Source organism: Capra hircus, chromosome 25 (assembly GCF_001704415.2).
Source record: "Capra hircus breed San Clemente chromosome 25, ASM170441v1, whole genome shotgun sequence".
Taxonomy (NCBI): domain Eukaryota; kingdom Metazoa; phylum Chordata; class Mammalia; order Artiodactyla; family Bovidae; genus Capra; species Capra hircus.
The window spans coordinates 42,721,418-42,789,856 of NC_030832.1; the positions used below are offsets into that span (position 1 = coordinate 42,721,418).

General features: G+C 62.0%; 2 protein-coding genes across 2 annotated transcripts; both read right to left on the bottom strand.

Annotated features, from left to right (window-relative positions):
- LOC108633894 (forkhead box protein I2) lies at positions 11,121 to 13,019 on the bottom strand. Its single transcript, XM_018040597.1, has 3 exons — positions 12,750 to 13,019; positions 12,213 to 12,381; positions 11,121 to 11,953 (listed from the first exon to the last, which is right to left on the bottom strand). The coding sequence occupies exons 1-3, from the start codon at positions 12,854 to 12,856 to the stop codon at positions 11,543 to 11,545; spliced, it is 687 nt and encodes a 228-aa protein (XP_017896086.1). The 5' UTR covers positions 12,857 to 13,019; the 3' UTR covers positions 11,121 to 11,542.
- On the bottom strand, positions 22,065 to 54,971 carry FAM20C (FAM20C, golgi associated secretory pathway kinase). The gene is made up of 11 exons (XM_018040598.1): positions 53,355 to 54,971; positions 51,513 to 51,688; positions 47,171 to 47,249; positions 30,575 to 30,667; positions 30,133 to 30,248; positions 24,772 to 24,952; positions 24,102 to 24,211; positions 23,863 to 23,944; positions 23,271 to 23,330; positions 22,621 to 22,866; positions 22,065 to 22,381 (listed from the first exon to the last, which is right to left on the bottom strand). The coding sequence occupies exons 1-11, from the start codon at positions 53,966 to 53,968 to the stop codon at positions 22,375 to 22,377; spliced, it is 1,764 nt and encodes a 587-aa protein (XP_017896087.1). The 5' UTR covers positions 53,969 to 54,971; the 3' UTR covers positions 22,065 to 22,374.

The following is a 68,439-nucleotide window of genomic DNA, read 5'->3' on the forward strand; positions in this document are numbered from 1 at the left end:
GTGCTGGGCCCTGGGGCCGTGAGAGCGTTTCCCACCTGCTCAGGGGTGGGCGCGAGCCTCTGGACTGCGCCTGGACCAAGCCTCGCTTCTGGTCAGTGACCGCTGCTGGGGCTCTTTGGAGGCTTGGCCATCTGCGTCATTAGCTGGTGGGCAGAGAGTGGCTGGCCAAACTGATGGTGCAGACCACACCAGGCAGCCGCCCAGTGCTTGAGGCGCCCAGAAAGGCAGGCGCAGCTGGGGCTGCGGCCAAGGGGAGCATGTCAGCTAGGATGCACTGGGCTGCGAGTGACAGGAAAACCAGCCGGGGCTGCCTTAACTGAGAGGGTAGGCGGGCTCTCGGAACTGGAGGTCTCCATGCAGGCCAGCTTTCAGGGGCCTCCAGTGGCTCAACAAGGCGGTCAGTGCCCCAGTTTCTTTCCAGCTCTGCCTTCTGCATAGCCAACCTCACTCCAAATCCAGTTCAGCCTCATGAGCACAAAGTAGCTGCTCCAGTTCCAGACTTCACCTCCAAACACCACCCTGCCCAGAGGAGAGGGAATGTGGCAGGAATCCTCACAGGGAGGCACCCTGACTGGGCCCCTAGGTTACATGTTCACCCTCCGACACGTGCAAAGAGGCAGGAAAGCGCGATGCGTACAGGTGAGCCATGGCCTCACCTGGAAGATGAGGGTACGGGCAGCTCGGCTCCAAGGACACAGGCTGTGGGCACTGGGCGTGGGGAGGGTGGATGGATGCTGGGTGGGCACCTTGGAACGCTCAGGAAGGTGCGGGTGGAGCTGTGTCTACACCATCACACCAGACGAGGGGAGCGTGCCTGCTGCGCAAGGCATTTGGGTTTTATTTCCGAGAAACCTGACAACCAGAAGCGCCTTGGGGGCCGGAGGGAGGCCCGTGCAGGCCAGTGTCCCTGAGCCCGCCCCGGGGGGCGGCTCCTGCTGGAGCTGAGATCCCAGAGGCCCGGCGTGGTGTGTGTGGAGGAGGTGGGGGCGCAGGAAGAGGGCTGGGGGGCGTTCCTCTACTAACCAGACGCCCAGCGGCTCTGGCCTGGCCTCCCCGTGTGCTGCGTTCTGTCCCCGCAGCCCGCTGGCAGAGGGCTCACCTCTCACTCTACAGACGCAGAGGCTCAGGTCTGGAACGGGTGATTTGAGACCACGCCGCCAGTACACGGCACTCACGGCTCAAACCTGGGTCTGCCAGACTCTGCAACCTGGCAGTACAGGTAGGCAGCCTCTCCCCGGGAGGAGGGTTGGAGACCAGACTGAGGCTTCTCATGGAGGTAATGGGGGTGGACAGCGGCTGGGGAGGGAGGCCCTGGGCTGGGGCGCACGCTGGCCCTGCTTCCAGCCTTTGCTCCTGAGGCAGCCGGAGGAAGCCTGTGGCCTGGCCCACGTGGGAGCCATCCTGAAAGGTGGGGAAGGGCCCGGCTGGGTTATCTCTGCCTCCTGTGTGAGCTCTTCCGCAGAAAATGGACAGTCATTCAGTCAAGTTAACTTTGTCTGGCGGAACGCCACTGCCGATGGCCCTGGGGTGGGCTTGCTTCATCACTTCTGAATTCCCTCAATATTCCTTATTTCCCGTACAATGCCGTGTTTTGAATTCTGAGAGCTGGTTCTAACACGTTACTGGTTTCCTCGTTAATTAGTGCATTCAATAAAACCTCTGATACATTTTCCACTTGTATAATAGTCCTGGTTTCACCTTTTAAAAATGATCCCGTAATGCCCCCTGGTCATCTGAGGTGGGGCCCAGAGCTCAGGAGCAGGGAGGGCTCCGGGACAGACAGATGAGATGCTGGGCTGGGGAGTCTGTCTGCGTCTCCCTCCTGACACGGGGCTCTCCCGTCAGCTCGGGGCTCGTCACTGCTGGGGCAGCCACGCGCCCGTGCCCTGCAGCCGCCGGGTCCTGCAGGCTGCCGGCCGGGTCACTCTCACTCACGTTTCCTACAGTGTGAGCGGCTGGCGACTTTCCGGGGACTCTAACATTTATGCGGACACCTCTAAAGGCAGAGGACACCGAACGGTGCTGGGATCTGGGGCCATGCCTTCCAACAGTTCCCCCCAGGTTCAAAATTTCTTCCACACTCCTGGTTTTCGAACAGGATTTCATGGAAATTCTGCGCTTTGTGCCAGAGGGCATTTACGTTTGTTTTTGTACAAAACACCAGTGAGGCAGGTGAGAGTCGGGCCAACTTCCAGGCTCCGCGACTCCCTCCAAGGAGCCTCTCTGGGTCCCACCTTCTAAGGGGGCCCCTCCTCCCCACGGCTGAGAGCCTGGCCTGAGGTCTGAGCAAGACCCCCTCAGAGCGAGAGTGGTCTGGCTCCAGGTTCACGCAGAGGCCCTGAAAGGCCATACAGGGCCCCCCGAGGGGAGGGGCAGGGGGCAGACGGGCTGGACGCCTGCTCGTCAGTCCACTTCTCAGGGTCGGTCCCCTGGGCGTCACACGAGCAGCTGCCCAATAGGACCCCCCCAGCCCGGTCAGATCAGGGGGTGCGGGGTGTCCTGGGAGGAAGGGGAGGGTCTCCCCGGCCTGGATCAGAGCACCCCCCCTCTGCTTGCGCCCCAGCCGCCCCGGTGAGACGGTTCTCTGTGTCTGGAGAACAAGAGCGTCAGGCGCTCAGGAAGGCCCGCTGGACTGCAGAGCCCACCGGCCGCCCCCGACCTTGGGCGTCATCACCACCCCACTGGTCCCTTTTCAGGAGCTGCTCCTGGAAGACCATGGGCTCCAATCCCCGGCACCTTTCAGTGGGGAGGCCAGGGCAGGGTGGGGCCACGGGGCCGGGTCTGGACCTGGGGGGCCCCCACCCCACGTCCAGCCCAGACCCCCACCCTGCGTCCCCACCCAGACCCGCCCCCGGCAACTCCGGCCGGCCCATCCCTGGCCCTCCGCTGCCACCTGGTGGCGAGGCGCGGGCGTCCCCCTCGGGGCCTGGTCTGGGAGACCTGGGCGCCTTCCACGTGGGCTGCGGATGTCGAGTTTTCAGGCGGTGCGTCGTGGGGAGAGGGTTCGCCCTCCAGGCTCAGCTTCTGATCCTGGGGTGGGGCGGGGGATCCCTGCCAGGTGTATCGCTCCCTGAGCGGCGGGCTCACCTGTGCTGCACCTGGAGGGCTGAGGGGGGCTGGGCACCCGCTGGGCACCCCTCGTTGGACGGCTGGGGAGACAGGCCATGTGCTCCCCTGGGCTCCCGCTGAGAGCCGGACCGCTGTCCTGGAGTCAGGGGGCGTGGCGGGGGGGCGGGGGGCTGCCCCGAGGGCAGAGCCTGTATTCTAGTTGGAGGTTCTGATGAAGGCCAAACCGCTGTGAGCGAATGAACACAGCACATCACAGAGCTCGCCGGGGGTGCAGGAGACGCGGCCAGGAAGGCCACTGGACAGGACGCTGACTGGAGACAGGGCGGGACAAGAAGCGAGGCTCGTCCCAGGCCTGGGGACGAGCGGCGGAGAGGCCCGTGGCCAGGGCGTGGAGGGTTGGGGCCGGGAGAGGGGGTGAGGGCTGGGCCTGAGCTTTGCTCCGGGCTCAGGAGAGCCCAGCAGGGCTGGGGGGCTGGGAAAGGGGGGGCCTGGTGTGATCTCGGGGTCTCACTCTGGCTGCGGGCTGGATGGTGGCTGGATTGGGCAGGAGGCTGGGGTGCGCTTGGCACCTCCTCAGGAGCAGGGTGGGCGGAAGGAGGGCGCTGGGGAAGGCCTCCTGGAGAAGCCAGGGTGGGCTCAAAGGCTGGCGGCGCTGCTGCGGGCCATGGCAGGTCGGCTCAAGGCCGCCTCCCAGGTGTGAGGCCCGAGTCGCCGCAGGTGTGCCAGGCACGGGGCCAGGTGGCGCGTTCTGCACGCCCCGCGGGCCGGGGCTCACGTCAGCTCTCAGGCATTATCTCATCCGTTTACACAATGACCCGGGTGCTCCATGCCTTATCGCACTGGGCTGGCACAGCAAGTGAGTCAGGATTATGACCCCGTCTCAGGCACAAGGAAGCTAGTGCTCAGCCAGGGACACGCTCGCGGTTTCTGTGGCCTGGGGCGCTGAGCAGAGATCTCACCCAGCTTAGGGGGTGTGTGCGCAGTTCTAACATTAAGATATAATCCACATGACAAAAAAATAACCAGTGTTTTAAAGGGTACAGTTCAGCGGTTGCTTAGCACGCTCACGGCATTGAGCAAACATCAGCACGATCTAGATCTAACTCGGTTTCACCGCCTTGTAAAGAAAGCCTCGCCCCCACACTCCCCTACTTCTGCGGCGACCACCAGCTTGCTCCCTGTGGCCGCGGACCTGCCGGTTTTGGAATCACGCGAGGCGCAGCCTGTGGCTTCTCTCTCCCGGTGTGTGCTCATGCGTGCTGTGGCGTCACTCTTCGTGGCCGAATAACACTCCGTCGTGTGGACAGAGCAGTTTCTCCGTCCAGCGCGTGCACTGGCGGAGGTGCGGGTGAGCCCACTCTCGACGGTGTGAGTGGTGCTGCGGTGACCGTCTGTGCGCAGGCGTCTGTCTGGAGCCTTACTTCCGCCCTGCGGGTGTGTTCCTAGGAGTCGAGTACGCTCTCATTAGCTTCTTGGCCATCCATAGATCTCCTTTGGAAAAATGTCCAGATCCTTAGTCTGTTTTTTAATTGAATGATTTGTGTTTTTATTGTAGAGTCTCAGGTCAGATTTTAAATCTCACTGCCTCTGCCATCTGGCTGAACTTAGCTGGGCTCATCTGATGGATCACGGGGTGCTTGGCACACAGTGGTCTCCAGCAGAGAGTTGTGGTCTGGCCGGTGAGGCCGCCCGAGTCCCTGAGGGGCAGCCGTGGGGGCAGGGGCGCCTCCCCCCGCGGCTCTCGGCGTGGGCCGGCTGCCCGGCCTCCACACCTGCGTCGTCTCCCAGGGCTCCCGGACCTTTGTCACCCAGGGCCCCGAGGCGTCAGCTTCTCCCTGAGGGGCTCCCTGCTCAGATGTCCTGGAGGCAGGAGGGCGTCAGCCCCTGGCACGTAATGCAGGCAGGAGAGGGTGATGGGCCGGGCCCCGTGACCTTCACACGCCCCCTGGCCTGTGTGCCCTCCCCGGGGCGGGGAGCAGGGGCCTGGCCCGGCTCCCCAAGAGCAGACACGGAGCAGGACTGGGACGGAGTGAGAGCCTGGATGGAGAGGCCTGCAGTCACGAAGCCCCTGGACTCTGCAGGGGGCCGTGCCACACTGCCCAGCGAATGTGGGTGCCCTGAGCTTGGCTGACACTGACTGTGCCTCCCTGGGTGCACACGGCAGGACTCAAATTGCTCAGCAAAAGTGAAGTCGCTCAGCCGTGTCCAGCTCTTTGGGACCCCATGGACTGTAGCCCACCAGGTTCCTCTGTCCCTGGGATTCTCCAGGCAAGAGTACTGGAGTGGGTTGCCATTCCCTTCTCAGGGGATCTTCCTGACCCAGGGATCGAACCCAGGTCTCTGGCCTTGCAGGCAGATGCTTTACTATCTGAGCCACCAGGGGCGCCCAGCAAAGGTGGGGTAGAATTACCCACCTGGGTCACAGAGAAACGAGTGCGTGGCATGGTACACGATGTGGCTCAGGGCGGCGGTCTTTGGGCTGTGGGATTGCTGGGAGAGAGAGAGGTGAATCAATTGTCCAGAAAGGCCCGCCCGCCTCTTCCATGGGGCGGGCCCTTCCTGGCCCTGCCTTGGGGCCTGGCCCTGTGACTTGCTGTGGATACGGGTCATCTGTAGGCCTGGTGCCTGCAGAGGACTCACGGTCGGCCTGCCCTCGTGTACCCCTTCGGCCTTAACATCACAGAAGGAGCTTCCGGCCAGGGGGTCTGAGCCGCAGCAAGAGCAGAAACAGGTCATTTTGGCTTGTAATCCTTGGCCTTAATCAGTTACAGTGGGAAGTGACTAGGGTTGCCTTGGGTTTCTCCTCAATGCTGAGAGCTGAAGGATGCCCCACCTCCAAGTGGGGTGCCTGCTGCCTCCAGGTGAGAAGTCACACCTGGAAACCAGAGTGTTGGCGCTTCTCTGCCGACTCTAAGTAGACGGATCAGGAAAATGGAATGATGTCGGAACTGAGAGAGGTGACGTCACTGCAGATTCTATGATTATTAAGAGGATGCTAAGGGGCCCGGAAAATGCTGCAGTCCATGGGGTCGCGAAGAGTCGGACACAACTGAGCGACTTCACTTTCACTTTTCACTTTCATGCACTGGAGAAGGAAATAGCAACGCACTCCAGTGTTCTTGCCTGGAGAACCCCAGGGACAGCAGAGCCTGGTGGGCTGCCGTCTATGGGGTCGCACACAGTCGGACACGGCTGAAGCGACTCAGCAGCAGCAGCAGCAGCAGCAAGGGGGATAGTAAGGGTTTCCCCGGTGGCACCAGAGGGAGCCAACCTGCCTGCCGACGCAGGAGATGTAAGGGGCATGGGCTCGACCCCTGGGTCCCCACCCCAGTGTTCTTGCCTGGAGAATCCCATGGATGGAGAAGCCTGACGGGCTACAGTCCCTAGGGTCACACAGAGTCAGACACGACCGAGGCAACTTAGCACGCACATACGCACTGGGTTTATGCATCATAGCGGAAGATGGGATTCTTTCCCCTCAGGATCAGAACAAGGCATGGATGCCCACTCTTGCCGTTTTTATTCAACGTTGCATGGAGCTTCTAGCCAGTGGAAAAAGGCAAGAAAATAAATAAAGGATTGGGACTTAGGAGATAAAACTCAGAATTTATTCACTGAGGACACAGTCATCTCTGTAGAAAATCTGATGGAAAGTACAAAAAGTGAATAAGTGAGTTTAGTAAGGTTTTGGAATACAAGACCCATATATAAAATTAATTGTATTTCTGTAAACTTCCCACAAACAATGATATAAAATTTTAAGATGGCCTGACCCTGTGTCTGCGCTGCGTCCTGGGTGTCCTCAGCATCTGTGGATGTGGGACTTCAGTGCTAGACACACATTCCCACCTGGGAGGCCACAGAGGCTTGGATCTGGAGGTGATTATGGGTATAATTTCTCTGAGCCTCCACGAGCAAGCGCCTGACATGCGGCCCCACCCCCGGTTACCTCTGGATCGGTGTTAGCAGGCATCTGACACTGGCCTTTGATCTATGTCCTAACCTCCACATCCAGCGGCTCTGGTCCCATCTGTCAGCTGCAGTCACCCCTCCTCTGAGAGCGCTTCTCACCACGTCCTGCTGAGCGGCTCCTGGAGGTGGGTCTCACCAGAGACCCCGTGGGACTCCCACCAGCCACTCTGCAGATGAGCTGTTCAGTGGACCTGGGGGCTCCCAGGTGCCTTTGCTTTTACACAGATTTCTCGGCACAAAAAGGATTGGAAACAGTGTGTTGCTTCGTGACACACTCTCACCCATGTACACTGGTGTGGCACACCCTCTCGTGGCGCACACCTGCCTGAGCACACGTACTCACAGGTGCACGCTTGGCTCACCCTTGTGCACACGCAGTGCACACTCTTTCACACCATGCACGCACACTCGGCACGGTTCGCAGTTGCACACCAGCAGACGGGCCCCCCGGCCGGTGCACGCCCAGCGTTGACGCATGCAGACAGCCCCTCGTGGGGAACGCTCTCTGCTCCTGATGCTCAGGGCCAGGGCAGACAGGACTTCCCATGGCGCCTGGTGGGCACAGCAGTCCCAGTGGCGGGGCCCTCTGCCTGGACCTGTGTCAAGGGGGGTGACAGGCCTCGCCGCAGCCCCCCAGGCGCACCAGGTCTGTCTCCTGAGTCGCTCCTCTGGCTGAGAGGCGTATGGGTGGAGCGCAGGCCCTGTGCCCCAGAGCCAGTGGGGCGCCCTCTTGGGGGGCGCGGGCCCTCCTGTCCCGGTCACCCGAGTGAGGCGCAGCTGTCCAGGGTGCCCGCACGCAGAGGGGTGAGAGCAGGCGTGTCAGCCTCGGGCCGGCCTTTCGGGCGCTGGGGCTCGCTGCTCCCACCGCGTCTCCCGCACTGCGAGGCCCCAGGACGCGGGGTCCGTGGCTTCCCGCCTCCCTGCGGGTGGACAGAGACCAGTATGAAGCGGCGAAAGCGTCTGCACAGAGAGCGGTCCTGGACCCCTTCAGGGCCGAGCAGCATGATCGCTGGGCTGGGCGGGCAGTGGGGACCTGCTGGTCGCCCCAGAGACACCGGGCTCCTGGGCCATCGGTGCGGACCGGAACCGCCCCCTGACGGGCAAGTGTGTGGGCCCAGCAGGACCCGCGGGAGGGATCCCCTGTCCCTGCCCTCGTCCCTGCCCCCGAGCCCAGCACGGACCGAAGCAAAGCCAGGTGGGCGCCCAGCGCTCCCACCCGATTGCTGCTTGTTAAAAAAGGCACAGCCGTGCGACCTCCCTCAGCCTATTATAAATCTAATCCTGCCAGTTTCAGCTGAGTGAGCTTACATCTTGTTTGGACTCTGGGCCTGAAGTTGCCTAAAGCTGGGGAAGTGTAATTTCCCGGACGCGCACGAGGACAGTTAATTTGTCCTCAGCAGCAGCCTGACAGCTGTGCCTTGGGTTCGGGAGAACCGGTTTCTCCAGAACATCGAGGTCCATTTACATCAGACAAACTTGGTGTTTTTAACGGGATGAAAACAAGGAATTTTGCCAGTGTTTATGGATTGTTATCAATTTGGCCGAATACAAAGTCACATTACCGGTAACGGACTGTGTCCTTCCTGAGCTCCCCTTGAAGTGATACTGGGGACCGCACTCCAGGCTGAGCCCCGGGGAGGCAGTGCTGACCCTCCTGACTTGGGGGGCTGGAGGCCAGGCTGCTGGGGGTGGGGGGGTGGGGGGGGTGGAGGCCGGGTTGCAGGGGGTCGGGGGGGGGGGAGGCCCCGACGGCTCGCATGCTAGTGGATGCTGCGAGCAGGCTGGGGGCTGGGAGTGTGATGCCTCCATCCTCCTGGCCAGAGGGTGCCATCCCCTCCGGGGTTGCCATACCCCTGTGGGCGCCGTCCCCACAGGCAGCCTGGGCCCCTGCAGTGGGGAGGGTGGGACTGGGCCGTGCCCTGCTGAGCCTTTTTCCTCATCCGTTCCTGCTTCACGGCGCTGGCTGTGTGTCCGTCTCGGCTCACGGGGCTGCTGGAGCCGCAGGACGAGGCCATCTGTGTGCACGTGTGGGCTTGGCCACTGGGGCCCTGGAGAGAGGGGGGCTGCCGTCCAGCGCCCTCTGTCGTCTCGGGGGCACCCTCCCTCCCCTCGGGTGTCGTGCCCTGTTGGGCCTCGCCCTGTAGCACCAGCGCTGGTGGAGGCCCCCAGCCTGGCGGCTGCTCTGAGCAGCAGCACCCACAGCCCGAGAGCTGGTGCCGCGACCCGGGAGCGCGCCCCACACGATGGCGGCTCGTCCGTGGCTCCACGCACAGCCCCGGCCCGGCTAATGGGAACTCGGTGATCCGTGGCCCGTGTGGCAGACGTCTGCTCGGGGTTGTGCTGGTGATGTGCGTATCGGTGATCAACCAGTGGATTAGCAAGAGAGGCATAAAGTGTTTGATTATAATTGCGCTGGGCAGGTGTGCGTGGTGGAGGCGACATTTGAATAGGTCAGACCAGCCCTCGCCCTGCTCTGTTGTTGGGGATTAAATGCCATTCACTGTGAGCCTTTCTGAAGTCGAAGGGTGCCACATGCTTGCAAATTGAAAATGTCCCATTGCTTCGAAAACATGATTGATGTCCTTTGCAAAGCAAATGCTGCTGTACTCAGATCGTGAGCCTGCTGCCGCCCCTCGGCTCCGGCCGCTTGATCACCGGAATGAAACTCAGGAAGAGAAGTTGAAAGATGAAATGAAACTTTATTTCCTCGGGTGGAAGCAGAAAAACATGCCCTCAGATAGTCTATATGTCGTATACCTGTGTGTGGAACCAGCTGTGTCCGGTGACCCTCTGAATTATATCTGGTATAATTTAAAATGATCTCAGCTCGACTGACGACAGGGTGTAACAGGAATGAGACAGATACAACACAGGCCCGCACGGCACTCACACGCACACACGCGCGTGTAACCACGGCACGGAGGAAGCCAGACCCCAGAGCCACAGCCCGTGTCCCAGTCCTGGGCCGCTGTGCCGCAGGTCTCTGATCTGTCCGGAGCGAGGGGAACAGGGCTGGGGTGCTGGCCCGCAGGGAGGCTCAGCACCGTGCCCGGCCGACCCTAGAGCCCACTGATACTGGCTGCTTCCCCAGGAGAGAGTTCTGTCTGTGGGTGTTTGTGGGGGCACAGTGACCTCCTTACACGCCTCACTCCTCTCCGGTTGACCTGTTGGTGGCCTGGGCTGGCCGAGAGGGCACTGGAGACGTGAGTGGGCATCACTACCAGTGCCCATCTCTGGAGTTGGGGCCAGACACGTCTTCTCAAAACCATGAAAGGACCCCATGGGGTTTCTATTCACAGGGTGTATGAAATCGGGATACTGTGATTTAATGAAATGCCCAACCTTCTGAATCAGGGTGCAACCATGTCTCCTGACCAATTCAGTCTCCCGTGCCTGCCTCCTTCATCTACCCCAGCCCCAGTTTTTCCAAGTCCGATAAAGCAAGATGGTAATTCTGAGTCCAGACAGTGAGCCTCCTTGGGTGTGTTTTTGCCGCTTACAAAATTAGCCAATCATCGTCACCTAGTGAAGCAGATTAGGTGTAATCCATACTAATGTTCAAATTAAGTCACGGAAAGCAATTAACTCTGCGAGAAATGGGCTGGTGAAAAATGATGTGGCTGGTCAAACAGTTTCACTGTGCCTAATTGTGTATTTTAATGTCCGTCTCTACCCAGTAATTATATCATTTACATTTCAGATGGATGCACCCACCTCCAATGCTTGTAATTGTGCACTTCCTAACCGTATACCTCACAGTGTAGCAGAAATTTGCCAGCCGTCTGCTCCGGAGTGTCTGCTTTCTCAGGAAAGCTGCTGGATGGAACGTGCCAGAGCAGGGCTTCCTTGCTGCTCAGGAGAGTCAAGACAGTGCATTTCGCCCCACGCTGTCCCAGATCTGGGCCTCGCCTCTTCCCCCTCTCCCCTCCCTCCCCCCTCCCTTCTTTCCTGGATAAAAAGAGTGCCCAGAAATTTTTAAACGCCATCAAACATTCAGCCCACAGCACGAGATGCGCTTGCCACCTCCAGCCGCGCCATCTGCGGCGGGGGCTCATCCGCCGGGTCACTCGACAGCTGACTCGGCCGTCTGCACTTTGCTTTTATTGTTTTCAGCCAGAGAAAATGCCCACCAACTCCACGCAACACTCAACTCGCCCGCAGCAGTCCAGGAAGCGACTTTGACTCTGAGTGAACGTGACCCTGACCGTGAGCGCTTAGCCCTCAGGCAGGGTCCCCGGGTGAGTCAAGAGCAAACCCTTAAGCCCTCAGGCTCCAACTGGTGGGTTTTATCTGAAAGGGTAATGGGGCAACAGGGAAATGAGCGCCTTTCAGCCCGGCACGTCTTTCCCTCCAACCCAGGCTGGTTTCAGCGTGGAGCGAGTCTGTGGACTGTGTGGAGCTCGGCAGAACCTCACTTCTTTGGTTCAGGTGGACTGAAATCACTGTGAAGAGTCCAGACTGACCAGGTGCCAGCCCTGGACGGGGGGCGCCTCAGCGCCTCTCACATGGTCCAGAGGCCGAGGTCCACCTGGCGGGCCTCCAGCGCGGGGTGTCTGCCCTCTTGCACGTGGGGTGGCCTGCCCCCGGGAGAGGGGTCAGGGGCGGAGAGGATGTAGTCAATGCTGAACTTGATGTCCCCGTGCGCGGCGCTCCTCGGGACGGCAGGGCTGGCTGGGGTCAGGGGCTCGCAGCGGGGGACTGGGGTCCCCCGTGCGCTGGCCGGCTCAGGGGGGCCCGGGGGCGCCGCCGCATCTCTCCCGCGCGCCCCCCTCGCCTCCTCGCCCTTAGGGCCGCGCCGGCGCCGCCGCCGGCGGAAGTTGCCGTTCTCAAAAAGGTCCAGCAGCGACTCGCAGCCGCCGGCGAAGGTCCAGTAGTTGCCCTTGCCCTTCTCGTGGCCGTCGGTCCGCGGCACCTGTGCCAGGACGAGGGGCTCAGCGCGCGGCGGGCTCCCAGGGGCGCCCCGCCCACCGCGCTCCCTCGGGAGCCCCTGGCGGCCCGGAAGGATGCCCCGCCCGAGGGTGGGCGCGTCGCTGGGGAGCTGGCGAGGCCTACGCGTGAACTTTCCAGCGCACGCCGCTGCAAAATGCACCCCCACCGCCCAATCAGGGGCGCCTTGGTCCGGGGGCCGCCAGGCCCGGGACACTCAGGGGCTGCCCGGGGGCGGCGCTCACCTTGACGAAGCAGCTGTTGAGGGACAGGTTGTGGCGGATGGAGTTCTGCCAGGCGCGCTGGTTGGCGCGGTAGTACGGGAACCGGCGCGCGATGAAGTCGTAGATGCCCGACAGCGTCAGCCTGCCCGTCGGGCTCTGCTGGATGGCCATGGCGATCAGCGCGATGTAGCTGCGAACAGGGCTGCTCAGGCCGCGCCGGGCGGGCAGGGACCCCGGGGCGCGTCTGCGTCTGCAGTCTCCGGCCCGCGCGGGGACCACTGCGCTCTGCCTTCCCCGGGGCACCGGGGAGCTGGGGGCGGGGGTGGGGGGGCGGTGGTTGTTGGAGTCCGGGGGCCCCCTGGAGCTCCCAGCGCAGCTCTGGGCAGACCGGGGAAGCTCACCTTCACACTTGGGGCTTCCTCGGGGAGTCTGGAGAACCTTCTCGGCTACCTCCCAACGTGCGGATGAAAGTGAGCCCTCCCGCGCCCAAGCCGGTCTTGGCCTCCTCGCGGAGGAGGGCCCCCGACCCCTGCGGCCCCGGCCGGGCCCTGCGGTCACCTGTACGCCGGCCGCGTGAGCCGCTTTTCCTCGTCCGAGCTGCCCGCCGGGTAGTCGTCGGCGTCGTAATTGAAACAATTGTAGGGATACTGCGAGCTGTCAAACATCGCGGTGCGCCTGCCGCCTGCGGGTCGCCAATACTGCCGCCTCCTCCACGCCGCCCGCCGGCGCGCTCCAGGTCTGCGCGCAGGTTCTCCTCGGTGCGGACCAGCGGCGTCTGCGCTGCTGCCGGCTGCTCTCCGCCCGAGCGGGGAACCTGGGCTCCTGGGGTTCCCCACCCCCCCCCCCCGCCCCGCGCCCGCCCCCACCCCCACCCGTCCTCTCGCATCCAATCCCGGAGCGGGGGAGGCCCCTGTTGCCGGCCGAGGGGAGCGGAGGCTCGCGGTGACACCCTGACCGGCGAGGGGGAGGAGGGAGCCACGCGCTGGTGGTCCGACGGGCGGCGGGGGCGGTGTGGGGGGGCACCCCCGGGGCGGGGGCACCCCCTCCCGCTCCTGCCGAGTATGCCTCGAGCTCTTTGCGCTGCCCCAGACTTAAGGGCGGAGCTCCCTGGGTTACCCAAGCCTGCGAGCACCCCAAGACTCGGGTCCTTCCCTGGCTTCTGGCTTCCCAGAGAGCACTCCGGAGCTGCCAGGAGCCCGAGCACAGAGAGGGCGGGGCGAAGCCCCTTCCCCACCAGGCTCTGCCCCTCTGCCTTCAGCCCCAGCGCAACAGTGGCCAGGGTGTGTGCCGCCGGGACCCTGGACCAGAGCCGGACACAGGGTCCAGCCCACCCAGCACACTCAGTCCCCGCTGTGATGTCCCCCTCGCGTCCTCCTTGGGGGGCCCTTTGTGGAGCTCGGAGTCCAGTGGCCCCTGCTCCGTAACTTCATCAGCCAAGCCTCTGCTTCACGGGTCCCTCTGGGGGTCACCAGCGGGCGCCTGGGGGGAGAAAAGACAGGGGGTGGACTTTTTAGCAAGAAGTCAGGGGGGACCCTAAGGAGGGCCCTTTGTTTCAAGGTGGCCATACCAGCAAAAGGCATGTCCACGAATAGTCTGCGAAATTCTGGCCATGAACCCTGTCAGTGAGTCTGCCCAAGGCCAGGACACCTGAATAGTCTTCTTCCAGAAGATTCTACCTTTGAAGCTGCACCTGCAGCTCTGAAATGATCTGTGCTCCATCCTGCCTGTTGCCCCGGCATGGGATGGTGGCCGGCCTACTGATGTGGGCGCCCAGGACCCAGGGCCGCCGTGCCAGCCCCCTCCTGGCTCCGACTCCTGCACTGGGGTCTGAGGTGCGCTCGGGCTCAGATGCAGTCAGGGGCTCCGCAGCGTCCTCTCTACCAGGCGTCAGAATGAGAAATGCTGGGATGTGGGAGCATCAGATGGTACAGCCCCTCGGGAAAACATTTTGGTTGTTTCTTTAAAAACGAAACGTGCAGCTACCATGTGACCCAGCAGTTGCACTCTTGGGTGTTTGTCCCGAGTGGAGACAGAGCTTTATGCAAGCTCTTGTGACATGTGTCCAGAATGATTTCATTCCTCTTTTCCCCAAATTGGAATCAGCCCGGATGTCTGTCAGCAGGGAGGCATTGGACAAGCTGTGGTCCAGCCACATGCCAGGAGCCCCCGCGGCACCGAGGTCCGGCAGCTGGGCCGGAAGCCCCCGGACAAGAGTGAGGTGAGCAGAACCCTCCCCCTCACAGCGAGAAAACCAGCGATCTGCACAGTCACGACTTTTCTTGAATCTGTCAGGAAGCTAAGGCTTCAGGGCAGCAACTGAAGCCCGGGGACCAGGCCCATCAGAGGAGGGCAGGCCTGAAAGCGGGTGCCTGCCGCAGGTGGGCTGGGGTGGAGAGCTGCCGAAGCCGCAGGAGCATGGCCGGCTCTCCCGTGGGCCTCGCTGCGCCTGGGAGGGGAGGGGAGGAGGCAGCGGCCGGCCTAGGGGTGCGGACTTACACAGAGCCCCCCGGAACCCATTAGCATCGGCCCGGGGAGGGCCAGCCAGCTGGGGCCTCGTCCCCGGGGTGTGGCCAGTCCAGAGACAAGGTCTCGGGAGGAGCTTCTGCCACGTAAGAGAGTGGACGGCGGGAGAGGCGCCTCAGTCTGGTCACTTGTCTAACTGAATCGAACATGAAGGCTGATTGGTTAGAAAACCTTCCCAGCGTGTTCTGTTTCTTAGGCGTCTGAACCTTGCTTGGCTTCCTTCTGAAAATGACTCATTATTTGGGTCATTATTTGGGGCCTGGCAGTGGGAAGAACGGCTTCTCTGGTCCGTCAGCCGGAGACGTCCTCAAGACACTGCTGAGTATGGCGGCCCAGGCGTCAGCAGAAGGCAGGCAGCGTCCTGAGAGCCTCTGTGTTTTTGTGTTGACTCACTGCTCAGGACAACCTCATGAGCCAGGGCGACCGTGCAGTCCCCTCCGTGGGCCAGGAGGGTGACCAGCTCACCTGAGTCAGGTCACCTGTGTGGGACCCAGGCCCTTCAGGGGAGGATGCGGCTGCAGCTCCAGAGTCAGGGGCGGCCTGTGGGCGCTCACAGGCCTGGACACAGCGGGCCTGTGTGAAGACGGGGCACCAGCTGGTCAGGAGGGCAGCCCTGAGCCCCAGCAGCCCTCACCCAGCATGTCGGACACAGACGTGGCACAGACCACCCCAGGGAACAGGAGGAAGCCGGGACTTTCTGTGACCTTTGTAGGTCTTGTGAGCCCTTACACACTTTTGTATTTTGTAATTAAACGTTGTGTTTGTTACAGAAGGTTCATACAGGACAAAATGGTTGAGAATAGAAAATCTCACAGACAGAAGCCGCCCCCCTCTGCAAAGGTGGAGAGAGGACCCGCCGTGCCCTGTCGCTCCGCTGTGGCAGTGACCGTCTGCCCCTCCAGGGTCCTGTCAGCCTCACCAATCCGGACTCCTCTCGGGAGGGGGCTCGCCAGGCCTGAATCCCAGGAGGCGAGACCGTGGGGGCCACGCACAGGGGAGTGGGAGCCCTTGGGCCCGGCCGTGGGGTCTGCGTGGGCTCGGGTCGGAAAGGCCTGGGCTCGGAGCTGGGGGGCAGGCGGCCCTGCGGAAGCAGGGGTTCAGGGTGGGGTGTGGCTGGGCCACTGAGCCGGGGGCTGAGCGGGCAGAGCTGCTGGCGTGCTAGGCCGCACCCCTAGTCCTCACACGGCCTCGTCTGGTGGGAAGTGGAACCGATCTCAGAAACAGGTGATCTGCCGTGGGAGGGGGTGTGGGAGAACACACCGCAGTCGCCAGGCGGGAGGTCAGGAGGCCTTCCAGGATGGGGAAGCGCCCGAGGTCAGAACAAAATAAGGGTGGGGCAGGGCCCACAGCCCCCGGGGGGAAGGGGGGCCACGGCCCAGGGCTGCCGAAGACAGTACTTCTAGAAGCTCCGGGAAGGCCAGGGCCCTTCAACCCTCCATGTAAATTCCGTCGTCTCCTTCTTCGGGGCTGAAATACTTACCAGCGCACAGAACTCCTGTTCAACACTCGCTGAAGAATGGTGCATTGACCCGGGCGCTGCACTGGGTCCTTGACAAAAGGGCGGCAGGGCCACCTCCCCCGGCTCCGGGCCTGCCCTGGGGTCTGGCGGGGCCCCGAGCCCTGGTCACTGAACGGGCAGCCGGCCCGCTCCAGGCCCCACGGCGGGCACGGCTTGCTGACAGCTCACCAGGCCGAGGGGCCTATCGGGCCAGCACTGCGGGTCGCTGCTTCTGAGGCCTTGGACTCTGATCGTGAACGCAGGTGTCGGGCGGGCGCTTCCCAGGCCGGACTCCGGCCGTCTCTGCCCGAGGCTGCTCTTGCTTTTCTCAGGGTCTCCTCTAGATGGTGCAGGGGAGCCAGGCACAGTGTGCCCGCCGCGGCCGCCTGGGCTCCCCCAGGATGACAGTGACCCCAGGGCACGTCCGACCGAGTGTAGCTGGGGGGCTGCAGCCTGGAGCAGGGGCGGGACAGAGCTCAGGCCTCGGTGGGGGGGGGGGCGGCCGATCCGAGCCCCCGCAACCCAGCGGGGCTGCTCTGGACCTGGGCGGCCCACTGTGGCCCCACAGGCCCCCTGCTGCCGTAGGCCCCCTCTTATCCCGTTTAAGCTGCAGGCTGGGAGCCACCTCCCTGGGGGGTGAACACGGTTCCCAGCCCCCAGCCAGCCCGCAAACCCCTGCTCCTGAACGGCAGCTCCAAGCAGAGTAAGAAGGACCCAGGGGTCCAGAACAACAAGTGGACCCAGGCTGGAGAGGGAGGGGGAGGGGAGAGACAGGAGGGGAAGAGGGTGGGAAGAGACAGGAGACTGGACTGCCGCACATGCACGGCCATGTGTGAAACAGGCCGCTGGCGGGAAGCTGCCGTCCACGCAGGGAGCCCAGCTTGGTGCTCCGCGGCGCTCGGCGCAGTGTGGGGCGGGGGAGGTCCAGGAGGGGATCCTTGCCTGGAAAATTCCACCGACAGAGGGGCAGGCTATAGTCCATGAAGTCACAGAGTCGGACATCTGTGAGCACACTCACACAGCTGATTGCGTCGTACGGCAGAAACTAACACGCTAAAAGCAATTGTACCCCAATTTTAAAAAAGGTAAGAAAGACCCCTCTGTGCACGTGGGGACCGCCAACATGGGCTCTCCTGACCAAGGCGGGGTTCGTCCAAGCCCCTTCTGCCTCCAGGCTTCTGGGCACCTCTGCTTCTGTTCCATCTGGGTGAGGGCTGGGGCAGTGGGTTGAGGGAGTTTCTGGGGGGACTGGGCAGGACCCTGGGAGGGTAGCCTGGGCCCCTGAATCCAGTGGCCTTTGGGGGGCTGCTCCCAAGAATTGCACATTTGACTTGCTCCCCAGTGGGGAGGCCCTGGGCAGGGCCGGGGCCTCCCTCTCCAGGGGCCTCCCTGTCCTCTGTCTCAGGCTTGTGGGCGGGGCCGGGAGAGACGCTGGGCTCCCCACCTGCATCTCCGCAGCCGCCGGACACACTGCACCCCTCAGACCCAGGGTGCAGGGGCCGCGCACGCGCCCCCCACCCAGATGCTGGCTGACTCGTCCACTCAACGCGCTTAGCTCAGGAAGTGCTCTCTGCCCTCAGATGACCACTGCCTCCTGCCCTTTGATTCCACATAACCAGCTCCCAGGCTGACTGAGGAGGGCTTTTGTTTGGATTACCCCCCATTTGCTTTTTCAACCATGGGTGAATTCTTGCCACTTTCTCTGTGGCCCTGTGGCAGGAGATGTCCTGTAACACTTGTGGATCAAGCATGCCGCCCAAATCTCGTGGGGAAGCCGGCTTCCCAGAGAGGGATTTAACTGAAAGCCTCTCCTGGCCTGTTCACGAAGTCCTCTGCCTCCCTTGCCGCCTCGGCACCGCCCCCCTCCGCTGCAGCAGTCTGAGTCCCAGGCGTCAGGCACTCCGACAATAATTTGGGGAAGGCCCTTCACCCGGCTGGGCATCGGTTCAGATGGTGAACAGGGCACATTGGAATTCAGATTTCCTGCATAGCCGCGCTGAGACGCACACAGGACCAGGCAGGGGGCCCTCGCCCAGCTCACGGCTCAGCCCTGCCCCCGTCCCTCCTCCCATCCAGCAGCTTTATCTGCTGTTTGAATCTGTATCAAAGTAATAGACGGACTGTGGCTCAGATCATGAATTTGTTGTTGCCAAATTCAGACTTAAATTGAAGAAAGTAGGGAAAATCACTAGACCATTCAGGTATGACCTAAATCTAATCCCTTACTATTATACAGTGGAAGTGAGAAATAGATTTGAGGGATTAGATGTGACAGAGTGCCTGGTTATCTATGGTTCATGTATCTATGTCATGACAGAGGTTCATGACATTGTACAGGAGGCGGTGACCAAAACCATCCCCAAGAAAAAGAAATGCAAAAAGGCAAAATGGCTGTCTGGGGAGGCCTTACAAATAGCTGAGAAAAGAAGAGAAGCGAAAGGCAAAGGAGAAAACGAAAAATATACCCATTTGAATGCAGAGTTCCAAAGAGGAGCAAGGAGAGATAAGAAAGCCTTCCTCAGCGATCAATGCCAAGAATAGAGGAAAACAAAGATGGGCCCAATAAAGGACAGAGATGGTGTGGACCTAACACAGAAGCAGATGATGTTAAGAAGAGGTGGCAAGAATACACATAAGAACTGTACAAAAAAATCTTAATGACTTGGATAATCATGATGGTGTGATCACTCACCTAGAGCCAGACATCCTGGAACGCAGTCAAGTGGGCCTTAGGAAGCATCACTACAAACAAAGCTAGTGGAGGTGATGGAATTCCAGTTAAGCTGTTTCAAATCCTGAAAGATGATGCTGTGAAAGTGCTGCACTCAATATGCCAGCAAATTTGGAAAACTCAGCAGTGGCCACGGGACTGGACAAGGTCAGTTTTCATTCCAATCTCAAAGAAAGGCAATGCCAAGGAATGTTCAAACTACTGCACAATTGCACTCATCTCACATGTTAGCAAAGTAATGCTCAAAATTCTCCAAGCCAGGCTTCAACAGTACATGAACTGTGGATTTCCAGATGTTCAGGCTGGCTTTAAAAAAGGCAGAGGAACCAGAGATCAAATTGCCAACATCCCCTGAATCATAGAAAAAGCAAGAGAGTTCCAGAAAAACATCTACTTCTTTCTCATTGACTATGCTAAAACCTTTGTGTAGATCACAATCTGTGGAAAATTTTTAAAGAGATGGGAATACCAGACCACCTTACCTGCCTCTTGAGAAATCTGTATGCAGGTCAAGAAGCAACAGTTAGAACCAGACAGGGAACAATGGACTGGTTCCAAATTGGGAAAGAAGTATATTGGTCAAGGCTGTATACGGTCACCCTGCTTATTTAACTTATATGCACAGTACATCATGTGAAATGCCAGGCTGGAGGAAGCACAAGCTGGAATCAAGATTGCTGGCAGGAATATCAATAACCTCAGATACGCAGATGACACCACCCTTATGGCAGAAAACTAAGAGGAACTAAAGAGCCTCTTTATGAAAATGAAAAAGGAGAGTGAAAAAGCTGGCTTAAAACTCAACATTCAAAAACTAAGATCGTGGCATCTGGTCCCATCACTTCATGGCAAACAGATGGGGAAAGAATGGAAACAGTGACTGACTTTATTTTTTTTTTTTTTGAGCTCCAAAATCACTGCAGATGGTGACTGTAGCTGAAATTAAAAGATGAAATTAAAAGACACTTGCTCCTTGGAAGGAAAGCTATGACCAACCTAGACAGCGTATTAAAAAGCAGAGACATTACTTTGCCAACAAACGTCCATATAGTGAAAGCTGTGGTTTTTCCAGTGGTCGTGTGTGGATGTGAGAATTGGACCATAAAGAAAGCTGAGTGCTGAAGAACTGATGCTTTTGAACTGTGGTGCTGGAGAAGACTCTTGAGAGTCCCTTGGGCTGCAAGGAGATCAAACCAGTCCATCCTAAAGGAAATCATTGGAATATTCATTGGAGGACTGATGCTGAAGCTGAAACTCTAACACTTTGGCCACCTGATGCGAAGAGCTGACTCATTAGAAAAGACCCTGATGCCGGGAAAGACTGAAGGTGGGAGGAGAAGGGGACGACAGAGGATGAGATGGCTGGATGGCATCACCTACTCAACGGACATGAGTTTGAGTGAACTCCGGGAGTTTGTGATGGACAGGGAGGCCTGGCACGCTGCAGTCACGGGGTCACAAAGAGCCGGACACGACTGAAGGACCACCGAACTGACTGAATAGACGGACCCAGTTTCAAAAGTCGAATAACATCACCGATCAGGTCAGGAAAAAGGGTGGACCCCTGCCCACCTCACCCCTGTTCCTGAAGCAAAGGCCCGGGGAGGCCGCTCGCGTGCTCGCCGCCCTGGGTGTGCTGGGCTGAGCCCGCTCTGTGGCTGTCGCGGGCACATGGGGGCTGGGCCCCCTGCCGCTCCCGTGTCCTGACCTCCTCCCCGTCCGAAGCCCACCAAGTGGCATCTGCAGGCCCTCAGGGTGTGTTTGCGCAGTCGGCTGCAGGTCCGTCTGTCCAGCCTCACCCCCCCGGCTTCCGGGAGGCTTCAGGGGCCTGCCCCAGCTCCGAACCTCTGAGCACTGCCTCCTGCGGTGAGAGGACGAGGCCCCGTCCTACCGGATGGGTGTCCACCAGACTCTTCAGGAGCCTCTTGCAGTGAAGCTCCTCTGGGGTCTGACTGTGTACCACCCAGTCTTCACAAGACTCCTGTCAACTCAGGTGGGCTGGAGACCCCCAGCCTGTCTTCACTGGGAACTCCACCCGCCCCCACCTGCCCCTTGGACGGCTGGCCCCACCTCCGGCCTCGCTGGGCTCCCAGCCAGTCCCGGACTGAGGCCCTCTGTCCCCGCTGCACTGAGGCCGAGTGAAGCTGTCTCCAGGGCTTACCTGCTGCCCAGCTCTGGCCCCCTGGGCAGCTCTGTGGAGCTCAGGGCCTTCTTGGCGAGGCTGTGTGCTCTCTGGGGGGTAGGAGATGTCCCCCAAGTGTGCCCCTTCAGCGTGGCCATCACTTTGAGGAACGGAGGGGACGTTGCCCTCTGGGGAGGGGCCTTCCATGGCTGAGGGAATCTTTCTCTGAGTGTCCCTCTCCGCCCAAAGCGGGGGTGACTCTGGATCCGGAGAGACTCTTACTGGGGGGAGCATGAACCTAAACACGTGTAGCCACCACAGCCTTGGCCCTGCTCCCCCTGGTCACCCCCAGAGCAGGCCCCCCCCGCTCCCTTCTCCTTCTGTGTCCAGCTCAGGGAGTTCTGACGCATGGGGAAGCTCTGGGTGGGGGCTCAAAGGCCGCTGTGCCGGAATACCGCAGACGGGGTGGCTGAGATGCAGGCTCCTCCCTGTGTCCTGGGAGCTGGAGGCCCAGGCCAAGTCTCTGGCGGGTCCTCTCTCCCACCTTGTGGATGGCCGTCTCCTCCCCGAGTGCCCATGTGGCCCCCATCTGCGTGCCCGGGACACTTGCGGGGACAGCTGAGGGGCTGTGATTTCTCTGCTCGAAGAACACGAGGCTCAGGCAAGCCCTCGGCCTGCAGGCTCCTCCAGGGCCTGGCCTGCCTGCAGGAAGCGCTCTGGCCCCCTGCGTCCGTCTGGGGGGCCCTGGGGGGCTGGGTCTCTCCAGCCACCCCCGGCTCAGCCCCAGTGCGTGCCAGCTCCTGCAGGTGAGCACAGCGCCCATGTGATGCCAGCTCTGGAGAGACTCGGGGAGCTGCACTCAGTTCCCTGGAGGCGACCACACCAGGCATGGGACAGGCACCCCCTCCTTCCAGGCCGGATACTGGCCATGCCCAAGGGAGGACAGGCCACTGGGCAGCAGGAAGTGAGGGACCCAGATGCCAGTGAGGCCCGAGCACATACTTGCCTCATCTTTATTGCACTTTTACCACATTGCAAACTATTCCACGGAAATGCCTCGAAGGTAGCCAGCTGCAGGACTCGTCACACGTGCACCGGCTCCAGACGGTGCTCTGAGGACTGTGCGGTGCCTGGGGGACGGCTGGTCCTTCACTTCGCCTGAAACCCACGCGTTGTCCATCCCTTGACGCGAGTCCGTGAGGGCCTCGGGAGCCTCCCGTGGCCCCGGGAAGGGAGGAGAGTTTCTGCTGCGAGCTTGGTCCAGAGTGGGAGCCCTTCTCAGGACCATCTGGACTGGCTGGCGGGGTGGTCAGGGTCTGTACAGATAATGTCTCTATGTATGTACATTTACACCAGGTATAAATACAAAATCGTAAGTAAAGGCTTCCTTTCCATACAAAAGGGTGCTGGCCCGCCACCAGGCCGCCTCTGTCCGTGGGCACAGGGTGCCCCCGGCTGCCCGGGTCTGAAGCGAGGCGCCTGCCCCGGCAGCCTGTCTGCCCCGTGTGGGCTTGGGTCCCGGGCGGCTGGCCTGGCCGCGGCCCGCGTTCACTACCTGCCGGCCGCGGCTCTGTGCTCGGGGCCCAGGTCGTCCTCCACGACACTGTGCAGCCCGTCCTTCTCCACGCAGACCCCGACCGCCCGGAGCACGATGCGCAGCCGCCGGTCCAGTGCCTCCAAGTGCGGCTGGAACAGCACGGGGGCCACGCGGTCCGCGCGCAGGGACTCGGCCATCAGCAGGCTCAGCCGGTGCTCCTCCTGGGCCAGGAGCTGCAGCCGCAGGTACGTGGACCGCCGGATCCTGCCAGAGACGAAGGTCAGGCTGGCGCCCAGGGCGGAGCCTGCTCCGGCCGGTTTCAAGGGCGCTGGGGAGGGTCCCACCTGCAGGAGGATCTGGCAGGCCCCGTCCTTTCTGGCGGGAGTGGGGCGGGAGACAGCCGTGGCTCGGCTCTGGGCCAGGGGGACGCGGAGCAGGAGGTTGGGCCCTACGGCCTGTCTCCCTGGTTGTTAAAGGGAGGGGCTGGGTTCGGGAGTCACATGAAGGGAGCTTGGGGGCGGGGGCCTCGGGTCTTCCTCTGCTCGGTGGGGACAGGGAGCCGTCCCAGGAGGCACTGCGCCCGGAGGGGTGGGAAGGCTCGATCAGGCCTGGGGCTGCGGGGGGGCTGGGTTGGCTGGGCTGGGGCGTCTGCAGGGGCAGGGCCCTACCTGCAGCACTGCTGTAGGGGCACCAGGATGGACAGCTCGTCGTGAGAGTGCTTCCCAAACCTGGGGCGAGAAGGGCAGAGCTGGGGAGCGGGCGGGGGCACCTGGGCAGCGCTGCCAGGCTGCCCCTGGGGCCCGCCGGGGCCTGCCTCCTGCTGTCCCCAGCCCAGACACAGGGCCTTGGGTGAGGCAGGTGAACACAGCCCGTCTCACCCTCTGGCTGCTGGACTGAGCGGAAGCTCGACAGCGAGAGGCCCTGGCCTGGCTGGGTGGACAAGGCCCAAGGGCAGGGCAGCCTCGGATGCCGCAGGGGTGTCTTTTACAGCTGGGCGTGAGGGCCCCACACACTGCCCAGGGGCCCAGAGCTGACTCCCCCGAGGCGTCCAGGTACTTGCCGCTCTGACCCCCGGAGGGCCTGAGGGCTGCATACACGCCTGCTCTGGGGCCCCGTCCCCAGCTCACAGGAGCCCTGGCCAGGGCCCTGCGTCACCCCAGGGGGCCTCTGGGGGCCGGGCCGTCCCTCCCACGGAGCGCCCGCCCCCCGGTGTGTCTGGGCCCGGGCAGCTGGCCCCTCGCGGCGCCTGGGAGGACTCACCCTCTCCCGTTGTCCAAGTGGATGATGAATGTGTCGTTCCCAAACTTCTCGAAGGTCTCGTAGTGATGGCGGTCCATGTTCCCTGTGGGGACAAGCCTGCTGGGAGCCTGCGTGAGGCTCGGAGGCGTGCCCTCCCTCCCCGTCCGGCCTCCGTGCGGGGAGCAGTGAGCATGAGCACGGCCGCGGCGGCTGAGCCTGAGCTGGGCGCTCGCTGGGCAGGCCGGGGGCCCTGGACATACCCATGAGGAAGTCGAAGATGGTCATGTCCATGACGTCCAGGATGCGGCGGCTGCTGTCGTAGGGCGGAGTCTGCTTCACCTCCTCGCAGTAGTCAGGGTCCACTTCCCACCTGCAGGGGACCTGGCATCAGAATGGTGGGCTCCTCTATGACAAGGAGGCCCAAACCACCTTCTGGGGCCTGGGGCTGCCCGGCTCAGGACCGCGGATCCACAGGGCAGCCGGGGGACCGAGTGAGAAAAGGTGTCACCGCGGAGCAAAGGATCTCTGCGGTGGGCTGAGGCTGCGTTAACGGGGCTGGGAGGAGCACGGGGCTGGGAGGCGACTAAACCACACCACCCAGAGGCCACGTGTGTGGACAGGCCGGGACAGCTCACTCGAGAGGACGTCTCCACAGCTGGAGGGACAGCGTCTCTCTCAAGGGGGGAAGGGATCTGAAGCCTCATCCAGTTGTGGAGAGACCCGGGGGGGGAGTTGGCGCCCAGTCCCTGCGTGAGGGGCCCTTTCTGATTATCTGCAGCCTCAAGCGCAGCCCTGCGGCTCCTCACACCGTCTGCTGTGGACAAGACCCTGGGGCTCGTTCTCTACAGCAGGTCGGGTGGGAGCCAGCCCTCCCGAGACCCCAGGGAGGCAGGACTCCAGAGTCCCCGGCCCAGCCCGCCCCCAACGCACTCTGCCTTCTTGCGCTTGTGGTACGAGCGTCGCCAGGGGTTCCGCCAGGTCTTCCTCTTGGCCAGGGACAGGTCGGGCAGGAAGGCGGCCAGTGAGCCCTCGATCTGGTCCGGCTTCCCGCACAGCGCGTGCTCCGTGGAACAGTAGTACGAGCACTCCCCGTAGAAGCAGATGTTGTTGGCTGCAGGCAGAGGGGGCGGTCAGCGGGGGCCCCGCAGGCGGGGTCTGCGCGTCGGCACCGCGTCTGCCTCTGCCCTCCCTGGGCGGGGCCCGCCCACGGCCTCACCCTGGACCTCAGCCACCTGGCCCAGCCCTGCGTCGCAGATGGGGCCACACAGCTCGGGACGCAGAGCTCGGATCGGAGTCTGGGTTCTTCCTCATCACCCTCCAAACTAGGTCTGGGGTCTGTGGAGGTTCTGTTCAGTGGTTTGCAAAAGGCCCTCATTCCAAAGAGAGGCAGCATGGGGGAGATGCTTGCAATCATGACTGAATAAGCACTCAGTATTCGCACAAGAACCCTTCCATCTCAGTAATAAAAAGATAACCCAATCTATAAATGGGCAAAGGAGTTCAAGGATCCTTCTCCAAAGAATACATAGTAATGGCCAACAAGCACGGGGAAAGATGCTGGGCACCGTGAGTCATTGGGGAAATGCAAATCAAATCCGCAGTTTCTCACCCACTAGGACAGTTTTGATCAAAAGAACAGATAACACCAGTGTGGTTGAAGGTGTGGAGAAACTGGCTGCACCCTGATGCAGCTGCGGCGGGAATGTCAATTGGCGCAGCTGCTGTGAAAACCAGTCAGAAAGTTGGACACAGAACCGGTGATCTGGCCACCCCACTCCCAGGCACACACCCGAGAGAAGGGAAGACACACGTCCATGCAGACCCTTGACGGAGGTGTTCCCAGCAGACCACCCCGAGAGGCAGCGTGGTTTGCCCGTAACATGAAACAGCATTTAGCCACAAAAGGAATGAAGTGGAACACCACATGGATGAGCCACGAACACTGTGGGCAAAGCCAGACACCGTGCGCACGAGACCCTGGCAGGAGGCGAACTGAACGGAAGCTGGCGGCTCTCAGAGCAGAGGGGAGGGGAGAGGGGGGTGGCTTTGAACAGTGATGGTTTCTTTCGGGGTGAGCAAATACCCTGGAATCAGTGGGGCCTGCTGCACAACACGGAGAATGCACTACAAACCACTTAACTGCACACTTCAGACACTGGACCCAAGATGTGTGGGTCACGTCCCCACAGGAGGAGAGTCGCGAAGTGCCTCGTGCTGGGCGGCGGGCGTGTCTGAGCCTGCGCTTATCTATGGAACCCGTTCTTGGCTCCGTCACTGCCTTTGTTTGTGGGGGAAACAAGCCCCAAGCCCGTGGCCCCTCCGCACCGGCCCCCACCCTGCCAACAGCAAAGCCTGCCCGCCCCCGCCCGGCACCTCAGGATCCTGCAGCCGCTGCTGCAGACTGGGCTCAGCCTGAGGTCTCTTGTGTCGACATGATTCAATCTCGGCCCATTTTCAGGAGGAAAATCCTCTCCGAGCCCTGGAATTCGTGTCTGTAACCTCTGAGCCTAAGCTGACTTTAGATGGAGTCAAGTGAAGAGAGAGGCATTTCCCGGGCCCACAGTCTTCTTCCCGTCAGAAACCCGGCCTGCGCGGGGGCGTCAGGGTGGGGCTCCTCCAGCCTGTGGCTTCTCACTGCTCTGCTCTGCAGCCCCGTGGGGGGCCGGGCCCTCACTCCTCCGAGCCTCCGTCCCTGAACAGGGGGCTGTGCAGCTCCTGACCCGGGGAGCAGAGAGGACAGGTGTGGAGTGGCTGGGCTCGGGGAGGCAGTGCCCGTTCCTCTTGACAGTGATGCCCAGGGCAGCTCAGGGCAGCGGGCCAGACGGCGGGGAGGACCCGAGGACTCCAACGAAACAGGCTCCTTGGCCCTGGTCTCCGTGAAGATCAGGGGGTCCCAGCCTGCCAGCCTGAGGGTCCCGGAGAATCCAGGCCGGTTCCCCTGAATGTTTTGGGGCTTTGCTGGCAGGAGGGGTGAGTCCTTGCCCATCTCAGAGGCCCCTCGGGTGAGCGTGGGGTGTCACAAGGGGCAAGGCTGCTGGGGAGGGGTCTGTCTGCTCTGGGGAACCCGTCTGGCCCCTGGCAGGAGTCTGGACACTGGCCACAGAGTAGCAGAGGCCCAGGGACCACCCCGCCAGCCCCCAGCCAGTGTGGGGAAGAGCTGGCGTAAAGTTGGCTGAGTGGCGGGGAGGGGCAGGTGGGGCTGGGGGGCGCACGCCGCGCCCTCTCCCCCTCTGCCGAGCCCCCCTGCGCACCCTGCCCCCCATGGCCTAGACCTGCACAGGAGGATGCGGGCTGACCTCGGGATGAGAGGCGCGGTGATGGAGTCACCGGGAAAGTGGGAGAAAGGTGTCACACGGCAGACGCGGGCCTGGCCGCTGGCCCCACTCAGTCCTGTGGTGACGGGGACTCAGCCGCCCCCCACCTGACGCTGCCCCCAGCTGGCTGGCCACTCCCACCTCTTAGCCCACCGGGCTCCCCAGCCTCTGCAGGCTGCACACGTCTTCCCCATTTTGACGGACCCCAGAGCAGGGCTACTCAGGGCCCTGAGGCTGGAGGCAGTGGCGTGGATTGGCGCCTCCGGCAAAGTTCGGCCTTTGCAGCTTTTACACCCGCGACAGGCGCAGAAATGCCAGCAAAGCAGAAACGCTCCAAACGAATCTGAACAGACCTCATTTTCTAGTGAGATCAAAGCTGGTTCCTGTTAGCTGCTGCTTAAGAGAAAACCAAACGCTTCCCAAGGCTTTCGGGGAGAAATCTGGCTGACGGAGCAGAGGCGGTGGGAACAGAAACAGTCTGGGCGGAGAGGGTGGGTGTCAGCGGCAGCAGGCGGAGCTGAGCCCAGAGCCGGCGGCTCCTGGACAGGGAGCAGGAGCACATCCAGACGGGGCCCGGATGCCAAGCCGGGGACCCACAGGACCGGGAGAGTGGCCAGGAGCCGGGACCCCCACGGGTCCTGCCTCTGGGACTGACCAGGCTGAGCGACGCCGTGGCTCAGGGCGAGGGGGGTGTCAGCGCCCGCCGATGCCAGCATCGGCGAGGACGACGGAGACCCGGTCCCGGGTGCGGATGGGTGCGAGAGCGGGGTGGGATGCCTGCATCTCAGATCACCCACCTAGACAGCAAGTGACTGTCTGCTGACTGTGGAAAGGAGCCCTTGCTCGTTTACAAACCTCTGTAAGACAACTGAGCTCAGGGAACACGGCAGGGGCGCAGCTAGGAGGCCCCTGGGCCCAAGTGGGAGACCCAGCAGAGAGACTGCTTGATTCGTGTCCATTTCTTGGGATTTCAGACTTCAGTCCCTCCGCTTCCTTGCGACAAACTGCTTTGTCCCTTCTGCTCGGGCTCATCGACCGGTTCAGAAACGAAAGAGAAAACATGGGACGGGCCGCAGAACCGGCGCTCAGGGAGACGCCATGGCGGGAGAGACAGCCGCCCCGCACCTCCCCGCAGCGAGGGGCTGGCGGGAGCAGCGCCTCCAGACAGAAGGCGGGCCACGGCCGTCCTGGCGGGCACAGGGCTGGCAGGGGACTCTGAGGATGGACCAGTCACCTTCGCTGTGAGGATGCTTCCAGATGTAGCGAAACTGCTCAGACTCCAAGTGGCAACTAAACCATTTAAAGCCGGGGTGTGGGGACGGGGGGCCACCGGGGGCTGGGTGAGGCTGCGTCCCCTGGACGTGACCGAGGTGGGCACGCGCCCCACAGGCCTAACCTCAGAGACCCTCCCAACAAGGCTCTAGCTCGGGCCCTCGGCATTATCACATGGGCCAGACACTCGTTCAAGGGGGATGGAGCCCTCTCGCCTCGGGGGTCCCGTCCTGCTCTCCTCTCTGTGGGCTCGGAGAGGAGGAACTGTGAGCATTGCGTGACAGAGATGGCCTTAACGAAACGAGGGCTGTGGGCCTCAGTTCTGACCAGCTCCTCACGCGGCCGAGAAGCGCGCTGACCTACAAGGAAGGGGCTTCTGGGCCAGTGGATCTTTGGACTTGGCGAGTGGATTCTGTCTGTGTGGACTGGCTGGGTGGGTGCCTGGCACGGCTGAGGCATCCCTGCAGGGTCGGGGGCCGGGGCCCTGCTGCGGGGTCTTGGTGGCCCAGCTGGGTCACTCTACTCCGCTGTGCCAGCGTCACTGGGACAACGCAAAACGCTCCAAGACGAAATGCAAGGGACAAAGGCCGCAGGATGTAGGAGGGGCTCCTCGGGGTCCAGTCTCAGGAGGGGTCGCCCGGCCCCAAAGGGGTGGTCAGGAAGGGAGCCCCGAGGATTAGCTCTGATGCAAGCGGGCAGACCACCCCGCTGAGCCTGACTCTCCTTCGTGTGTGTGCTGGAGGGTGGCACCACGAAGTCGGGACCTTATGCACCTGGAGTGGGCAGGGGCCCGAGGGCGGGGCAGTGCCAACCCTCCAGGGACCAGGGGAAGCCCCACTCTGTGTCCAGCGCTCCACAGAGGAGAGGGCGGCCACAGGGCCCTGAGCCACGTGAGGGTCTTTCCGGGGTGTTTTTAATCTGGGGGCGTCCAGAGAACAGAGGGCCGCTCTGGCTGCACCACCTGGAGATGGCTTCCCAGGAGGCTGGGAGTTCGCCCCAGCCTTTGGCAGCAGCATCATCACCCGCAGCCCAGGGGCGGAGTCGGGAATGACAAAGACCACCTGGCAGCTCTGAGGCTTGGGGCGACGCAGACACAGTGCTGAAGCCAGGCCGCTCCAGGTGCAGGGGAGAGGTCACGGGGCCAGGTCACAGGGGAGGGGGCCACAGGGGAGGGGGTCACTCAGGGATGGTGGTCACCCGGGGAGGGGGGTTACCCAGGAGAGAGGTCACCCGTGGAGGGGGTCACAGGGGAGGGGGGTCACCCAGGGAGGTGTCACCTGGGGAAGGAGGTCACCCGGGAGAGAGGTCACCCGGGGAGGGAGGGTCACCTGGGGAGGGGGGTTACCCAGGAAAGAGGTCACCCGTGGAGGGGGTCACAGGGGAGGGGGGTCACACAGGGAGGTGTCACCCGGGGAGGGGGTCACCTGGGAAGGGGGTCACAGGGGAGAAGGGTCACGAGGGAGAGAGGTCACCCAGGGAGGTGTCACTCGGGGAGGGAGATCACCCGGGGAGAGGGGTCACCTGGGGAGGAGGGTCACCCGGGGAGGGAGGGTCACCCAGGAAGGGGGTCACCCGGGGAGGAGGGTCACTCGGGAAAGGAGATCACCCAGGTAGGAGGGTCACCTGGGAGAGGGGTCACCCGGGGAGGGGGTCACCTGGGTAAGGAGGTCACCCGGGCAGGGAGCTCACTGGGGAGGGAGGTCACCTGGGGAGATGAAGAAGGTTCTCCACAGCTTCTTGTCCCTCGTGACGTCCCGGATCTCCTTGGTCATGTTGACCAGCCTGCCGGCCACAGGAGGAACCCGGCGGAAATCCAGGATCCTGGTGGAAGGACAGGGAGCGGCGTCCTCACTTGAGGTCTCTGGGCGCTCCACCGGATCTGAATGGACCTGCTCTCCCGTCAGCCCCCAACCTCCACTCCTCCCCAGAAGCCAGGGGCCCCACCGAGCCCAAAAGGGGTCTGTCCTCTTCCGCAGAGCTGCCCCAGACCCGGGGCCACCAAGGGAAGGGCCGTTTGCGGGACTCGCGATCTTGGGTCTTGTCAGAGAAGCTGGCGCCCCGAGTCTTCTGGCCCCTGTTCCTGACGGCCAGGTCACAGCAGCCCGCGCCTGCGGCGGCGATGGTGCGGGGCGCCCGCGGGGGCTCACCTGTCCAGGTGGAAGGCGGCGATCTCCGCATTATGCCTCTCGTAGTCCGAGAAGTAGAAGAAGTCGGGAGGCGTCTCCTGCTCCCTCGTCTGCCTGGAGAGAACAGGACGAGACAGAAGCAGTTTGTGGGGAGAAATCCTCCCAGTGGAAGGGTGCGGAGCTCGTGCCAGCTCCAAGGAGCTGACTGTCAGGCTCCCAGGAGTCCTGGGAGTGGGCGTGAAACGTAGTCAGGGGAGGGCCCTGCTTCGAGGTGTCTGCTCTGCTATCCTGCCTTCCTGGAGTCTCCTGAAGCTCAGTCAGCCTCCCGTCCCCACCAGCCTGCAGCTCCCAGCATGAAAGGAGTCCTCAGTCAAAGGAATTCGGAGTTGGGTAAGAGTCCTACAGAGTGCGCGTGAGTACCCTGAAGGGTCTGACAAGGCCTGCAGCCTCGCCCACGGGGCTCACAGCGGACAGCGGGCTCTGCACGTGTGAGCCCTGCCAGCTGAGCTCTCACCGCGGTCTGCTGCCTCTTCCTGGAGGCGGCTCTTCCCCAAGCCTCCCCTGACCCACAGCGAGCGTGGCCAGCCCGTCCCTCACATCCCGGGCCCCCGGGAAGCCCCACCGGGCCGGCCGCCCCATCTCCATGGGCGCATGTGGTGAGGGAGCAGAGCCTGGCCCTGCCTGGGCCCCACGTCCCCCCGAGACGGGAGGACTGAGGAGCTCCGGGAGCCCACAGCTCTGACGTCCTGGGCACCCCCGTGAGCAGCAGACAGCCCCCAACCCAGCCACGTGCTGGAGGCCACACGCAGGACGGCGCTGAAGGGCAGACGTCACCCTGCGAACGTCAGTCACCCTGCAAACACAGCGATGGCTGGTGTTTGACCTCACACGTGGGGACACCTGCTCCCTGTCTGAGGCTGAGCAGGAGTGAACACCCCCCCTCCCTGGATGAGATCCAGTCTGCTCTGGGCCCACCTCCACCACCGGGACCCTCTCTCCGGGAGGCACCACCAGGCAGGAAACGCAGCCCTCAAACTGCAAGAATCTGCAAAGGTCACGACTCTTCCCCGAGCTGCGAACCTGGGCCTCCTGTGGCCTCGCGCACACCTCCCCTCGGGCGGGCTGGAACGGGCCAGCCCAGGAGACACAGTGCGTTTTCCTGGTGACGCGCCCCAGCCAGCTCCCCTGTCCGAGGCCTTCCTTCCTGGTACACAGCAGGGCTCGCCCAGAGCCCCCGGAGCCTCCCGACGGCCCTGCTGGTGTGCAGGTGCTGGGACCACACGGCCACCCTCGGGATGTGAGGCTCAGGCCGGCAGGGGGCACGTCCAGCGGAGGGCACCTCACTCCCTGTGCTCTCAGAGCGCCTGGCAGGACACACCCCTTCCTCCACGCTTCCAGAATGTCACCTGAATCAGCCTTTCCAGGAACCAGCTTGTGACTGGCAACAGACCACTGCCCACAGTTCTAGCAGGGGTAACGCTGGCCAGGACAGGGCTCTGGCTGGGTCAGCCTGGCCTTGCCCGGGCCCTTTGTGAGAAGCACAGGGTACCCCAGGGACGGCTGCTGGTGGCCCAGGTGCAGGCCGCCTCGTCCCCGGGCGCGGGTTTCTCCATCACAGACCCTGGAGGGGGCTGGCACGCGGGGCGCGGGCTGCAGGGCGCCCAGCGGAAGGGAAGGCCACACTAGCGAAGACCCTGAGGCTTCATGGAGACCGAGTCCGCGTTTCTTGGTGGAAAACCCTGATTTTAAACGCTGGCAAGTCAGTTTTTTCAGAAGACGCTGTGGTTCAAACCAAATAAGTGTGGCTCCCTGACTGGAAGCCTCCCACAGCCCTGTGTCTACAGCTGCTGGCGGGCTGGGCATTTCTGAGGCTGAAAGTGGCAGCTGACTCAAGTCCCCGGTTGAGCCGAGCACTGTCTACACAGTGCTGGCTCTCCAGAGTTTAACTGGAAAAGGGGTGGTGCGGATTTCTGCAGACCCTCTGTGTGCCTGGAGCATGCAGACTCCAGGGCGGCCCTCCGAGAGGCGGCGTCTTCCAGTCGCCTGCAAACCCCACCCCACACGTCCCTGGCCTTCTATTTGTTCAGTCTGTTGTGGAATCAAGAATTATTTTTGTTGGAAAGTACGTCAGAACTCACTGCCAGCCTGTGGCCCAGAGCCCTTTAAAATCATGGGCTGCAGTGGGCCCCCCACCCCGCCCCAGGGCTCCGGTCACTGACTCTGCTGGGAGCAGCCTGCACTGCCCTCCCCAGCCCGGCGCGGCTCAGCAGGACTTCCGACCTCAGCCGCTGCCACCACCACTGCTTTGCCTTTGTTCCCTTTCCTTGACCTTGGCTCACCCCAGAGAGGTCACCTGGAAGGCAGGTGGCTCTGAGCCCGCGGCTCTGGGAGGAGACCAGACACTTCCTGGAGGCTCTGTGACCAGGTTCCAGAACAGTCCCTTGTCCCTTCCCGTCCCCCACCTCAGGGTCCCCAGTGACCTCTGTCGGGCCACCCACAGGAAGGCAGCTCTGCTTACCCCCCGCCGGATGCCCTTCCCAGCAGCCCAGGCCTGAGAGGGGACCGCAGGGTTCAGGGCTGCGTGTGCGCTGGGGGCGGGTGGTGGGTGCTGGCGTGTCCAGGGCCCCGCTGCTGAGCCGGGCACAACCCGGGAGCGTCCGTGGGAAGCCGGGGCCAGGGCCGCCCCTCTGGGGAGACCAGGGCTTCTTTCCTCGCCTGTCTGCCCACTCCACCGCCACCTCCCGGGTTGCGCAGGGGAGCAGCAGGTGCTTTGGAAAAGTACTGAGCCCAGTGCACCGGGCGGGAAAGTGGACTCGGCTGAGCCAGGTCGCTTGGCAGCCTCTCTTTCCTTCAGGTGTGGGGGGGAGGTGTGGGGCGAGGCCCATCACAGGCCTTTTCCTCGGAAGAGGGGCATGCGGACGTGAGCAGGAGGTGCTGTCAGAGTGGGGGCTGGCTGGGCCCCGGGGCCGCACCCTGAGCTGGGGGGTGGAGATCAGCATTCCTCCTCTGCTGACTGGGAGGGGCTGGGGCTTACGGCAGCCTCCCCCTGCTGGGACCAGGGGCCAGAGGGGCCTCCTGGGGCCCACCCCCACGGGCAGCAGTCAGCACCGGGAGCTCCCACACTACCTCGGAGGTCAGCCCGGCACCCCGGCCTGGGGCCTGCGCGGCAGAGAAATGACAGCTTTAGGGCTGACTTCTTGGTAAAACAGCAACTGGGGACTAAGGCAAACCATGGGGTTAGGTGGCCGCTGGAGTGAAAGAGGGCCTTGGTGATGGTGACTGGGATGAGAAGGCACAGACGGGCAGGAGCTGGTGGAAGCAAGGAGGCCTTAGAGTGTCACGCACCTCCTGGCTCAGATGGTCACGTGAAGCCCCAAGGCCACCGGAGAGCAGGCTCTGCAGGGCACCCCGACGCCTTCAGACCCCAGGCCTGTGAAACCCTGCCAGTGCTCCGGGCCGCAGGCGTGCCCCTCTCCCCTGCCGTTCCAGAGGACCACAGCCACTCCCCTTCCTTTAGAGGGACTTCCCTGAGCTCAGAAGAAAGCACAATGATACCCGATTGTGGTTGTACAGACTAAAGTGAGACTGACTACTATGCTGACCTCCCCCAGGAAATCTGTGACCTAAATCCCTAGAACCTATCAATATGCTACCTTAGATGGAAAGAGGAACTCTCTTATGTGATCTACTTCAGGATCTTGAGATGCAGAGATTATCCTGGATTATCTCCACGGGCCCAGCATCATCAAGAGTCTTTAAAAGAGGGAGGCGCAGGGAGGCGTGAAGGCAGGGGAGCCGACACTGATGGCTTTGAAGGCAGAGGCTCTGGGAGGGGACCTGTTGCCTTCTCCAGCACCCCCCAGCAGAAAGCCAGCTCCCTCCAGAGTCTCTGGAAGCCCACAACCCACAGGTCCATGTTAGATTCAGACCTCCAGAACCGTAAGAGACCAGGGCTGTGTGGCGTTAAGCCGCTACATTTGTGATCGTTTTTTATAGCAGCATCAGGAAGCGAATATAGAATCTCTGGCAACACCGCAGCAGCGCAAAAGACACAAGGGCTTAGCAACCTTGGAAAGGCTGTGAAATTCGGTCTGTTTCCTCCAGATCTGGGCATGCTGAAACCACCACACTTTTAAGAAATGACACAGAAGGTTTTGAGAGAAGGCGCCTCTGTTTCCAAAGAAGCCTCGTGGGCCCTCCTTGGGCTGCACGATTCATCCTTGGGCAGCCTCTCAAGGCTCTGATCCTTGTCCCTGTTTTCTGGCTGTTTTTGATTTTGGGCTGAGAGGCAGGTGGGATCTTAGTTCCCCAAGCAGGGATCGAACCCCCTTCTCTGGGAGCATGGAGTCCTAGCGGCTGAACTGCCAGGGACGCCCCCTGTCCTTGTTTTAATGACACAGGTCGTCTGCAAAAACGCAGCTGGAAACGGCGGGCCCTGGTCAGGAGCTGGGGTCTGACCCAGTCCCAGGCTCTTTCTTCTGGGCCCCAAAGTCAGACATGCCTCCAGTTGTGGGGCCTGAAGATCCGTATTCCTCAGAGATCAGAACTACCTCCTGGCACAGTGAGGCTTGAGGGTGCTGGCCCCCAGCCACCTGGTCAGGTGTCTGCTCACAGAGGAGAAGGGGCCACAGCCCCAGAGGGTCGGCAGCACAAACCGTCCCCGTGTCCCCAAGAAAGGTCCTGGCTCCCGGAGGAGGACGTGCCCCCCAGGAGGTGCATCTAGTTTCTGCGAGGTGCTGCCCCAGCCCCCACAGGCTTCACCGTGGTGCCCCCCAGAGCTGCTGCCGGACCACCGTCCCCTCCGCAGAGAAGCAGCCTCTGACTGTTCCCACTGTTACCATCAGCATCTCAGCCTTCCTCAACTTGTGGGAAAACAGAGAACTTTTGCTTTGGTTAAAAATAGAGCAAATTGGCAGCTCACGACCGGAATCTGTGAAGGAACAAAAGCCAGCGTCTGACTGGCTCTTCCTCCGAGCAGAGTGCCCTGCGGCGCGCTTTCTGTGCGCACACTCCCTGGGTTGTGATGCGAAGTGTCCCCCACCCTGTAGACAGGACACAGCCAGTGAGGGCGTCCAGCTCGCCAACAGAGGGGCCCCAGTGCACGGGGCCCCGGGCTGAGATGCGAGGCTGGGGCTGCACTGGGCGGGGCGGGCCGCTCTGCACGGGATGTCTGGGAGGAACACTGGCGGGGAAGCTCCGCCCACCCAGGCCCGCCCTGGCTGCCGCCCTCGCCAGGCTGACGGAGCGGGTGTGCCCTTGAAGCCCTCTGTAGTGTGGCAGGTGCGATGGCTCAGGGGGGATGCCTGCAGGGGGAGCAGAGCGCCACGGACCCTGGCCCCACCCCGCCAGCCTGTGCCGAGTGGGATGGGGCCACGCACTCCCACGCGGTGAGCAGGAGAGAGGGCAGCTAATCGCCAGGTCGCACTCTGGGAAGAGAACAACCGTGGCCGCTCAGGGCACACACAGCCGTCCCACGGCCTTCCTGCGTCCTGTCTGTGCTGAGGGCCCCGAGGTGCCTGAGCTCAGCCCAGAAGCTGAGGCCCAGACAGAGGGGCCTGCCGCACACAGGGTGGGAACGTGGGCATCCCAGGGCTGGTGAGGCGGCGGCGGGCGGGGAGCCGCCCCTGCTGGGCCCACTTGTCCAGGGCACAGCAGTGCGGGGCTCCCGCGGGCCTCCCCGGCCCCCGAGCCTCTTCTGTGGTTGATGAGTAAGCTGCTGATGGCAGTGCCGCCTCCGCGGAGCTCTCCGGGGCCCAGGGCAGCTGCCAGAGCTTGCGCCCACACGGGCTCGCACCGCTAGGGCTCGGGCGCAGGCAGTCTGACTGGGTCCCCTCCCGGGTGAGGTGGCAGGGTGGGGGGAGTCCGCAGACCGCAGAGCCCAGCAGCTCCTGTCTCCCCACCGCCTCTGGGTAGGCCCCCTCTTCTTTCAGGCGCTGGGGCCACGGGGGTCGGTGTCCTGCAGTTCTGGGGAACAGGACCCCAAACTAGGGCCTGAGTAGGTCACACCCCCCCAGGGACTGGGGTGCGGATCACTCCAGCCCCATTCTGTTCTCTTGGGGGCACGGACCACTCCACCTCGTCCAAGAGTTCCAGCTTTCTCAGGGGTGGGGACCAATCCGGCCCCGTCTAGGTTTCCCCGGGGTGTGGACCGCTCCGGCCCCGCCCAGCTTTCTCGGGGGTGCAGACCGCTCCGGCCCTGTCTTGGTCTCCCCGGGGTGCGGGCCGCTCCGGGCCATCAGGCTCTCTCAGGGGTGCGGGCCACTCCAGGCCATCAGGCTCTCTCAGGGGTGCAGACCGCTCTGGCCCCGCCCGGCTTTCTCGAGGGTGCAGACCGCTCTGGCCCTGTCTAGGTTTCCATAAGTGTGGACCGCTCCGGGCCCGTCTTGGTCTCCCCGGGGTGCGGGCCGCTTCGGGCCCGTCTTGGTCTCCCTGGGGTGCGGCTGCTCCGGGCCCGCCCGGCTCTCTCGGGGCTGCGGCCGCTCCGGGCCATCAGGCTCTCTCGGGGGTGCGGCCGCTCCGGGCCATCAGGCTCTCTCGGGGGTGCGGCCGCTCCGGGCCATCAGGCTCTCTCGGGGGTGCGGGCCGCTCCGGCCCCGCCTCGGTTTCCCCGGCCCCATCTAGGTCTCCCCGGGTGCGGCTGCTCTGGCCCCGCCCGGCTCTCTTGGGGGTGCGGCCGCTCCGGCCTGAGCATCTTTCTTGGGTCCCAGGTCTCCCTCCGTCACATCCCCCCTCTGGTTTCTCGTGCCCAAACCAAGGACACACGACTGCACGGCAAGTCTGCTCAGGAGCCCAGGCGACCGCCTCGTCCTCGGGCACTGACCCTCCACTTCCGTGAAGACCCTGCTGCTGACCAGGTGGTGCCCTGGGGCAGAGGCCGGCTCGGGAAGAGGCTCCGGCTCCCGACGGGGGCCAAGCCCATGGGGAGACCTTGCTTCTTGCCAGACGCACCAGGCGGGAGAGGGAGCAGAAACCAGCCTTCCTGTCCCGAGCCTCCCTGCCACTCACACAGCAGAAGGCAGCCACCTTGCCATTAAGGAGATATATTAAGCTGTTTAATATCAGGTTTTCAGTGGCAGACGTTCGGGGCGGGCGGGCAGGCCGCTCCCTCAGTAGCTCTTGCTAATTCTGGCCCTGAGAAGGAAACGGCAACCCACTCCGGCGTTCTTCCCTGGAGAATCCCAGGGACAGGGAAGCCTGGTGGGCTGCCGTCTGTGGGGTTGCACAGGGTCGGACACGACTGAAGCAACCCCACAGACTTGGCAGCAGCAGTGGGGGGCATCTGTTTGGGAGAAGGCACTTGTCTTAGAGCCTCGGGCACCTGCCGTCCACTCCTACCACCCTATTTCTCTGTCGGGGAGGATTTTCCTGGAGGCGTGGGCCTCAGGATGACCAGCCCGAGGACAGGGCTCAGGCACAGAGCAGCCGGCCCCCGGCAGGCCACGCGGCCAGAGCGTCAGGGACCAGCGCTGACTGGCCGCTGTCAGGGGTCCCAAGGGGCTTTCACCCCCGCCAATCCCGCCCCCCGCTCAGGGTCTCCAAGAGACAGCTCTTCAAAGCGGGACACGGGACGAGACGCTCACTTATGGTTGGGTGAACTAATTAACTCAGAAGACACTCAAGTGTCTTAAGGTGGATTTCATGCGAACCAACCTGAAAACAATCCAAAGGTCTGTGACTGTAAAGCAAGTCTGGCGTTGAAAGGGACGGTAGCGACCCCCGCTTTCCAGAGCAAAGGGGTGGGGGTGAGGGGGCAGACCTCCTTGAAAGGGGAAGCTCTCCTCTGCCCTAAACACTGTTCTGCCAGCTTGTCTGGGGTTCGAGGACGTGACTAAGGAATGGAATTGAGAGTGGAAGTGAGGGCTATCCCCGGCAACCACGCACACCGGCCCCCAGCTCTCTTCTCTCTGTATTTAAGCCCCTGTTCCTCATCTTTTTATTCAAGGGAAGAGAAGACGCCCCTAGCCTACTACACTGTGGAGTGAATATTTAGCACCAAGGCGGCTGCTGTGATGCTGCTGTTCTTCCCTGGCACAGGGGGCAGAGTCTGGGCCATCCCTAAGGCCTCTTAAGAGCTCAGGCCTGCAACGTTTCCTTTCGGGGCATAAGGAACAGCCAGCTGATCAAACTGCTCTTGAGACCCCCAACGCGGCCTCTTTCCCAGCACGGGGGAACCATGACCAGAGTCTCTTCCCTCCTTCCCATCTTCTGCCCCTTTCACGAGAGCACAGTGACGACCCCCAGGGAGCAGAGCCCAGAGGCCCGAACACCAGACAGAAGTACAGAGAGACTCCCGCGCCCCTGCGCAGGAGGGCGTTTCCGGAAAGAATGACTTGCTCACTTTGATTTGAACAAAGGGGACAGTCTTTTCCAGAAGCTCCCAAGGAAACGTGCCGTGGCCCACTAGGGCGGGCGTCCTAAAGGAGCTGGGGGGCCTGGGAGACAGCACGGCCCCTACCTGCTCGACGGGGGCGGCGCAGGGCTGGGCCAGGGCTACACTCTCGGCAGGTTGTGCTGAGCTTTCACTGTGTACCTGCCTCCCTGCCAACCTCCCTGCAACGGTTACGGAATTAGTAATCACTCCAGATTCCCAGTGGGAGCAGGAGAAGACAGTGGACTCCTGTGGTCACCTGACTTAAGCAGTCTGGGCCCACGGCAAGCCAGCAGGCATCTGTGGAGCTGGAGTGATGGCGCCCCGGCCCCTCAAGCCCGTGGACCGCAGTGGCCCAGCACAAGGGCTGCACCAGCCACCAGGACCCGGGGCGGCCCCTCCACTTGGCCTCTGCTTCCCAGGGACACTGGACGGGCCACATAGCAGCCCCTCAGCACCGCACCCAGGGCTCACTGGGGGTCACGTGAGGCTGCAGGCAAACCGCAGGGCTCTGGGCAGCCTGGCACCCAGGGCAGGGGTGGGCCTCCTGGGGGTAAATGCAGGAAGGGGACCCGGGTGCCAGCGGCCCGCTGAGGCGGGGGGGCCAGGCTGGCCTGGGGGCGGGGAGGCTGGGCCCCAGCGAGAGGCGGCCTCCCGCCGGCACTGCGTCTGCTCCTACCTATGCGTGCCCCTCGGCTCCGAGGAACCCGGGGCCTCCGGACAGCTGCTCAGGGCTGCACTCTCTGGGAGGGGCTCGCACGCGCATGCTCGCGCACACACGCGCCCTCCCCTTCATAAAAGGAGGCTGCCCACCTAGAGTCCCCCCGTGTGCGGCACCTGGGCCCCAGCGGGGACCCCGGGCCCAGGGATCCCCGGCTGGCTGTGCCCGACAGGCTGGGACCTGACATCCCGGACCCTTGGGCCCCAGCAAGGCCTGGCCGGCCGCCTGCTCCCGATTCACATTTAGACCTCGGAGCCTCAATTCCTTCCTCCTTGAAGGAGAGCTGGTGATAAAAATAAAACCACCTGGCATATCAGTGACAGGGTCCCTGCCTCTGCGGCCAGAGCAGGGGCTGTAGAGCCCTGACGACCTCAAGACGGGGCGGGCGCGGCCCCCGGAGCGGGAAGCCCTGGCCCAGCGCAGCAGCCTCACAGACACCAGGCTGCAGCACGAACAAGGAGCGGGCGGCGGGCAGCGGCGGGCGTGTGTCCCTGCAGGGCCGGCAGCAAAGTGCCTCCCCCCGCAGGCTCCACAGGGCTGCCTCCAGACCAAGGCACCCAGGGTAGGACAGAGGGGGAGCTGCTGCCTGCAAACGCAGGGAGTGAGCTCCACGGGCCAGACACAGGGGTTAGGCCTGGCCTGGTCCAGGCAGGTAGGGCGTTCGCAGCCTGTGAGCAGTCCAGGCTCTGCGTGTACTGCCATCATGGGCAATGGGATCCAGCCTGGGCACTGGGGGAGGCACTTCACAGACACGTCGGCAGCAGGGGAGGGAGGCAAGGCAGCGAGGATTCCCGCGTCAGGAACGGGAGGGCAGGGGTCACCAGAGCCTGGGGGCTGCCTGATCTGGGCACCTGGGCACCTAGCTACTGGCCTGTGCTGCAAAGATCTGCCTACCATCTGTCTGCATTTCTGTATGAACACTCCAGTCAATGCAAATCTATATTTTAAGAAGTTGGGACAGTGGGGAACTCGAAGCTTGGTAAAGCTAACGCTGTGCTGTGTTTTACGAGCACTGATGACGTTTGCCCTTGATCTAATCACCCCCCTTGTCCAACATACAGAGGAAACCAAGGCGGGCGGTGGTGAACCCATCCACAGTGAGGACGCAAGTGCTTTCCTGCCTTCGTCACCAGGTACCGGGAAGTGGCGTGGGCACGCAGAGCTCAGGCTCAGCTGCGCGTGGGAGAGGGCTGTGCCGTCTTCTCAAGCCCTAACCCAGCCTGTGGCTGTGGCCTTGTTTGGAAATAGGGACGTGGCAGATGGGATTCACTAGGAAAAGATCCCGTGGATCAGGCTGGTCCAGAGTCCAGTGCCCGACGTCCTCATAAGGAGAGGGTGGTTTGGACTGAGACCCACGGGACAGGCCGCGTGACAACGGAGGTGAAGACGGGAGTGACGTGGCCACAGGCACAGAGCCAAGACTCGACGCCACGCTCAGGAGGGAAGGCAGGGAAGACCCTCCGGAGCCTTCGGGGACGCGGCACCACAGTCTCCGACTCTGGAGAGAGAAGAGCTTCCTGGTGCCCTAAGCGGCCCGCGCAGTAACGCCTCCCCACAGCTGCCCCGACGCCCACATGGTGTGGACACGTGGGGTTACAGCCAAACTGTACTACAAATTAAGGAGCCAGGAAGGAGCCTACATGGTGGTGACGTCAGAGATCACGGTGGCCACTGCTCTGAGATCTGAACAGGGACTGTACGGCGGCCACCCTGCCACACAGCGGCTCTCCCGGTCGCTTAGCTGGTAAAGAATCCGCCTGCAATGCGGGAGACCTGGGTTCCATCCCTGGGCTGGGAAGATCCCCTGGAGAAGGGAACGGCCGCTCATTCCAGTCTTCTGGCCTGGAGAATCCCATGGACTGTATCGTCCACGGGGCCCCAAAGAGTTGGACACGACTGAGTGGCGCTCACTCCCAGTGGTCTCTCCAGCTTCACCTGCTGCTGGCCGGTGCCCTCAGGCACGTCCCCGGTCACTCTGAGCTTCAGCCTCCCTGTCTACAACCACATCTACAGGCAACAGTGGCCTCTCTGTCTAGCTCTCGAGGCCTGGCGTGGTGCCCTTTCCTGCACCTACGACCTCAGCCCCACCTGCCTCCAGGCCAGGTTGGGGCCTTCCTTGGGGGCACCTCTCACTGTCCCCTCATCTCCTGAGCCTTGGACGACAGGTGCTTGTTAAGCCAGACTTGAAATGACCCATTTCAGATTCACTGAGCCTGGCCCACGGGGCTTTTCTCTTTCTCTTCCGGTTTGCAAGCAAGGCTGGGTCTGCGGAGCTCCGTCTGTCCCGGGGGTGTTGCCTTGCTGCTGGAGTTATTCTTGCCTCAAAGCGACCTGGGGAAGGTGTGCTTTCCTTCCCTCCCTGTGTCTGAACACGCTTTGGATCCCAAACCACACGTGGCACAGAGGGCATTGTAGCGCTGGGTTCCAAACTCTCAGGTGGTCACCTGGCTGTATTGGTGGAGATGGGGACTTCAGAGCAGCCTCGCCAGGCTGCAGGGAGTGATGAGTCTCTGCTGGCCGGCGACCTGAGGGGAAGCACAGCTTCGGCTCGGTGTGCAGCCTGCGATCAGCTGTGCACCCTAAACGCTGACTCAATAGTCGTCACCCCTCTAATGCCTACAACTCAGAACTGCAAACCTCAGGACACCCAGACAATCAGCAAGGACAGACCTGGGGAGGGGCTGCAGCGGCTCCCAGACCCCCACCAGTATGAACCCACGGCCTCACTGGTTGAAGACAGAGACCTGGTCCCAGAAGGGCCAGGACCCAAAGCTTCCTGTTGTCCAGCCTCAAGGAGCAGAAGGCAGCTGCAGCCCAGAGACGGTGTGGGGGCTGCAAGGTCTCACAGCAAGGATGCCCTCCATGACGCGGCCCTGCCCCGTGCTCCTGGCCTGCCTGGACACCCCCTACAGGGCCCCCTGGCCACTGTCCCCCAAGCTGGAAGCCTTCACTTTCTGGGCCCCAGCAAGTCCGTCCCCGGGCCCAGGGCATTTGCCTGCCCCTGGCCCCAACGAGTCTCTAGGACCCAGGCTTGTCCCTGTCCTCACCCCACACCTCACCTCTGGTTCCCGGGGAGCCTTCCCGCCCTCCCAGCTCTGTCCCTGCACAGCGGGGAAAGAGGTCACATCAGGCCGGATGCCCACCAGGGCCTGGCCCCTGCCACTGTCCAGCTGCCTGCCTCACCTCCCCACAAGCTCTGTCCCAGGGAACTTTCTGTGACTCTGGGCATGTCCACCATGGCGCCACCAGCCACGCGCAACCCCGATGGCCCAGGTGCGGCAGAAGACTAGGCTGCAACTTCATCTCAGTTAAGTTAATCTCAGCCTAGAAAGCCACCTGGCAGTCCTCCACACAGTGGCCCTGGTCCTCCAGCCTGCAGAGGCCACCCAGTCCTAGAATGTGTCACCCCCTCCAGGCCGGACTCCTGGCCTGGGGTGACGCCCACTTCACGCTCACACTCGTGCTCAGCCCTCCTTCCTCCGTCTGTCCTGCAGACCAGGCCTGAGTACCAGGCCCCGTGCCCCAGGGTCAAGGCCCTCAGAGGCAGGAGCGCCAGGCTTGCGTCAAGCCTGCCCCTGCGCCTGGCAGGAGGCCAGGCTGGGCTCGGTGTGAGTGCGGTGGCTGAATGTACATTTCTGCCAGGAGGTGGTCACAGCCAGCGTCATGAGCAGGCCCGGAAGCCTTCTTTCTAAGAAGCGTGGTGAAATCTGATGTGCACTCTGGCTCGTCTGTGTAGTCTCGTCCCGCCTCGCCAAACCACCAACCCCTCCCGGCTTCCTTCCATGAACATGGTGCCCTGCCTCCTAGAGCCAGTCCAGTAGGGTTTAGACCTCAGTCCTGTGCCTACAACGCCCTCGTTGACAGGTGGGTAAACTGAGTCCCGGGGAGGGAAGGAGCTTACTGGAGGCCACACATGCAGGGCCTCGCCAGGCCTCCTGTCTCTGCGGACACACCCGGGCTTCCATCTAAGTACACACATCACCGGCACCACTGTGAGCCAGCATGGACTTTTCAGACGTTAAAATTTAAATACTGCAGCAAAGGACGCGTGACAACAATGGGACAGTTGGTTCCAACATCCTCCAAACGAGAGCCTTGTGCCTCAAAAGACACCCCGTGTGTGACAAGGGTCTTGAACCCAAATACATGAAGAATTCTCACAACTTACTAACGGAAAGACGGCCAGCTGAACAGCAAGTGGCAAAAGATCTGAACAGACGTTTCTCCAAAGAAGATCCAAATGGCCAACAGGACGTGAGAAGATGCTCCCAGTCATGAGTCAGGAGAGAACTGTGATTCAGAACCGCAGACAGACACGGTCCACCCCCACCAGGATGGTGAGGGTCAACGGGGACGATGAAGACAAGGCTGCGGACCCTGCAGAGAGCGCTGGGGAAGGCGGCTGCTGGGAGAGGCGGCTGCAGCTTCTCAGCAGCTGCACTGAGTTATTCTGGACCCGGCAATGCCACTCCCAGGCTTACACCAAGAGAGATGGAAACCTGTACACAGATGCTCACACAACGCCCTCTGTGCACTCAAGAAGTGGAAATGAGGCAAATATCTGTTGACAGATGAGAGTAAAGTAAAGCAAGTGAGTCAAGTAAAACATGGCCCGCTCACACCAGGGAGCATTGCTCAGTGCTCAGCCACAGAAAGGAAGGCGGCTCAGACACGCACCACGCCGTGGGGGAGCCCTGAACACCCAGCGCTCTGCAACAGAAGCAGGCACAAAGGCCAGCAGCGGCTGACGCTGCTCACGTGAAATCCCAGGACTGGCAAGCCCACGGCGACGGGAAGCAGACCAGTGGCGTCCAGGGAGGGAGGGCAGCGCTTCACCAGGCTTCTTTCCGAGTAATGGAGCAGTTCAACACCACGGGGACGGCCGCACAGCTCTGTGAAATGTACTGAAAGCTACTGGGTGACAGACTCCAAGTGGCTGAATCACGATCTGTGCGAACCGTATCTGGGTAAAGGCGTCAAAACATCTTCCTCTAACAGTAAAAGCAAGACTACCCAGCAACTGGCAGGCTAACGTGCTCCTGCCGCCGCCGCCGAGTTGCTTCAGTCGTGTCCGACTCTGTGCCCCACAGATGGCAGCCCCCCAGGCTCCCCATCCCTGGGATTCTCCAGGCAAGAGTACTGGAGTGGGTTGCCATTTCCTTCTCCAATGCATGAGAGTGAAAAGTGAAAGTGAAGTTGCTCAGTCGTGTCCGACTCTTATGGGACTGCAGCCCACCAGGCTCCTCTGTCCATGGGATTTTCCAGGCAAGAGCACTGGAGTGGGGAGCCACTGCCTTCTCCTAGTTATACATTTTTCAACGTCTATTAACATATACCATTAGACTACCATACCACGGGGACTGCACCCTGCAGCCCTGCCAGGCTCCCCTCCTGCCCCAGGACTGCTCCTGCCTGGGTCCTCTGAGCACACGTCCTTCAGGATCTCAGAGAAAAACTACCACCTGATTAATTCAGAACATTCAGCTTACAGAGCTATTACGAGCTCACCGAAGAAAGTTTCTTTTTTAAGGGAATTATTAATCATATATTTATTTTCTTAATGCTATGGTCAGAAACCACAGCTGCTTTCCTGCTGAGAACACAGCCGCAGGGGCAGGAACGGTGTGCCCCAGGGTCATCGGGAGGGTGGTGGCTGCCAGCAACCAGACTCTAGTGGATGCCGGAGTTGGGGTGGGTCAGAGCCCAGAGCCAGGGTCGGCGTAGGCCAGGCCCGCCAGAGCAGCAGGAAGGCTGGCCAGGGCATGAGGTCAGCAGCGTGAGCCTAGCAGAGCCTGCCCTGTGGCCAGGGCCCTCTGCCCGGGAGCGCAGCGTGCAGGGAGGCTGGCCGTGCACATGCCCATCCTCCTGGCCTCAGCGTCCCCGGCCCCCGGGGGATTCCCCACCCTGCTTCCACACTTCAGCCCGGCCTCAGCCTCAGCCCACGGGACAGGAGCCGCGCCCTAGGCTGTCCCTCCATGTGCGGCCTTCCGAGAGGAACTCTGATGTCCGTCCCTGGACACACAGGCTGAGGGCAGAGGGTTCAGGGCCGGAGGGGGCAGGTGTGGACTCTGAGGCCTTTCCAGGCAACCTCCGGAGCCCGGCTGCCCCGGCCGCCAGGCCACAGCGGCTGCCACTCATGCCTCCTGTGGCCACAGAGGGGATGGCCACCCCGCGGTGAGGGAGGCTGGGGAGGCCGAGAGGGGCCTGAGGCTGGGCTGCCCTGGCCTTGGGAGGCTCCAGAGTCTGGGTCCGCCTTGGGTGGTCTGCACTGCCTCGCCAAGCCCTGATTCCCGCATCTTTACGTGGCAGAATAATAACAACAGTGACGTCTCCTCTAACCCACAGAGGTGCTGGAACACTCAACCACACTGTGGGCAAGCCCTCAACACGGGCGTGGCCCTGGGCACCTGCACACAGCTGGATGCCCGAGGTGAGGACTGGCCCAGGAGAGCCCCCACCCCGAGCCAAGGTGCGGAGCTGAGCCACCGCCCCGGTGGGCCGCCGGGTCCCAGCAACACCAAGCCCCAAGCCCCGAGGCCCCTGCAGAGGCTGCCCTGCCTGCGCCATTGGGCTCCTGCCCCCCAGGGCCGGGCGTGGCCCCTCCCCCGCCACGCAGCTCTGCGCACACCCGGGTCGGTCTGCTGGACTGTGTTCGGACGCACCCTGGAGACAAGAGGCCTGTGCCCCAAAGTGCAGCTGAGGGGGTGCCAAGGACGTGGTGGGTTTTGGTTCTCTTCCTGGATTCCTGTGACCGCCAGGGACGGTCAGGCCCACCGGTCACCGGGCCAGCAGTGAGTGGCAGAGCCCGCCCCCACCCGGAGCATCCTCCTCCCCAGCACATCGCCGAGGTATGAAGGGCCTGAAGGGGCCCCTCTGCTCAAGCTCCAGCCTGAGAGGGCACGCAGGTGCCCGTGGTGCCAAGGGGTTCCGTCTCCTCCAGGGCCCGAGGAGCGCGCGTGCAGCCCACGTCGCCCTTCCCGAGCACGGGGCATGTGAGCCCGGGCGGTCGTCACAGCCACGGAGCAGCGGTCGGCTAGTGGTCCCCAAGCCCCCAGGGCGTGCGGACTTCCTTCCACACACTGGCAGAGCGGCGCCACGGGCCCTTGGGGGTGCAACCCGCGCTTTAAACACAATGAACCCTCCCGTCAGGACAGAAGCGGCCCATGTGAAACTAACCAGACGGACCACGGGAGACACCCAAGCCCCGGGACCGCCAGGTGGACGTCACAGGCCACAGACGCACGTGCTGAGTCTCCGGGGCCGCCTGCCGTCCCGACGCCCCTCCTCCACGGCCCCCACAATTTTCAGATGCCACCGAGTGCTCCCTTTGGGTTTTGGGAGCATAGTTTCTATTTCCTCTGGAATAGCGGTCAGGAGCCAAATCAGCTGACCCGCTAGCTTCAGAAATAAAGCTTCTCGGGCACAGCTGTGCCCATGGTCGTAGAGCCTGGCTGCCTTCTGGTGAGGAGACCAGGGCTGAGCGGCTGAGACGCAACTTCACAGCCCTCGCCCCTGCCCCGGCACTTACTTCATGGGTTTGAACAGCGCCTGCCCGTAGTTCTGGAAGGTCATGATGAGCTTGAGCTGCGTGCCACCGGACTTCATGGCTGCGGTGGGAGGAAAGGAGCTCGGTCACCTGCTGCCCGCGGAGGCCTGTGAGCGCGGGCGCGCTGGTGGAGAGGGGGGCCCTGAGACCTGGGTGCGGCGGTGAGCGGGGTCAGGGATGGAGGCCTGAGACAGGCAGCGCGTTCAGGGTCAGGAAGGGCCACCCGGGCTGGAAGAGCCATAGCAGGAGGGTGGCTGGGACTGGGAAACAGGCGACGGCGGAGGGATCAGAAGGATGGGAGGGCCGCATGGGAGCGGGGCGCTTGGCTTCCCACCCTGCTGGCTCCCTAGACCGCGCCTCGGCTCACCCGACCACAGCTGCCTCTCTCGAAGGGGGGTCTGCACCCTCGCCCAGTGCCCCCATGGGGCTGGGGCAGGGCTGAGACCCACTCCCAGGAAAGGGAACCCACAGCGCCCCCAGCGGAAAGCAGCCCCCGCCCGGGGCTCGGGAACCCACTCAGAGTGCCGTCCGCTGGAGTCCAGGGCTGCAGCCGCCGTCGGCTCAGCATGGACAGAGCGGGGGCTGGGTCAGCACCTTGGGGCTCTGTCCCGCTTCGCCTGACAGCAGAGAGAACAGGGACGGGACGCAGCTGTTCACTGCCTCCCCCTGGAGCCCTGAGGCGCCTGGATCCTTCCTCTGGGATGACAGAGGCCTTCTGGCCCTGGGCTGGGCATTTGGCTTACAGGGCACTTTTGGTTCCCCGCCGCTGAGTCAGAAGAGCTCCAGGCACTAGGCCCCGAAGCGGCAGTGTCCTCGGGTGGGCGTGGGACTGTAGCCTTCCTGGGACCGGAGCTGCCCTCCTGAGGGGCCTGCTCACTAGGCAGGGTGGCCTTGCGGCCCCCAGGCCCCCGGGGCAGCTGCCCGAGCAGGCCAGTGAGTGTCCAGGGAGTCCGTCCAGTGGAGCCATCTCCTCTGCTCACCTCCACCCACAGCTCCGTCCTGACCTGGACAAACAACTGCAGGGCCTGCGCTTCAGGTCAGAGGCTGCTCGAGTCCTCGCCTGCACCGTGACTTCTTTCTAAATGACTCAGAGCACAGAGTCGTCAACTGCATCACTCACTCTGTATGCGTAATCGTCCACGATATCGACTTAATCGTCACCATCGTCACCAGCAAGGCCCAGGCCTCCACAGGCCTGGCTTCAAGCTGAACGGAGGCAGATAGTTTCTGAACTCGTTAAAGGCAGCCAAGGGCCGTCACCACGCAGCGAGGAGCCCAGCGGTAAAGAAATGTCTCTGGGGCCCTGAAGGAGCTGCTCTCTTTGCCACACTTTCTCTCATGTTCCAAGACTGAAGAGACTGCTCAGGGCGGGGCCGAGTTGGAGCTGAGGGCAGGAATGAGCTGACCACAGGCAAGCCCGCCCTCTCGGAGGCCTGTTCCTTTATCTGCAGGATGGGACTTGGGAGACAGGCTAGATTTCTAGCTCTTCTTCCATTTTAAGCTCAGAAGGACGGCTCTGCTGAACCCTGACCCCAAGGTCGGTTCCAGGCTCCCCAAAATGCTGCACTCCAGGCTCCCTCAGGGCCTCTGAGGGCTGCACCCACCCCCAGGTCACAGTAGCGTCAGGGGCAGAGCCCCCAGCAGCAGACAGCTCTTGTCCAGGGACCCCTGTCTCTAAATCCGCCCTGTGGCTTTGTGAGGCCAAGGGCCCAGTCAGAAGCCACCGTGGATGGGAGGGCCAACCCTGCCGCCCCCGCCCCAGGAAAAGCGTCCATTCTCCAGGGGAGGCCTGCGCCTGGCCGGACCAGCCACACTCCCACTGCGGCGCTCTGCTTCTCCAGGAAGAGGATCTCGTCCCGAGTGTGAGTCTCTGGGAGCACCTCTGGGCCCAAGGCCGCGCAGAGTGGGGCTGAGCGTCCAGCCGAGGCCTTCACCAGGCTCCAGCTGGCCCAGTGCCGCCGCCCTGTGCAGAGGTGCCCCAGCCTCTGCTCCCACCTCTCAGCAGCCCCCAAGACAGGCCTCAGACACACACCTGCCTTCAAGGTCTCTGGGAGCAGAAGCGTTTGGGTGACAAGAGGCATGGGGGCATCCAGCCCAGAGGGCCTGCAGCCAGGGCGGGGAGGGGGCAGAGCCTGGGACTGAGACACACGGCCGTGTCTGAAGAGGTACGTGAGAACGTTCACTCCCAGCGAGAAAAGCGAAGATTCAGAAACAGCCTCTCATTTTAGGGTTAGCCTCCGTGTCTGTTCATGTCGGGCCGGGTTTTGCAGTCAAACGGGTAATGATTTTGGATTTGCAAGCTGGAGATTACAGGGTCGAGGTTATGACCACCTCTGTGATCCACAGAGGCCCCAGGAGGCCCACAGAGCTGGGTCTGCCTGCCCAGAGCCGCTCCGGCCCATGACGGGGCAGTCGGGGCGCACCGAGCCCGCTGCTCGCCGCGGGGGAAGCCGCCGGGGCCGTCACCAGTCTTCCCTTGCTCACTGGGTGCCTGTGCGTGCCAGCCTGGGTTCTGACCGGCCCACGGATTAGGGCCAGCTGGTCAGGGTCGTCCAACAGCGAGGGCAGGACGCAGCTGGGCAGGCCCTCAGTCCAGGACCCACCGCTGGGCACAGAGCAGGCTAGGACTCGGGGGTGGGCCACTGGGATGTCAAGCATCCTGGGCACCAAGCCCGGGACAGTCAGACCCGACGAGGGTGGCCCAAGGTGAGTCCCCAGGGCACGGACGAGGCCCGTCCTCTTCCTTCAGGGCTCCCAGGCCCCTGGGCATAGAGCAACGTCTGGTGAGAGCGGGGTCGCCGGCCGTGCCCTGAGGGCTACGGGGAGCCTGGCCAGTCCTCTCAGCCCTGCCTCTGCCCTGCTCAGAGCCCGAGTCGACACAGCATATGCCTGGGGCACCGGCCAGCTTCCCGGACTGAGACACAGCGTGCCTGAGCCTGCCGGACGGATGGGAGACCTCGGTGGGCTGGCCTGCAAGCGTGAATGCCGCACTTCCCTAAACCCTAGTTTTCAAACGCTAGTGTAGCTTCCCCCCGAAGTCCTGTGTTCTCTGCTGGCTTTCACCACGAAAGCCTCTGCCCCATCCAGGACCCAGTCCTGCGGGGTGGAGGTCCCCTCCTCACCTATCGCCCTGGACTTTCTCTGCCCATCCTGTGTGCACTTCCGGTTGCCCGGGAACAAGCAAGTCAGGACGTAGCAGAACTCTGCCAAGGTCGGGCTTACCCCTAGTGCCTGCCCAGACAGGGCCCTGAGATGCGGAAGGTGCTCAAGAGAGCCTGTGGGATGGACGATGAGCGTCACCGCACTGGGTGTTTCTCTAACAGCCTCGTCTGCTCAGGCGGGCAGGGGACGCACCAGCTGTGGCCTCTCCCCAGCAGTCCCCGCTGGCTGCACAGACCGCCTTCCAGCACTGGGGGAGGCTGGAGGCGCTTAGATTCCTCCTGGGTGGCATCGAGGAGGGGAGACCACCACCTTGCCCCGGCCAGGAGGGTGTTCATCATGTTCTCAGGGTGAACAGCTAGGAAGAGGGCGGGTGCCAGAAATAGCTCAGCGCCGGGCTGAGACACCCAGCACAGCCTTTAAGGAGCTCTGGAAGCCCCCAGCGGCCAGCCTCGCAGGCAACACCCAGCTCCCTGGCCCTGGCGGCAGACAGAACCTGGGTTAGCAGAACCCTTTAAGCCACAGGACAGTCCAGACGTCACGAAGATGTTGCCTGGAGTCCCTGCTCCCAGCACCATGCTCCCGAGTCCTCCTCCACCCTCTGGGCCTCCCAGGACCACTCCTCTCACCCAGGGCCTCTGCCTACCCCCTCTGCTCTGGGAGCCACTGGTGACTACCCGGGGACCTTCACAAACAATCGCCTACAGGCCTGAGAGCAATGGCACCAAACCTCCACGCTTAGAGGCCACTGCCAACACAGTTTCTTGAAATCAGTAACTGGATGCCCTGAATCCTCTGCTTCAGCAGATCCCAAAGTCCTCGGAGATGTAACCTCCAAACTACTCGGCGCATGGCGCTCTGCCCCAGGCAGAGTGGAGCCCCAGTCACCCTCCGTCCACCCTGAATCTAGGAGCAGATGTGAGCTCCAGGAGCCTCTGGCCTTGGCCCCCACCCCCCTGCCCAGCAGAACAACAGGGTGGGCTGGGCGGCATCTTGTCCTGCCTCGGTTGTTTTGCAGCAGAAGGCAACCCTTCCCTCTCCACCACACCCCCTCAATTACAGACAGCACTGAAGGCCTGTGTGCCTCCTCCAGGAAGGCTGCTGGTGTAACTCGCCCAGGAGGTGATGCTTCAGCAAGGAGCCGGCCAGGCACAAGGGCACCTACCCACACTGGTGATCTTCTGGGTGCCCAGGTCACGGAGCAGGGCCTCCACTGCAGGGTTGTGTCGAGAGTACAGCTCATATCGGTTGATGCCGATGTGGAACTTGAGCCAGTTGGGATAGGAGTCCACGGCCGCCTCCCCGGTGGGCAGGAATTCATCCTCAAGACCTTCGTGTGGCCTGCACAAATGAAGGTGACCCAGGTCAGCAGGGAAAGGACAAACAGCAAGGTCTCAGGATGGACGGGGGAGTTGGCCCCAGCGCCAAGTTTTTCACTGTGGCTCCAAACAAACGTGGGTTTATTTAGAGGAGCCTCTGCTCAAACAGGACCCTGCGACGTCCGCACTTTTTCTGTGGCTGTTGTTCAACTGACTAATAACATATCTGAAGGCCCGTAATTCTCACTTACCCGCGAGAGACGCCACAGACAGCTGTAACTAAAGGAGATCAAGCCCAGACTGTCAGGGCTAGGCCCGCCGGGTCTGTCCTGGGGTCTCTGCAACAGCCTGGCAAGCACGTTGCCAGCCTGGGGTCTGAGGGGCTGCTGCCTTCCCGGGGGCAGACGAGCCCAGTCTGGCGGAAGCCTTCGCTGAGTATTCTGCTTTTGGGTGGGGAGAGAGGACCGTGGTGCTCACTCCAGCTCAGGCGCAAATCGAGGACCTGCTGCCCACGTGGCCCGTCCTTGTCTCCGGAGTCAAAGGGCCAGTCGGAGGGAGGACAGAGCCTGTTTGCTGCCGGAGGGAACAGCGGACCTTGTCTAAGTGCAAGTGAGGCCTTTTCAGCCAAATGCTGCCCCACGATGGACATGACGGGTCACAAGAAGCTGCCCAGGAGCCCCATCACTGACCGCTGGCTCCAGAGGCTCAGGCCTGGCTCACAGCTCCGCCTCTCAAACTGCTGAGCATTTCGGTGAACCTGGCCAGCAGACAGAGCTCAGAGGCTACCGAACGCCTTGGTGTGTTTAGACTGAAAACCCTGGGCCTGGTCCAAACGCGAAGAGCGGCTTCCATGGGGTGTTTTGGAAAGCTGGCCTCCCCTCGGCTGCATGGGTGACCTTTCGCAGGTATTTATGTTGGCCTTGCTGCTGACTAGCATTTCATCACCTGGGCTGCAGCATCTGGTTACTTCGGTCTGTGTGGCTGAGGGCCTTGGGGGCAGGGGTTTAAAGCAGTTAAAGGGATGCCCCTGGGGGATGCCACTTGCCTTTTAGGGAGCCGTTGCTGTCTGCAGCTGGCACGGTTGGCACCCTGGCTGGGAGAACGCCTCAGTAATGCCTCAGGGGGGTCAGCACGCCCCTCACTAATTTTGTTATCAGGGACTGGTTTACAAAGCCCCTTAGGCCACTCCAGACCTTCCTGACATGTCCACCAGAGCAGCGTTGCTGAGTCCCTGGAAGCCAGCAGCCAGTCGCTTCCCAAGGAAGCGCTTTCGCTCCTTGCCCGAGTCCCTTTGTGAGCCAGAGGCCAGGCCCAGCAGGCCAGCACTGCTTTCCGGCAGGCACAGCACCGACTCTCCCCTGCCCCGCCTGCCTTTCAGGCCAGTGGCCACAGGGAAGAGCTCCCAGCCGCTCAGCAGTCCTCCTCAGGGCGGAGGTCATTCTGGAGACAAAGGCAGTGCCTGGAGCCTGCCTGCTGAGTGCCCCCAGCCTCCCCTTCCTGGGGCTCCCACCGCAAGGCCCACGCCCCAGGGTGTCCCTGACCCTGACGCTCTTTACACAGCACCTTGGATGAGCAAGGGCCCCTCCCAGGAAGCAGCCCTGGGTGGGCCTTTTTTCTCAAATGGTTCCTGGCTGCCTCGGGAGTCCGGCCTTCCAGCCGCCCACCTCAATGACCCTAACCCCACTCACCAGTCTGGGTTCTCCGCGGTCGCTGCCTTGGGGTTGAACCTGATGTCACTGTTCACGTTGAAGAGGACATCGCCCTCCGTTAGAGGTGGAATGGGGACCTGGTACAGTGGGTGCTGGAACAGCCTGGTTAGGAGGGAGCCGTCCCCGCTCAAGCCAGGGGGCAGCACAGGTCCACGCGGGCCGGGGTCCCGGGGGAGCGGCCGGCGAGCCCGGTCTGGGGGGCCCGGGGCGCTGGGGTCCTGCCCCGGCGGGGCGCCCTCCGCCGGTTCGGCTGCGGGGGGTAGTTTCTCCAGCGAGTGGGACGTGAGGTTGGAGGAAGGGTCGGAGCTGAAGTCCTGCAGGGCACGCAGCGTCTGCTTGTTGGGCCAGCCCGCGTCGCCGGCGGCGGAGGCTGCGGCCGCCAGCTCCCCTCCGGGGTGTCCGCGCGCCTGGGCCCAGCCGGGGGCCGCCGCCTCCGCCGCGGGCTGCGCGCAAGAGCAGCCGGGCTCCCCCGAGGGCCGCGCGGCGCTCCGCTCCAGCTTGGGCAGCAGGTCCAGCAGGAGGTGCAGCGCGCAAGCCGCCAGGAAGGCCATCAGGATGAGCACGCGGAATCTGCGCACCAGAATCATTTTCATGGTCCCGGACGAGCGCGGCCTGGACCTCCGGGCGCCCCCGGAGCGCCGCCCGCCCGTGCCCCTCTAGCCTCGACTCGGCACGAGTGAGGTGCCGCGGCGCGGGTCAAGGTCCATCTGGCGTCGGCCAGCTACCAGCCCTGGGGCTGTCCCATGCGGAGGGCGCCCGACGCCAAAGCGCCCGCTTGCCCGGCCATGTCCGAGCAGGTCCCTCTCGCCTCTTCGGAGCGGCGGCGCCCTCGGCCGGCCCGGCCCAGCGGTCCGCGGAGCGAGGGGCGCAGCCTGGTGAGGCCCCGCGCACGTAGCGGCCCGCTTGGGTCTCCGGGGCCGCGGCTGCGCTCATCAGGCGCTCAGGGGCCGGACACTTAGGCCCATCCCGGCCCAGGCGCGGCGGCCCGGAGGTGGCGGCGGCAACCGCGCGGCGCAATCCGATCCGAGGCTCGGAGCAGTCTCCACGGCTTCGTGGGCCGCGCTGGGTGCCCGGCCGGCCAGGAGAAGGGGTGGCTCCCCGGGCAGGGCTCGGCGCTCTCTCCCTCGGGCGCGCCGCGGCCCGCAGGTGGGGACCTGCTGGGGAACCAGGGCGCGGGGCCGCTGGGGCCGAGGAGAGGGCGGGAGCAGCGCCGGCGGGGGCAGGGCGCGCGGAGAGGCCGGCGAGGTCCCGGGCAGGTGCAGCGGCCGCCCCCAAGCGCGGCGCCCTCGCGGCCCAACCTCTCGGCGCCCGGCGCCCCGGCGGGCGGGCAGATATCCGAGCGCCGCGGAGCCGCCCCCCGCGTCAGCGCCCGCAGATTGGCGGAGCTGGCGTCCCGGGAGCCCGGGCCTACTCCGCTGTCTCCTTTCTCCTCCCCTCGGCCGCGCCCCGCGATGCTCTGCACCGCCGGGCCCGCTACGCAGAGGGCGCCTCCTCCCCGCGGTGTGCCGAGGGAGCGCGGAGAGCCAGGCGGAGGGCGCGGGGACCGCGCTGAGCAGGCTCCGCCGAGAGGGGCCCCGCGCCCCGACCTCGGCCCGCTTCAGCCTCCCGGCTCTCCCGGAAGAGCCGAGGGCCGAAACCCGGGCCAAGTCCCTCCCTGAGGCCGCTGGGCGTCTGCGCCGCCGAACGAGCTCCCCCCAGGCGGCGACCTTGTGCCCCACGCCCCCGCCTCGGGCGGGTCCCGCGCCCCTGGCCGCACGGATGGGGAGGCGGGGGTGTTGTGGCTTCCGCCCCTGGAGAAGATGAGGGGGGCGGGGTGTTTGGCCCAAACCGGGAGGGGAGGCCTGCGCAGCTTGGGGGCTACAGCGCGCGAGGCCACTCCACCTCCAGGGGGCCAGCCTGCTCTTTAACTCTGGCCCCGCCGGCGCCCCGTTAGAATTCTGCCTGGCACGGAGAGAGGGGCCTGGGTGTGCCGAACCTCCCTCGCTTTGGGCAGGACAGTGTGTGTGTGTGTGTGTGTGTGTGTGTGTGTGTGTGTGTGTGTGTGTGTGTGTGTGTGTGTGTGCATTGACCTCGCCACATTAGCAGAACTGGCCACCTACAGCTAGAGAGGCGGTACCCCTGGGCCCACGCAGCTTCTGGACCCCCCGGGACAGTGTGTGTGTGTGTGTGTGTGTGTGTGTGTGTGTGGCCCACGCAGCTTCTGGACCCCCAGCAGGAAGTATCAATGTGCATTTCCGCCTGAAATCATAGTTGGGATGGTAGGTGAACTTTGCCAAGGGACACATCACAAACACACCCACCATCAGTCTCCCTGACCCCTGCCCTTCAGCCCTGCACATTTCTAGAGCAGATAGATGGCGCCTCTCTGGCAGGACTGAGAGGAGGCCGGTCTCTGGCTGGGGCCCTGGGTGGGACCCCTACTCTCCCACAGACTCACTGTATTGCTCTCTCAGGACCAATGTTTCCTTGAGTGTGAATTCAGGGTCCACTTTCCCTGAGACTCAGCACTGAATCTCAGTGCCTGGCCAAGTGCCCGACAGTCAGAAGGTGCCCATTAGACACTTGAGGTGAAGGAAGGGAGTCTCAGCCCAGCAAGTCAGTCAAAGAGATGTTTCTGAGGCCCTGTGAAGCCTGTGAAGGCTGGGCCCTCCTGGAGCTGGTGTGGGTGATGTGTTGGGGCCAGGGCTGAGGGTGGATGGGGAAACAAGGGTGAGGTGAGCTTGACCGGAGATGGGGATTTGGGGGCATTCATCCCCAGATGTGGAATCCCTCCCTCCCTCCCTCTCACACTGACAGTGCCATCTGTGCGCAGATAAGGTAACTCTGCACAGGGTTACCCAGAGACCAAGGAGGTGATGCAAACTGAGTCGGAGGTTGGGAAGCAGCCCACTATCTGGGGAAGGGAGCCAGGCAGGAAGGCGCTTAGGTCTGAGATCAGCAGAGTGTCTCGCTTGGCCCCGGGGTTCTGTCGGCTCCAGCTCCACGGCCCAGGCCTCACACGCTCAGTGTCCTTAAGTGGCCGTGGGGTGGGCAGACCCCAGGAAGCATGGGCATCAGGGCTAGGGGCCTCTCTGGGGCTCTCCGGGGCTCCGATGACCTCTCTGCACAGTCGCCGTGCTCTTGGGAGACATGACGGCTCCCACACACAGCTTCTCGCCCTATTTCAGCTATCGTTGGGCAGAAGCCTTGTCTCACTAGCCCCACCCACCTTCTTCCTGACCTGCCGCTCAAATTATTTTCCCACTGACGCCCTCATGATACCAAACCATCTTCTGCTCTCTTTCATGGTTTCTGTCCCTCAAAGCACACAGGCTCCACTAAGATCAGAGCCTTCTCCACGTCCTCGCCCTGGGCAGGTGCAGGGCATGTGCCAGGGAAGGAACCACGAGCCACTGTCCAGCTTGGAGTCCGGTGTCAACAGGCGGAGATGACAGAAGTCTCTGGAAACAGAGCGTTCGCTGCGGGAGGTCGGGCACTTCCTCTGTCGCTCAGCCGGTAAAGAGTCCGCCTGCAGCGCAGGAGACCCGGCTCCGATCCCTGGCCATCCACTCCAGTGCTCTTGCCTGGAGAGTCCCAGGGACGGGAGCCTGGTGGGCTGCCATCTATGGGGTCGCAAGAGTCGGACACGACTGAAGCGACTTGGCAGCAGCAGCAGACGTACACAGACATCCAGACACACACAGACACAGAGAGGCACACACAGACACACACGCAGACACAGAGGCACACACAGACACACATGCAGACACAGAGAGGCACACACAGACACACACGCAGACACAGAGGCACACACAGACACACATGCAGACACAGAGAGGCACACACAGACATCCAGACACACACAGACACAGACACGCACACACACACACACACACAGACAGAGAGGCACACACAGACACACACACGTAGACACAGAGGCACAGACACACACACACGCAGACACAGAGAGGCACACACAGACATCCAGACACACACAGACACAGACACGCACACACACACACACACACAGACAGAGAGGCACACACAGACACACACACGTAGACACAGAGGCACAGACACACACACATGCAGACTCAGAGAGGCACACACAGACACACACGCAGACACAGAGGCACAGACACACACACACGCAGACACAGAGAGGCACACACAGACACACACACACTCAGACACAGAGAGAGGCACACACACACACACACGCAGACACAGAGAGAGGCACACACAGACACACACGCAGACACAGAGGCACAGACAGGCAGACACACACACATGCAGACTCAGAGAGAGGCACACACAGACATGCACACACAGAGACACGCACACGCAGACACAGAGAGGCACAGACACACACACACACACACGCAGACACGCAGGCGGGTTTACACTTTGTCGTTGTTCAGTCACTCAGTCTTGCCTGACTCTTGCAGCCCCGTGGACTGCGGCACACCAGGCCTCCCTGTCCATCACCGTCTCCCTGAATTTGTTCAGACTCGTGTCCATTGAGTTAGTGATGTCATCAAACCGTCTCACCCTCTGTCACCCGCTTCTCCTGCCCTCAACTTTGCTGAGCATCAGGGTCTTTCAATGAGTCGACTCTTCTCATCAGGTGGCCAAAGGATTGGAGCTTCAGCTTCAGCATCAGTCCTTCCAATGAATATTTAGGGCTGATCTCCTTTAGGATGGACTGGTTGGACCTCCTTGCAGTCCAGGGGACTCTCAAGGGTCTTCTCCAACACCACAGTCCGAAAACATCAGCTCTTCAGTGCTCAGCCTTCTTCATGGCCCAACTCTCACATCTGCACATGATTATTGGAACCTGTAACTTTGACTACACAGACTTTTACTGGTAAAATGATGTCTCTGATTCTTAAGATGCTGTCTAGGTTGGTCATAGCTTTCCTTCCAAGGAGCAAGTATCTTTTAATTTCATGGCTGCAGTCACCATCCACAGTGATTTTGGAGCCCAAGAAAATAGTCTGTCACTGTTTCCATTGTTTCCCCATCTATTTGCCTTGAAGTGATGGGACCAGATGCCAATGGTCTTAGTTTTTTTAATGTTGAGTTTTAAGCCAACTTTTTCACTCTCCTTTTCACCTTCCTCAAGAGACACTTCAGTTCCTCTTTGCTTTCTACTATTAAGGTGGTGTCATCTGCATATCTGAGGTTATTGATATTTCTCCCAGCAATCTTGATTCCAGCTTGTGCTTCATCCAGCCTGGCATTTCCCATGATGTACTCTGCATAGAAGTTAAATAAGCAGGGTGACAGTATACAGCCTTGACGTACTCCTTTCCCAATTTGGAACCAGTCTGTTGTTCCATGTCCAGTTCTAACTGTTGCTTCTTTACCTGCAGACAGGTTTCTCAGGAGACAGGTCAGGTGCTCTGGTACTCCCTTCTCTTTAAGAATTTTCCACAGCTTGTTGTGATCCACACGGTCAAAGGCTGTAGCGTAGTCGGGGAGTACCCATGCTCACAAACACGCAGGGTTGAAGCTCCCTTAGGCCTCTGCTGTGCTGTCCCTGGGCAGAGACTGGGCCAGGCAAGCTGCTTCACGAAGGGCACAGGAAGGGTAAATGCCTTAATTGAGACCAGAGGGCAGTTCTGGGGACTGCTTTCTTCCAAAGACTGGCGCTCCAATACATCAGTCCATCTAAGACAAGTCGTGCCAGGAATTACATGGGAAGATCAAGCTGGTGCCTCAGAGAGGGGATAACGCACGTTCGGGGTGAGGAGCTGGCTGTTCAGCAGGGATGGCCCCTGAGAAAATGACATTTGCATAGAAACCTGGCCTGGAGGGAACAGCAGCGTGGAGGCCTGGGGGGCTGGCGTCCCGCGCAGGGCCAGCCCAGTCCTGTGTCTGTTGAGGATCCTGGTTGGGAGCCCCTTTCTCCGTTGGACCACCTCTCCGCGGGCTTCTTGAAGGCAATCTGCCCCGGGCCCCGTGGCTGCCCTGCAAGGACTGGAGGAGGTGCTGGCTGCAGGGCTGGGTGCACCCCTGGAAGCCAGGGCTGGGCAGAGGACAAGGGGGCTCCCAGCGAGGGGGAGTGCTTCAGGCGGAGAGAGGCGAGGCCCCGGGGATTGATCCAGGGCCGAGGCCCCTGCCTCTTACCCGTTTAGGACCCCTGGTTCCCCACCTGCCAAGTGTTCTTTGAATTCTGCCTCAGTGAGACCGTCACCCTCAGGGAGGCGAGTGTTTTGTTGTGCCAACCTCCTGGGGGTGCAAGGAGAGGCCAGCGGGCCTGGCAGGGGGCATGGTTAGTCTTTTCAAGCAAGAAAGCTGGTGCCTGGACAGGGAAGGGCAGGGAAGTGGCGGCCTTTGTGCCGAAGAGGAGTTGTGAGCACCTCGTGGGTGTTGTGTGAGGCAGTGGGACCAGCCCTGGAGCCCAATCCAGTGTCGCCTGGGAAGGGGTGCCCGGCGGCTGCGCCAGGCTGGGAGGAGCCCTGTGCCCTGAAGTGGGCGTGTGCGCGCCGGGTGGGCAGGGCCGCCGGGCGCAGCGTGACCGCGGTCCTGCCTCAGTGCCTGGGGGATGTTCCGGGGGGCCAGGACCCTCCTTCCCGAGGCAGAAAGGAGAGCAGCGTAGCCTGCCCTTTGGCTTGCCCCTCCCTGTGGGTCGCTCAGCCGGCCCACCCCCGGCCCAACCTGTGTCCAGCCTGCCAAGCAGGAAGGAGGCCCGCAGGGCCCTGCCCGCCGCCTTGGGCCAGCACCCACAGCCCGGTGTTTTCAGAGGATGACTCATCTGAGACCCACCGGGGAGGCTCCTGGGCTGTTTACCACAGGCCTGCCCTGGCCACAGGCTATTCCGGGAGCTGGGGGCGGGGGCAGCTGGCCTGGTAGGAACGCTGGCCTCCGGGTGGTGGGCGGGGTCCTGGTCTGCGCAGGGCATCCATTTGTGCCTGCCCAGGCGTCCCAGGCTTTGGGGCTTTAACCCTCGTTTGGGGGACGAAAGAGCATGGGGAGGCCCCTGCCCTCCCGCATGCCTGGACCTGGGGCTGGCAGGGGTGATGGGCCTCCGCAGGGGGTTCACTCTGACCACTAACAGGAGGGGGACAAGAAGCCCAGAGCCGTCTTTGCCAAGAGAAGTGTCCTGTAGATGAACCTGGCCTCCTGACCCCGCTGGCGGCCCATCAGGCACCTCCTGCGGGGACTCTGGCCCATTCACTCTCCTGCCTGCAGCCACAGCCTAAGGGGCCCCTGGGAAACAGAGCCCCTTTTGTGCTAGCTAAAAACGACAGATCAGAAGCCAAAAAAAAAAAAGAGTGAATCAAACAATAAAAAAGCTTGACTTCATTTTGTACATTTGATATCACTCAAATACATAATTTATATTATTTTCTATCACATATGGTATAGCCACCAAAAACTGACCGTCTATCAGGAAAATTGTCAAGAAATTTCAAAGGAAGAAAATTTATAGCCTATTTACTGAGTGTGTGTGTGTATGTGTGTGTGTACACACGTACACATCCATAAGCATATATAATCTCCGGTTGGCTCTTGGAGTCTGTATGTATGTATGTATGTCCACATCCATGTACAGATACGCTTGCGTGTATCATCTACAGTCTGTTCACTGAACACAATGCAGTTTCATTTTAAAACAGGTAAGCTTTAAAAATATTTCTGCTGGAAATTAATACCACAAATGAAAACACTGCTGTAAATAATTTGGGGTTTATGAAGGAAACCAAAAGGCAAATTAGACTATTTGAAAGTGAACGCAAATGAGAATAGTACCTAAGAAAGCCTGTGCAGGGCTGCCCAAGGCTCTCAGAGGGGAGCTGGAGCGGTAACTGCGTTTGCTGGGAAACGGTGACGACTAAGTGAACTAAACTTCAGCTCAAGAAACTGGGAAAAGAACGATAAAAGAAGCCCAAATAAGAAGGAACGGTTCCGATGGAGCAAACCAAGACCGAATGCTGCAGCAAGCAAGCCACAGCGCGATGGCGAGCGTTGGGAGGCGAAAAGAGCTTCTCTGCAGGGACCAGAGGAAGCGGGAACGCTGTGAAATCTGGCGGGAAAGAGGAGCAAGCCCGGGCTCTGGGACGAGCGGGTGTGGCTAGAGGCTTGGGCTCTGGTCGCAGGGCAGGGCGGGGTGGTCTGCACGCCGGGGCGCGGGGCGGGGTCCCCCGGGGCCGAGGGTGGAGAGCTGCAGGTAGCGGAGGACTCAGGCCTGGCGAAGGTCGGGGGGCGGAGAGACGGCCCCGAGTCTTCCGCAGCCCCGCTCTCCCAGGAGCTCCAGGGCTGGTTTGTGGGCCCGGGGCTGGACGCCGCTTGCTGGGCCGGCCGGCTGTGGCACCGGCAGCAGCCAAGTGCTCCGTCCCGTGAACAACCAGGCGCCACAGTGGAGGCGCCTTCGATCCGAACAGAAGGGCACGCTCGCGTGCTGGGGCGCTGCTTTGGGGCCACCTGGGCCATCCAGGCCGTGGCCCCCAGTTTGGGAGGTCCGGGCAGGAGGAGGGCCCGGTAATTAAAGACATTCTTCATCAGTCGCCTCTCTCCCTGTGATGACCGAGGGGCATTACCAGTTGCCCTCTGCTGCTGCTGCTGCTGAGTCGCTTCAGTCGTGTCCAACTCTGTGCGACCCCATAGACGGCAGCCCACCAGGCTCCCCCGTCCCTGGGATTTTCCAGGCAAGAACACTGGAGTGGGGTGCCATTGCCTTCTCCTGTCCTCTGCTAACCTGACATTATTCATCAGTCGTCCCTTTCCCTGTGATGACCAAGGACTTTACTGGTTGTCCACTGCTAACCCGAATGTCAAAAGCCAAAGCTGAGAAGACTGACTAAATAATTTTGTCTCCAAGTGACACCGTTCTGTGTTTTCCTGGGTGCAGGGGAGTAATTTTAGAAGCAGGCATTTTGTAAAAAGGCGTTCACCAAACATTATTATTTTATGCATAAATGTAATTTACAGGCTTACTGATTAGAATGAAAATGCAAATATCAGACAAATAAGATTTGATATTTAAAGGCAAATGCAAGATTCAAGTGAGAGAATAAATTTCAGCAAAACTTCTTAATCAGAGCTGCCAACTGTCTGGCTCTAGAGCAGATGTCTCCTTCTGACATGGTGGGGTGCCAGTCCTCCTGGGGGAGCAGCCTGCTGTGGGGCCCCCTGACGCCCCTCCAGCTTCAGGTCCACCCTAACGGCACCGTCCAACACCCTGCTGGCTGCCGCAGCCATGCTTCCAGCAACAAGCCATGTTTGAGGACCCCATCCAGCTCTTGAAGATCCCATGACTCCTCTAGAGTCGGGGGGACCTGGCCAGAGGGGCCTCCCACAGGCCTCTCCAGGGGAAACCCCCTGAATCAGGGCCTCATGTCCAGACAAAACCTGTGTTCTCTTTGTTACCCTGGAAACAGATACAGGCCAGAGCCCGGTGCCTCCTTCGGGGCACGCCGAAGACCGTGGAGGCCACAGGTGCTTCTGGCCCAGCCTGCCGGGGTGTCTGCAAGCAAATGGCTCAGAAGCACAGCCCTGCCACGTGGCACCCAGAGGGATGGGGCCTGCGTCCCGAGACGGCTCACGGGGCAGCGTTTGTTAGGGTCAGATGGCGAACACGGTAAAAGCCAAGGTGTAAAGTGGCTTAACCTAAAGAATCTGGAAACAGCTGCCCAGAATGGTCTTTACATTGGAAAGTATGCTGTGAGGTCATCATTCGGGATTTTATAGGCCATTTCTTGGCTGAGTCCTAGGCTTGGCTTTGCAGAAAAGCGATGCTGTGCTTTACGACGGCAGATGGCTTTCAGCACGGCTCTGTGCCATCGCTGTGGTGACAGGCGGTGTACTGCCTGGGACACGCGGGCAGAGCCTGCGGACCAAGCCTAGAGCGGGGGCCCAGGTGACACCTGGCCAGGTGTGCTCCCCGCTCCAGCTTCCCTGCCAGTCGAGCGGTTACAGCAAGGACAGCGCCCACGCCCTCCAGCCCCGTCTCTGGGCACGGCCTGGCCCAGACCAGTCTCGCAGGGACGGCATTCACTCTGGGCCCCACGGAGGCCTCTGGCCTCCCTCCTCCCACTTTGTTCTGCAGACACCTGCAGGAACCTCCTTGGCCAAACCCCATCCTCTTTATGAGAAAACAAGGAAAGCGGCTCCTCCTCTTTGTCTGAGCCTCTCCAGCCGAGGCCCTCACCGAGGGGTGAAGGCCAAAAGCCCTCCTCCTCCGCTCACTCTGCTGGATGCAAGGTCGACAGACCCCTTCCTGCCCGGGGCTCCTGTGACTGAGGCCAGACCTGCCCCAGCCTCGCCGGTGCTGCAGCAGAATCAGGACAGGGCTGAGTGAGCTCCAGGGAAATCACTGCGTTTGGCCCAAAGAGCCCGCGGCTTCAACCTCCTCCTAAAGCTTCGGCTCCTCTTCTGCTCTCTCTCCAAAGATGAACGGAAAACGTGGGACCGCCAGAGCCAGGCTGGGCCCTGGGAACCAGCTGCGTCACAGGAGGAGGGGTGGGAGGGCGTGGCACGCAGGGCAGGGGCAGCAGGGCGGGGCCCTCGGTGGGGACCAATCCCAGGTCAGGGCGGAGGGACTGAGGCCGGCCAAGACGGGAGGGTCCAGACCCTTCTCTAGGGGGTCCCAACGGCCCAAGCCCACATCACCAGCTCCAGGCGGGAGGAGAGCTGGGTGCCAAGTGGACTCACTTCTCTCAAGCTCTTCCGTGACCTGAGTCAACACAGCAGGCGCCCTGAGCCTCCCGGACCACCGTCCCCACCCGTCCCTCTGAACAGACCCGCAGACAGAGTCTGACCGTGGTCCACACTGGGGCTGCCCAGAGCTGTCTTGATTTTCTCTCAGGAGCCAGGGGAGGCCTCTGAGAGGCTGTGGGGGCAGCAAGTTCTCTTTGGAAAGCGCCCTGCTCCAGGCCTCGGGGGCCTGCAGGGGAGAGGACCTTTCCTGGGACGCAGCCTTGGTGAAGGTCTGTTCTCCCCCGTCACACCTGACGTTCAGCCTGCCCTCTCACAGAAGGCAGGTGTGAAGATCTGAATGATGTTTTCAGAGGCCTCAGCACTTTGGAGTAAAAATAGGGTCAAGGAGAAGTGAAGAGCAGAAGTGGAAGGCTGGACAAACACTGCTGCCCACAATGACACAGAGAAATGGGAGCTTTCCAGAAACTCCGCCCTGTAGTCACGGGGCTTCCTGCCCCAGGGCTGGGGTCCCCTGCTGGACCCATACCCTTTGTGCTGCAGGATGGGCGAGGGGAGCCCCCAGGGTTTGGTTTCCCTCGGAGGCTCCCAAGGCCCTGCATTGCCCACAGGGGTGTGGCCTCTGTAATTCACAGGGACCTGGAGTCGCTCCCTCGGATTCTGGGCACACGGCCAGCAGCAGCGGGCAGCAGGGGCCCAGGCGCAACTGGGGGGCATTGCTCCATCCTGAATGCCTGGGAAGGGCCCCTCAGACAGTCACCAGGCTCCCAAAACCCTGAGGAGACCCCCAGGGTCTGGAGCCTCAGCTGTGACCCCAATTCAGTGTCTTTGGACCAAGAACAAAGTTAAGTATTTGGGGTATGGCTGATGTTGTTTTAACTACCTATGAGGCAAGCTGATCTAAAAACAAAACCATTTTCTGAAACCACTGAGCTTGAAAGCAGTAGAATATTCGGGCCCCTCCCGCGCTCCCCCAAGGTTCCAGTCCCGCCTCCGTCCTGTGTCTGCAGCGGCGGGGTGCAGGGCGCCCGCCTCTGTCCTGTGTCTGCAGCGGCGGGGTGCAGGGTGCCCGCGTCCACGTCCCTTCAGAAGCAGCGGGGTGCAGGGCGCCCGCCTCCGTCCTGTGTCCGCAGGGGCCGGGTGCAGGGCGCCCGCGTCCTTGTCCCTTCAGGTCCCGTGGTCCCCGCAGGTCTCTCAGGGCAGTCAGGGGACTTTAACAGAAACGCTGGTTTCTCCACTGGAGGCTGGATATCTAGGTCTAGGCGTCGGCACGTTTTGTGTCTGGTGAGTTCTCCCTTCCTGGTCACCAGCCGGCTGCCTTCTCACCTCCTGGGGTCTCCTCTCACGAGGGCACTGACCCCGTTCACGAGGCCTGCACTGCCTGGACCTCATCCGCCCCCCCAAAGCCACCTCCTGATACAGTCACGTCGGGTGTTAGGTCTCAAAACCCAAACGTGTCGGGGACCCAGAGGCTCAGACTGCAGGAGAAATGGTGCAGAGACGCCTGGGCCTCGTCTCACCCCGAGCCCCAGTACAACGGTGAGACCGAGCCCTGCTTGGACCAGCCACCACCCCACCCGCCCACCTTGTCAGCAGCAGGGTGAGTGAGGGAGACCACCAGGCTCCTCTGCCCATGGAGCTATCCAGGCAAGAATACTAGGGTGGGTTGCCATGCCCTCCTGCAGGGGACCTTCCTGACCCAGGCGTCTCCTGCATGGCAGATGGGTTCTTTACCCCTGAGCCACCTGGGAATCGTGAGCAGCGGAACGGTGTGGGAAGTACCCAGAACTCAGACCAGCACCCGGTGGATATAACGCGGCCTGGGAAGAGAGCTGGAAGGGGAGGGGAGGCCAGAGAGCTCCTCTCCCAGCAGAGAGGCCCTTGAGGGGCTTCCTTGGGGCCCCTGCTGGCCCAGCTGCCAACCCAGCTGCCGCTCCCCTGGGGCCTGATCACCCTCTGCCCCACACCACCTGCAGACCTGCTGTTTCTGTGTCCACGCGGGTGCAGGCAGGTGGGCCTGGCTGGCCTCCAGGTGTTGGCACTCAAAGCAGTGGCTGCTTCAGCCACAATCCACCAGCCTCTGGGCAAGTTATTCCCAGTTCCTGAGACGCTTCTTTTCCCCTCTGCCAAGAAGAGCTGGGCAGCTGGGAGGCCTGGATCACTGGCCTCCTCGGCTCTGCCCCCGCCCTCCATCAAGCCCAATGCAGGGGGTCAGGGGCTCTGGGGCGACTTAGCCTCTGCCGGTGTCACTGGTGGAAGGCTGGGGCCCAACAGAAATTCACCATGGACACCTAAACTTCAGTTCCATATGATTTGCACACCAAGAAAGAGTCTCCTTGTATTTGTCCCCTGCCACTTATATATATGAAAATCGGCTTGCTGCTGAGTGACGACGGAAGCAGGGCAGGGCTCCAGAACTGCAGTGCTCTGCCCTGGCCTCACACGGCTCTTCTTAGAGACACTTCGGTTTGCATAACTTCATCTACCAGAATAGTGTATAAAGTCTCTGTTCATGCACAGTTTTTTAAAAAGATGGCTGTGCTACTCCAGGATCACACTTGCTGCGGAATTTGAAGATTCCCTCCTAGACTTCTGGGCCTCAGGCCACCCATCCCAGAGTCTTGGTGGGGGCAGCTCTTGAGACCATGCAGCCCCCAGCTCACACGTGTCAGACACGCGGGCTGGCCACCGCATCCACCCTCTGCAGCTCCTTCTGCCCAGAGGGCCCCGCATGCTAAGGGCTGGCCACCAGCTGAGGGAGGCGAGCAGTGGCCCAGGCTCCACGTGAGGGTCAGAAGCATCAGTTCTCTGAGTCAGACTCTGCTTGCTCTGGAGCTTGTACAGAGCTATGAGTACACTTCAGAGACTCGGGTCCTGGGCTGGGGGCTGGCACACAGCCGTACGCAGATTTGGGAACCGGAAAAGAGTCCCAGGCCTCTACCCGGGTCCTCCCACAGGTCCTCCTGACTCAGGAGACCACTGGGGCCTCAGGAGCCCGCTGGGGTCCCCGGAGAGCTCGGAAGGGTCAGTGCGCCCCGCATATCAGATCTCCAACCCGCTCCAAACAAACGCAGGAGGACAGCGGGCACGACGCCCTGGTCCCACTGATGTGGGGGCATGAGGGCCCCATCCTCTTGATCCCTTTGCAGGGTTTCCATGCAGCTTGTTGGCAGGAGGCAGAGGGTGGTTTCCTGCATATCCTCCGATGTCTGGCAGGGACACACTGGTTTTCAGCCAGTATAGGGGGTGTGAGGCTCCTGAGGGCCCTGGAATGGGGTCCCCGCAGCAGGTCCAGGCAGAGGATCCCTCAGAAGACTGGATTAGGCGGTGAGGCCTGAGCACCGTTCCAGCTCCTGCCCCCCAAAGAAAAAAAGGCAGAAACTTTCTCTTTAAGCCAAGGATAAATTAGCTAAGGGCAAACACAGCACAATGATCATTTATCATCTCAAGCCGGAGGGGGGACTGGAAACCCTGTCCTGGCCTCAGGGCTCGAGGCCAGAGCTTCTGCTTTCCCTCAGTATTTCTATTTTAAACAATTGTGCTCAGGCCTCTTGCAAAAATAGCAAGAGGTGAGAACACTTCAAACGCTAACATGCTCCCCTTTGTGAGGAAACCGCAGGGATGCAGGGAAAACCGGCCAGGACCTGGGCAAGTGGACGGCGCATGTCGTCCCCTACCAGGGTGGGTGGCCCCTCAGCTCGCTGCACAAGTGGGTAAACTGAGGCGGGCACACCAGGGTTGGCCCGAGAGTGAGGCCCTGGAGCCATGGGTACTGGTCCCTCTGAAACACAGGCCCCGGTGGCCAGAAGGCCCAGGTCCTGGTCCTGATGGCAGGGGAGCCGCGCAGCAGGGCTGCCACCCACAGGGCTCTGACAGTGGGGAGGGCCTTCCCAAGCAGTGCCCGATGGCTCAGACGCTGGGCACTCAGGCCCATCACAGAGAAATTAGGACACGCCCCTTTGGGAGGAGCTGAGGGACAAGGGACATGCGTGTGCACACACAGACGTGGACGGGTGTGCATGTGTGCACACACACTCCTGTGTGCGGTGCGTGTGCACGTGTGCAGGTGCACCGATGTGCGTGTGCACACGTGTGCGTTACTAGGTGCACGCATGTGCTGTGCTCAGTCAGCCGTGTCTGCCTCTCTGCAACTCCGCGGACTGTAGCCCGCCAGACAGCTCTGTCCATGGGGTTCTCCAGGTAAGAAAACGAGCGGGCGGCCTATCCCTTCACCAGGGGACTGAACACTGTACGCAGATTCTCTTTTTTTTTTCAGTTGATTAATTTATTTTAATTGGAGGCTAATTACTTTACAATGTTGTAGTGGTTTTTGGGCAGGTGGATTCTTTACCAGCTGAGCTACCAAGTGTGTGCAGGGCCCTGTCCCGGGCCCAGAGGTCAGGAAGCCCCTGCTCCTCCCCAT

Excerpts from the sequence above, each read along its gene's own strand:
- LOC108633894 (XM_018040597.1), bottom strand. The coding sequence starts at position 12,856 with ATGTTTGACAGCTCGCAGTATCCCTACAATTGTTTCAATTACGACGCC. Across the intron at positions 12,382-12,749 it reads CTCACGCGGCCGGCGTACAG|CTACATCGCGCTGATCGCCA; the intron begins GTGACCGCAGGG and ends CCCTGTTCGCAG. Across the intron at positions 11,954-12,212 it reads TCAACAGCTGCTTCGTCAAG|GTGCCGCGGACCGACGGCCA; the intron begins GTGAGCGCCGCC and ends GTCCTGGCACAG.
- FAM20C (XM_018040598.1), bottom strand. The coding sequence starts at position 53,968 with ATGAAAATGATTCTGGTGCGCAGATTCCGCGTGCTCATCCTGATGGCC. Across the intron at positions 24,212-24,771 it reads CACAAGCGCAAGAAGGCAGA|GTGGGAAGTGGACCCTGACT; the intron begins GTGCGTTGGGGG and ends GGTCCCCTGCAG. Across the intron at positions 23,945-24,101 it reads CATCTTCGACTTCCTCATGG|GGAACATGGACCGCCATCAC; the intron begins GTATGTCCAGGG and ends TTGTCCCCACAG.